This window comes from Salmo salar, chromosome 13 (assembly GCF_965601325.2).
Source record: "Salmo salar chromosome 13, fSalSal1, whole genome shotgun sequence".
Taxonomy (NCBI): Eukaryota; Metazoa; Chordata; class Actinopteri; order Salmoniformes; family Salmonidae; genus Salmo; species Salmo salar.
The window spans coordinates 12244580-12316668 of NC_138303.1; the positions used below are offsets into that span (position 1 = coordinate 12244580).

Here is a 72089-nt window from a genome sequence, read left to right on the forward strand (position 1 = left end):
CCCTGCCATGGCAAGGTGTTGATTCAAACCCAGTCCAAAGGGCACCTCCTGCACACGCCTTAGCTGGATGCGCCACCCGAGAAACCCTGCTTTTAACTTTTAATTGTATTCTACTTTGATTGTATGTTGTATTGCCCCTGCCTTCAAACAAAGTTTCACCTTGGGATAATAAAGATGGGCTTGAACTTGATTCTAGGCTATGAAACATACTGTATATTTGAAATATATATTTTGAAAAAAGACTGAAATCCTTAATTCTTTGTGTGTTTTATTATTTGTAATAGTGCGTGTGAATGACCTGTAATTTTAGGTCATGGCATTATAAAACAGATTACCTGAGTAAAAAAACTAAGAAAAATGTAACGTTGAAATAAGTGCCTATCATAGCGCACATAGTGGAACAAAAGTAGAAATGATCAATAAGACAGCAACAGATATAACTCCCTGTCTGTTTGACAGGAGAAAAGACAGAGCACGAGAGCTTTTGATTGGAGCAACTCTAAACACTAATTACACAAGTAAACACTTCCATGTGCTCTCTCTGTCATCCACAGGCTTTCATCGCTCTCTTCACACATAAAGAACAAGCGCACCATCCCTTGTTCCCAATGAAGTCGGGGCTGTCGGAGATGCTGAAGAAAAGACAGAGTGTGTTACGTTGAGTTAATGAGGCTTGGAGTAGGAAAAAAAACGGTGTGTTGTCAAGTCGAACGAAGATGATTCGGTGGTGACACAGTCTATGCGTGCAGAAAAAGCTTCCTAGCTGTTTCTGTCTGGTTGAATATCCACCACACAGAGACACATTATGGAAAAAGAAGAATAGAGAAACATAACATAGGCTACAGCATAAAAGCCCTTGATAATAAATGTTTCCTCATTGCATACATGTACGACATATACACAACAGATTTCCATAAAAAGTAAAGAGTATGCATCTACATTTAAAATCTTAGTGCAAGTAACGGTAGCTAAAAGTATCAATAATGATAACACATCACAATAATGTCTCCTCTTTCAACATTCTCACAGTCATCTCTACCACAAAACAGAGCAGAAATATAAAAATTACCATTATCTTCTTGCATACCAACATATTCTTCCCTTTTCTCTAAATCTGATACTTTATCCTTGAACAAACCTAAAGGCAAAATACTGTACACACCAAAACTCCCACAATGCATCTACATTTCACCACAGTCACAGAACAGATTCAGTACTAACATCCTTAATTTTGGTCTTCATGGTTTCCATCTTTCTTCACATGTTCCCATTGTTCTAGACAGTTGTTCAATCGTTCTAGGGGTAGATACTGTAACCTAGGTGACCCAGGTGTAGGATTCAGTCCTGTGCAGTAGGAGTTATGGGTGAGGGGTCAGTTGACCCAGGCGTAGGGGTAGAAGCCGTTCTTCTCCCACAGTTGGCAGCGCTCAGCAGAGTAATCATGGACCACAGAGAGGGTATGGTTCAGGAGAGCAGTGGCTGCTGGGTACTCTGACCACTGCTCCGGCATCTTACCTGCAGTAGAGGAGGAGAGAGGGATGGAAAGAACAGAAGAAGAGATGGGGGGGTGGAGAGAACAGAAAGAGAGATGAGGGATAGAGCGAACAGAAGAGAGGAGAGGGATAGAGATATGAGGAAAAGAGATGAGGGATGGAGAAAACAGAAGAGAGGAGGTGAGGGATAGAGAGATGAGGAAAGGTATGTGGTAAATGTCTAATTCCAATGGTCTGAGCTGAATGAACACTGAGTTCAACCAATCTAGAAGAGGTGTTTGTGTTCCTGCCCCTGCCCCTCTCTCACCCTCCTTAGCGAAGTGGACGAGGTGCTCTGTGAGGAGCTTCTGGAAGGCAGTGTCCTGGGCGGAGAGCGGTCCCCCCAACAGTTTCTCTAGACCCCCGAAGAAGGCGAAAGAGTCCAGGCCGTGGAAAGAGAACCGGCTGGGGAACGACCACAGACCCTCTGAGGAGTTGACGGCACGAGATGGAGTGTGTGTCACCACGTACCGATACACAGGACTGTGGAGGGCCGCTGGGAACAAACACACACACACAAAACAAACACACGCACACACACAAGCAGTTCAAAACTCTATCCTATCACTACTGTTCACTAACAGATGAGTGATTACATCAGTGAAGGGTGGACAGGAGGCACTTCCAAAGCATTCTAATAGGTGTTTTCTCTGAACAACTACCTCTCTCTAGAGACCATTCTAATAGGTGTTTTCTCTGAACAACTACCTCTCTCTAGAGACCATTCTAATAGGTGTTTTCTCTGAACAACTACCTCTCTCTAGAGACCATTCTAATTGGTGTCTTCTCTGAACAACTACCTCTCTCTAGAGACCATTCTAATTGGTGTCTTCTCTGAACAACTACCTCTCTCTAGAGACCATTCTAATAGGTGTTTTCTCTGAACAACTACCTCTCTCTAGAGACCATTCTAATAGGTGTCTTCTCTGAACAACTACCTCTCTCTAGAGACCATTCTAATTGGTGTCTTCTCTGAACAACTACCTCGCTCGAGACCATTCTAATAGGTGTCTTCTCTGAACAACTACCTCTCTCTAGAGACCATTCTAATAGGTGTCTTCTCTGAACAACTACCTCTCTCTAGAGACCATTCTAATTGGTGTCTTCTCTGAACAACTACCTCGCTCTAGAGACCATTCTAATAGGTGTCTTCTCTGAACAACTACCTCTCTCTAGAGACCATTCTAATAGGTGTCTTCTCTGAACAACTACCTCGCTCTAGAGACCATTCTAATAGGTGTCTTCTCTGAACAACTACCTCTCTCTAGAGACCATTCTAATAGGTGTCTTCTCTGAACAACTACCTCTCTCTAGAGACCATTCTAATCGCTGTCTTCTCTGAACAACTACCTCTCTCTCTAAAGAGACCATTCAACAACAAAAAAATGCTGTCCATTATCATAGAGTGAATGCTAACCCATTGGCTCACGTGAATCTCCTGGCTGTCAGCGTAGCCTACCTGCAGCCCTCTTGGCCAGGTCATTGTTTGGGCAGGTGACCCTCATGTCCGACACCATCGTGGTGTAGGCCCTCTCTGGGCAGCGGTCAGGAGTGGGGCACAGGGCCGAGCTTGGGTACAGATCCAACGCCTCCTTAGGAAGACCCTCGCTGAAGGGGCTCAGTTTATCTGTGTGGGACACAGACGAGAGGCTTTGGGAAAAGGGCAATATGGTAGCAGGAATAGACTGTAAAAAGCGGCAGGGTTGAAAATATGAGAGACGGGTTTTGGAGAAAAGAGTTGATGCTGGGTTTCAGTGGCCACAAGTGATGAGGGAGATAAGAAGGCCCAGTTTAGCTGGAGCTACTTTCCCATAGCCATAAACTTCCTCAACAGCTCAATGGACTATGATGTAATCACTGTTTTATGTTCGGTCTTAGTTTTCTGTCTGTCTACCTGTTAATGTCTGTTTTTTTTTGTTGTGTGTTTAAAAAAAAATCTCTTACAGGTCTGCGATGTTTGATAATGTGGAGATGAATTTCCTCCTTGGAGAACAATAAAATCAAATCTAAATAAGGCATTTTACAGATTGATCGATATTGACCCCGAGGTTACCGTATTCTTATTCTCACCTGTCACAAACCACCCGTAGTCTCCCCATGTCCACATGGAGATATTCTCATACGGTGGGCTAAAGTGCACACACACAAACACGCACACACACGCGCACGCGCACGCGCACGCACACACACACACACACACACACACACACACACACACACACACGATTACAAAATGAATTGTGTATTTCTAGGACAGCTTCTGTAGATAATAATTTTTTTCAGACCACGCATAATACTTACAAAAAGTCAGTCTCCTGCTCAGTGGTCCCTATGAGGAATGGAACATCGTTGAAGACTCCTCCTTTCTCCCACATCTCAAAGGGAGGGGCTGGGAGGACATGCCCGTCCACCACTGCTACGGGACCCACGAAGCTGTCCTTAGTGGGCAGGTCCATCAGATCATCTGCCCCCCACGACGGGTACTCCTTCCATGGGATGGCCTGGAGCGGAGTGGAGAGAGATAAAGAGAGAGACCCACATGAAGCCCATATCTCCCTAAGGCAGATTTGACAGTTTACGTTGTCGTACTGTCTGTACCCGTAGTATCAGTGTGGTGGAGAGCTTCCGGAGGCAGGCCAGGTCATTGCAGCCAGTCTTGTTCAGGAATAGCAGGTTGTCTGCCTCTGCCTTCTCCAGTGATGCGTTATACTCATAGGAGCCGCTCATATCCACCGCTGCACGAAACAGACCCTTTGCCAGCGGAGACATCATCAGAGTCCACACCGACGTCCCACCTGTGTGTGTGTGTGTGTGTTGAAAGGTGATGGGAAGAGAGTAGACAATGAGGGGAAATTCTAAAAGCAGTTAAGGAAGCTGTGTTCATTCCTTCAGCCAACTATACTGCTACAAGCACATGCTAACATAAAGTAGCATATTTTGTTTTCATCCTTTTAAATGTTCGGTAAAAATGGTTGTATTATAACAAAAAGAAAAAGGTGCACACTAATTAAATGTTCAATCATACTTCATTGACAGTACACTCATGTAGCCCATAGAGGCTTATAATAGCTGGTATTTATTACCTGAGCTTTGACCAAATATGGTGACTTTACTGGGGTCTCCTCCAAACACCTTGATGTTCCTCTGGACCCACTGCAGAGCAGCGATCTGGTCCATGAAGCCATAGTTTCCTGGGGGGGAAACCAATTAGAGATCAAATTCACGTCGAAATACCGCTTTGATGTGGCCTCGTTTTCATATGTCCTAGTTCCTATTTTCAGAAGTTCCATCTAGCCTAGTGTACCTAAAGGTTCCTGGTGTCAATACCCTGAACCCTTTCAGATCAGAAGGGAAATAGGAGGTATTCAGATATAGAACCTTTCTGTTCTCGCCAATGACTGTGCGTGAATGTGAGTGTTGAAAACAATGGCTTTATGCGATTTTATGGGTTGTTCCATATCAAGCTGTATGTGTGTGTGTGTGTGTGTGTGTGTGTGTGTGTGTGTGTGTGTGTGTGTGTGTGTGTGTGTGTGTGTGTGTGTGTAAAGCATAAATGGTGTAGTGACCATGAGAAAGAAAAATATAAACTTTTTACCAAGCAGCGGAGATAAGACAAATAGATTGCATTGGGAAAGTATTCAGACACCTTCACTTTTCCCCCATTTAATTACGTTATAGCCTTTATTCTAAAATGGATTAAATCTTTTTTTTCTCTCTTCAATCTCCAGGCAATACCCCATAATGACAAAGCAAAAACAGGTTTTTAGACATTTTTGCTAATTTATTATAAATAAAAACAGAAATAACTTATTTTCATAAGTATTCAGACCTTTAGCTATGAGAGTCGAAATTTAGCTCAGGTGCATCCTGTTTCCATTGATCATCCCTGAGATGTTTCTACAGCTTGATTGGAGTCCACCTGTGGTAAATTCAATTGATTGGACATGATTTGGAAAGGCACACAACTGTCTATATAAGGTCCCACAGTTGACAGTGCAAGTCAGAGCGAAAAACAAGCCATGAGGTCGAAGGAATTGTCCGTAGAGCTCCGAGACAGGATTGTGTCAAGGCACAGATCTGGGGAAAGGTACCAAAAAATGTCTGCAGCATTGAAGATCCCCAAGAACACAGTGGCCTCCATCATTCTTACATGGAAGAAGTTTGGAACCACCAAGGCTCTTCCTAGCGCTGGCCGTCGGCCAAACTGAGCAATCGGGGGAGAAGGGCCTTGGTCAGGGAGGTGACCAAGAACCCAAAGGTCACTCTAACAGAGCTCCTCTGTGGAGATGGGAGAACCTTCCAGAAAGACAACCATCTCTGCAGCACTCCACCAATCAGGCTTTATGGTAGAGTGGCCAGACAGAAGCCACTCCTCAGTAAAAGGCACATGACAGCACATTTGGAGTTTGCCAAAAAGCGCCTAAAGGACTCTCACACCATAAGAAACAAGATTCTCTGGTCTGATGAAACCAAGATTGAACTCTTTGGCCTGAATGCCTAGCGTCATGTCTGGAGGAAACCAGACACCGTTCATCACCTGGTCAATATCATCCCTACAGTGAAGCATTGTGGTGGCAGCATCATGCTGTGTGGATGTTTTTCAGCGTCAGGATCGAGGGAAAGATGAACGGAGAAAAGTACAGAGAGAGCCTCGATGAAAACCTGCTCCAGAGCGCTAAGGACCTCAGACTGGGGTGAAGGTTCACCTTCCAACATGACAACGACCCTAAGCACACAGCCAAGACAATGCAGGAATGGCTTTGGGTCTGAATGTCTCTGAATGTCCTTGAGTGGCCCAGCCAGAGCCCGATTGAACATCTCTGGAGAGACCTGAAAATAGCTGCGCAACGACGCTCCCCATCAAACCTGACAGAGCTTGAGAAGATCTGCAGAGAAGAATGGGAGAAACTCCCCAAATACAGGTGTGCCAAGCTTGTAACGTCATACCCAAGAAGACTCGAGGCTGTAATCGCTTCAAAAAAGTACTGAGTAAAGGGTCTGAATCCTTATGTAAATGTGATATTTCACAGAAATGTAAAAAAAATGTTTTTCCTTTGTCATTATGGGGTATTGTGTGTAGATTGATGGAAAATAAAACAATTTAATACATTTTAGAAGAAGGCCGTAACGTAACAAAATGTAGAAAAAGTCCAGGGGTCTGAAAACTTTTCGAATGCACTGTATATCACCTCCAGTTATCCAAATCACATTAAAGCTCATTAAATAGATACACAATTTTAAACAACGTCACTGAGAGAGCAAACATAAACATCATGAATATTTCATCACTCTGTTGGTGTTAGAAATAGCTTGTTAAAAGATTAAAACCTTCCTATTATCATATCTTAAATACAACATGATCTATGTCGTGTGAAACTGCTTGAGACATCAAGATCTCGTTTGGCAGTACTGTAAAAACTTTGATGTGCCAACTGCTAGAGACTGACCAGAGGTATTGGTGGGGGAGCCCTCCCTCAGTAGCTCCAGGGCCATGAACCCAAATGCGTTGAGCCTGTAGTTAAAGCTGACATAGACCATCCCTGTCTGGGCTGCCAGCTCCTCTGTGGGCGAGTAGCCCTCCTCTCCTCCACTAAGCATGTGAAGGTAGCCCCCATGGATCCAGACCATGACAGGTAGGGCAGCGTCGGGGCACAGGGTGGGGGTCCACACGTTCAGGAAGAGGCAGCTCTCCTGGCCCATCACCTTCCCCGTGTCGGAGAGCGGCTGCACCTGGGGACACTTGCTGCGGAAGCGGGTGGCATCCCCCACCCCGTTCCCACACCAGGGTTTGGCTGGCGGGGCCCAGCGACGTTCCCCAATGGGGGGAGCAGCGTAGGGGAGGCCCTTGAACGAGTAGGCCCCATTCCTCTGCAATGATAAAGACGACCAATAGTATTTCATTAACTATGAGTGTTCACTGGAGGTAATTCCGTATAAGCCCACATGGTCAAGGCACATGTTACTGAAACATTCCACTCCTTAACCAACTAAGTCACAGCGCCCATAGACATCACATCTGATGCAGGTAAGGTCACCGCCACACGTATTTAAGTCAAACCAGTCTCGTTCATTTATCCCATATCTCTGTCTTGCAAAATCACATCACAAAACAGATGTTATTTACTAATTTTGGAATCGATATGGACACCTTCAATTGTCTAGCAACAGGGTTTCTTATGCTATGTTTTGGGACCCAAAGTGGGCCTGAGTATGTGAGAGGTGGGCAGCGAGATATCAGTAAACATTTGTAGTCACATACTATTTATTCTTAATTTGGGTCATTCGAGGACAGTACATTTTTCATTTGGGTCTCGAGCTGAATAAACTCAAGATCCTCTGACATGGATTCTTAAACTATCGTTTGGGACCCAAAGTGGGCATTAATTTCTTTGGGAAAGGGGGCAGTATTTTCACGGCCGGATAAAAAAACGTACCCGATTTAATCTGGTTACTACTCCTGCATAGAAACTAGAATATGCATATAATTAATAGATTTGGATAGAAAATACTCTAAAGTTTCTAAAACTGTTTGAATGGTGTCTGTGAGTATAACAGAACTCATATGGCAGGCCAAAACCTGAGAAGATTCCATACAGGAAGTGCCCTGTCTGACAATTTGTTGTCCTTCTGTTGCATCTCTATCGAAAATACAGCATCTGTGCTGTAACGTGACATTTTCTAAGGCTTCCATTGGCTCTCTAAAGCCGCCAGAAAGTGGAATGGGGTGTCTGCTGTCTCTGGGCAAAGAACAGCAGCAGAATTTGTATGTGGTCAGCCTGGGCACAGTGACACTGGAGATGCGCGGTCACAAGTCTACTCCATTTTTTTCTTTCAGCCGTTGAATGAATACAACGTTGCCCGGTTGGAATATTATCGCTATTTTACGAGAGAAATAGCATAAAAATTGATTTTAAACAGCGTTTGACATGCTTCTAAGTACGGTAATGGAATATTTTGAAATTTTATGTCACGAAATGCGCTCGCGCGTCACCCTTCGGATAGTGACCTGAACGCACGAACAAAACAGAGCTATTTGAATATAACTATGGATTGTTTGGAACCAAAACAACATTTGTTGTTGAAGTAGAAGTCCTGGGAGTGCATTCTGATGAAGAACAGCAAAGGTAATCCAATTTTTCTAATAGTAATTCTGAGTTTAGGTTGTGCCAAACTTGGTGGGTGTCAAAATAGCTAGCCGTGATGGCCGAGCTATGTACTCAGAATATTGCAAAATGTGCTTTCGCCGAAAAGCTATTTTAAAATCTGACACCGCGATTGCATAAAGGAGTTCTGAATCTATAATTCTTAAAATAATTGTTATGTATTTTGTGAACGTTTATCATGAGTAATTTAGTAAATTCACCGGAAGTTTGCGGTGGGTATGCTAGTTCTGAACATCACATACTAATGTAAAAAGCTGTTTTTTTTATATAAATATGAACTTGATTGAACAAAACATGCATGTATTGTATAACATAATGTCCTAGGAGTGTCATCTGATGAAGATCTTCAAAGGTTAGTGCTGCATTTAGCTGTGGTTTGGGTTTATGTGACATATATGCTTGCTTGGAAAATGGCTGTGTGATTATTTGTGACTATGTACTCTCCTAACATAATCTAATGTTTTGCTTTTGCTGTAAAGCCTTTTTGAAATCTGACAATGTGGTTAGATTAACGAGAGTCTTATCTTTAAAATGGTGTAAAATAGTTGATTGTTTGAGAAAATTTTATTGTGGTAATTGAGTTGGTTTTGTATTTCGCGCCGTGCGATGCTGTTGGCTAGGGGTTCCGCTAGCGGAACGTCTGTCCTCAACAGGTTAACATGTGATAGGTGTGTCGCGAGATATAAGTAAACATTCAGAATCATACACTATTTCTTCATCATTTTGGTCGTTTCGTAGAGTTTCTTAGCTCACACAGTCAGTTTCAACTCAATCAAAATTACAACCTTTTCGAAATAGCAATGAGGTGCCATGCCCCGGATTCGAACCGGGGTTGCTGCAGCCACAACGCAGAGTACTAACCACTATACAATCACGGCAAGTTAACAGAGATTGCTTGTAGAGCCTACTCATGCTCTGACAGAGAGGTGTACAAGCTGGCTAAACTCTTTTCATTTAGCGCTCAAAATGAATAAACTGAAAAACCAGTTGAACTTCAGACAGTTGGTACGTTGTAATTCATTCAAAAAGTTATCCTTTTCCGTGAATTTGGAATATCTAAATTGCACCCTCCTCAAGTCTTCTCTCCTCTCAACACTCCTAATTCTGTTAACCATTGGTTGAGAATAGCTGAGTGCCCTCCACTCTGACCTTTTCCATCAATGTGTTCAATGAACTGCTTGAAAAGGCTCTGCTGAGATTCGAACTCAGGATCTCCTGTTTACTAGACAGGCGCTTTAACCAACTAAGCCACAGCGCCCATAGACATCACATCTGATGCAGGTAAGGTCACCGCCACACGTATTTATGTCAAACCAGTCTCGTTCATTTAACCCATATCTCTGTCTTGCAAAATCACATCACAAAACAGATGTTATTTACTAATTTTGGAATCGATATGGACACCTTCAATTGTCTAGCAACAGGGTTTCTTATGCTATGTTTTGGGACCCAAAGTGGGCCTGAGTATGTGAGAGGTGGGCAGCGAGATATCAGTAAACATTTGTAGTCACATACTATTTCTTCTTAATTTGGGTCATTCGAGGACAGTACATTTTTTATTTGGGTCTCGAGCTGAATAAACTCATGATCCTCTGACATTGATTCTTAAACTACGGTTTGGGACCCAAAGTGGGCATTAACATGTGATAGGTGTGTCGCGAGATATGAGTAAACATTCAGAATCATACACTATTTCTTCATAATTTTGGTCGTTTCGGGGAGTTTCTTAGCTCACACAGTAAGTTCCAACTCAATCAAAATACAACCCTTTCGAAAAGGCAACAAAGTGCCGTGACCCGGATTCGAACTGGGGTTGCTGCGGCCACAACACAGAGTACTAACCACTATACGATCACGGCAAGCTAACAGAGATTGCTTGTTGAGACTACTCATGCTCTGACAGAGAGGTGTACAAGCTGGCTAAACTCTTTTCATTTAGTGCTCGAAATGAATAAACTGAAGAACCTGTTGAACTTCAGACAGTTGGTACGTTGTAATTCTTTCAAATAGTTGTCTTATTCCGTGAATTTGGAATATCTCAATTGCATCCTCCTCACGTCTTCTCTCCTCTCAACACTCCTAATTCTGTTAACCAATTGGTTGACAAAAACAGAGAGCCCTCCACTCTGACCTTTTCCATCAATGTGTTCAATGAACTGCTTGAAAAGGCTCTGCTGAGATTCGAACTCAGGATCTCCTGTTTACTAGACAAGCGCATTAATCCTTTACCATCTTCTATTACAGGGTTCCCCAACTGGCAGTGATCTTGCTTATTCTAATTTTATTGTTGGACATAAATGACTGTAAAAAAATACCAGCAAATCAGCTCCAATTGATTTTAATTTTGGAAATCTGTTTCAAAGTATTCCCATGCATAATAGAGATATACACTCAGTGGACCGTTTATTAGGTACACCCATCTCGGGTCAGACCCCCCTTTTCCTCCAGAACAGCCTGACATCTTCGGGGCGTGGATTATACAAGGTGTCGGAAATGTTCTTTGGTCAATTGGTATCAAGGGACCTAACATGTGCCAGGAAAACATTCCCCACATCAATACACCACCGCAACCAGCCTGTACCGTTGACACCAGGATGGATGGGGCCATGGACTCATGCTGCTTACACCAAATCCTGACTCTGCCATCATTACGACGCAACAGGAATCCGGGATTCGTCGGACCAGGCAATGTTTTTCCATTCCTTAATTGTCCAGTGCCTCCCCACTGGAGATGCTTCTTCTTGTTTTTAGCTGGTAGGAGTGGAACACAGTGTGGCTGTCTTCCGCAATAGCCCAAGCGTGACAGGAACTGGCGAGTTGTGCGTTCCGAGATGCCGTTCTGCTCCGTTATTTGCCTGTTTGTGGCCCGCTTGTTATCTTGCATGATCTTGCCATTCTCCTTTGACCTCTCATCAACGCGCTGTTTTCGCCTACAGGACTGCCACTGACTGTTTTTTTGTTTGTCGTACTATTCTCGGTAAACCCTAGACACTGTCGTGCTTGAAAAGCCCAGGAGGCCGGCCGTTTCTGAGATACTGGATCCGACGCGCCTGGCACCGACGATCATATCACGCTCAAAGTTGCTTAAGTCACTAGTTTTGCCCATTCTAACGGTCAATCGGACCACTGAGTGTACTGTATATGTTGCATAGGATTGAAGCTAAACATCTGTGGCCTTGCTGCAGCTGGATCAGATGACCCTGTGCGTTCTGAGTTGCTGTTCTGCACACTATTTTTGTATGGTGCCGTTATTTGCCTGTTTGTGGCCCGCTTCGACTTCTCTCATCAACAAGCTGTTTTCGCACACATGACTGCCACTGACTAGATGTTTTTAGTTTTTCGCACCATTCTCTGCGTTACCCTAGACACTGTGGTGCGTGACAAGCCCAGGAGGCCGGGCCATTTCTGAGATACTGGAACCGGTGTGCCTGGCATCCTTCACTCGTTTTACCCATTCTAATGCTCAACCGAACAGTAACTGAATGCCTCGATGCCTGTCTGCCTGCTTCATATAGTAAGCCACGGCCACGAGACTCACTGTCTGTAGGAGCTAACCATTATCGTGAACGGGGTGGTGTACCTAATAACCTGGCCACTGAGTGTATGTGATCGTATACAAATGTAAGCAAGGTTTGAAATAATTATGTTTTAGTCAAATATTATATCCGTTTGGGCTTCTTGCGGTCAATTTGCAGTTTACAAATGATTTGTAATTATATTCCAGCCCTGTGACCATCTGCTGAATAAAAAAAATAAACAGCCTGCGGCTGAATCTAATTGATGATCCCTGTTCTATTAGGTCTCGATGCTCTTTACATTGTAGGCATATGGAGGAGAAACCATACAGTACAGTTGGTTCAAAATGTTCAATATGGCTGAACATAGTTTTTTTTTTTTTTGTAAAGCTGAATATTGTTGTTTTTATAAATAAAGTTTGATTTGATCGTTGTTCTATTTGTACTCTTTCCACCAACAATGTGCAGACATCAACCCACCTGTCTCCCCTGGAACTCTCCACAGTCAGTAGTGACCTGGGCAGAGCCAGGGGGCAGAGTCTGGGCCACGTAGGCCAGGTACCCAGCCAAGGTGAGCAGGGATAGCACTCCCAGGCAGACGAGGAAGATGCAGCGTCTGGACAGGACCAGGAATGGGCTGACGTAGTGTCTGCGACGCACATACTGCACCTCCTCCTCTCCTTCCTCTTGTACCAGATAACGGTACTCTGTCCCCTCAGGGACCTCAAACACGTCCTCATTCATCTTGACTCTATGAGGGAAGCACACAGGGGAGATCAGTGCAGAGCAGGGACTTGCACAGTAGATTAGGACAATAAGGCAGTTTTAGGACAACATGCAGGATTAGGGTCAATTCCAATTCAGTTTTATTTAACCTTTATCCAGGTTAGTGTCATTGAGATACAATCTATTTTTCAAGAACTCTCTTCATGGGACAAATAATGGAGTAACTCATGAAGTGAAGAATTTGCCATTCATTTGAATTACACACCATCCCAAACGAACCCCTAGCCCCCATAAACTAATATGGCTAGCCCCCTACCAAAACACTCTTTTTTATGGCCTCTTGTCATCTGAGAGTATCCAAGATACACAATAATAACGCTATCACTAGTGTACTTGACAAGTAGCAGACGGTTTATAATGTGTTTTTAATGGGTTAATAGGTAGCATAGTAAATTGATGATAAATAATCTATAACTGTATGGCTAATTGATATGTCAAAGCCAATGTAAATTAGATGAAGAATAGTATTTAGAACAATCGAGACAATGTATGAGTGTACTGGATTTCCTTATTAGGGAATGTCCCTTTTCATCCAGAAAGCTACATTAGAAATGGAGTGTAAGGTTCATCCACAATAGCTAAGACTTCAGGTGACGCCTATGAGAGCGAATTTCCTTATTGCATTGTTAGAGGATGAAGCGCGCAGTTAATAGCAGAAATGCTGGTTTCCCACGTCCTGTGAAACAATGTTGCAATCGTTCATCGCCACACCATACTCCCAAAGAAGGAAAAACTAAAATCACCTCATTACAAAATTGGGTTATTTATTTAAAGATGATAGTAGTTTCATGCATGGCAATGATGATAAACAATATTATTATTAAGGCAGGATTTCGAACTGCTTTTAAAGGCTCATTTGACTTGTCTCATGAATGCCTACCGTTAAACTCCACGAAACAATGTAAACAAACTTGATAAGCATCAACTTCTATTGTAGTCTAGAAAAACACTACAAGTCTAAAATACCGTTTATAGAAATGTTGCCATAACGTATACAATGATCACTTACAATATTCAATCCAGTTGTTCAAAAACAACTTTTGACGCAGCTACTGTGTGTGATCCCTCAACTAAAAATGGCTGCTGGGTAACAACTTGTTTTTTCTTCTCATTTAAAGGGGCAGCTTACATTATAAGGGGATGTCTATAGCACATTTATGACTTCATAAATGGAACACATTCAGAGGTTAAAAAAAGTGCACAATTGTCATACTTGAGTAAAAGTAAAAATAACCTTAATAGAAAACGACTAAAATAAAGTACAAATAAAGTAAAGTACAGATACCGGCCAAAAATTACTTAAATAGTACTTTTACTTTACAGTTAACCTTTTTTAAACTAAGAAAGTCAGTTAAGAACAAATTCTTATTTTCAACGACCAGTCAAAACTAGACAACGCTGGGCCAATTGTGCACTGCCCTATGGGAGTCCCAATCATTGTTTTGAAACAGAGTGTCTGTAGTGACACCTCAAGCACTGAGATGCAGTGCCTTAGACCTCTGCGCCACTCGGGAGCCCAAATTTACTAATGTACTTTACACCACTGAACACATTCCTTATAATTTCTCAATCTGTGTGAAAGGCGTGAAGAATCAGCTGGGACTAAATGGTCTGATTTCCCCCCAACAATTACCAAATAGTTCGCCCCTCATATAATTTGCTACTGTATACAAGTCTGCTATGAATTTCTGTCACGTATACTCCAAGTCTTAGTCACATATCAATCCATTTCAATCATTAATCAACACATTAAACAATATTCTCCGTAACATAGACACCTCCTACAGCAGGGCTCTCCAACCCTGTTCCTAGAGCGTTACCGTCCTGTAGGTCTTTTACTCCAACACTAATCCAGCGCACCTGATTCTAATAATTAGCTGGTTGATGAGCTGAATCGGGTTAGTTACAACTGGAGATGAAGTGAATACCTAAAGGAGGGTTGCTCTCCAGGAACAAGGTTGGAGAGCTTGTCCTACAGTGTCTCTACCACAGCCAGCATTACAGGAAATATAGTGAGATCAATACAGATCAATAGCGTAGGCAGCCAACTTCTTGGTTGATTGATTTACAATCAGGGTCGGCTCCAAGCGGTCGCTTAAAGGGCCCCGTCTGGAGGTGCCCAGTCGGGGTCTCAACTTACTACTGAGAGTTAGAATAGTAAAATACACAAGGTGCAATTTCGAAATGTGGTTGTGCAATAGTAGTTTCTCTCTTTTTATGCCAGTCACTCAATTAGCTGACAATTAGCCATGTACATTTTTTAATTCGTAGTTAGTATAGCCAGCTATCTAAACTTGTAGTTATCAGGGTCCGAATACCGACAGGGCAGGCGGGGGCCCTGACCTCAAGGGGGCCCCCATTGATTTTGTTAGTCATTCTCACTTAGATATCATATTAACATGGCATAAGTTATGGTGAAATGTGTAGAATTGTAGGAATTTTGCCTTAAAGGCCCCCACCAGAGTGCAATGCCGCCCCTATTTCAACTTAATCCCTGTCCTATAGCGGAAATTCTTGTTTAGGTTCCACCTCCGAAAAATGACACAGGCAGCTAATACATATTCCCAAATTGGGGGTGGGAACGTTGTGGTGATTTCCACGTGGAGTGGAGAAATAACAACATGCAGGGCACTGACTGCTGTCAGTGTAGCTAGCTAGCATGCTAATCTTTTTCTAGCTATGTTATCTGTTGTTGCTACCCCGTATTTAAAAGATTAGCCAACTGGCTAGGCTATGGCTGGTTATGGAGCTGGAGTTGTCATAAGAATTTAGGGAAACCTTTGGTAGTCTGCTGACAGGATATTCAGCTGTGCTACAGCAATGCCAAGTCAGTCCATGAACATGACATGGTTCTCACAGCTAGGGGAAGTGAAATTATATGCTACAATCACTTTGCTCGTGATGCACGCCGCAAACAATTTGTAACAACACCCTGAGTGCATCGGACACAAAATAAAACTCCAGTTAAAATGTAACAAAAGCACAAAATAGATAAACAAGTTTGTGGAATTTTCTTTCGCGGGCGCCTTTTCATTATAGGACAGACACTTCATAGAATAGAGATAATCAAAGCAGTGGAATGTGGTCAAAAGCATTCATCTTGGGGTTACAGGGGGAGCGGAGTTCCAAAATGCAATCATATCACACGCAGTGGTGATTTAAACATGTAAATCTTGGTGGGGCAAACTCATCAAATATTTTTAGATGCATGCCAGCAAAGCCACTACACAACACTAAACAATACATTAATTCGCTATAATGGTGATAAACGGTGCCCACAAACTGTTAGGGCCTACATAAAGCTGTCTCAACAGCAGAGCTTTCTTTTCAGCACCATAGAGTGAATCCTTACCATCGCTACACCTGGTTATCAGCGGAGCCTTGTCTGGCAGCAACACAGTTCATTCAGCCTCATTTACTGCCTTTTTAAAAACATAGCTGATATGGCTGACTTACTTAAACAAATTTGGTTTCTACTGACAATTGAGATGTTAGCAAGCTAGTACGGACGTAGTCAATATAACTATTTGTTCAGCACTTTTGAAATGTACAGCGACAGAATTCAGAACACGGGCTGTTCTTACAGTATTTTCCCTGTACACCAAGTCAGAACCGTAGGACAAATAAAGGTGGCATATAAGCAGCCAATGAAAGCTCTTACAATATTCAATGATTATATTTCTCTAAAACAGTCTACAGGCTACAGGCTACATGTGTACCATTAAGTCAGAACGGTAGCCTAAGTTAAGAGGGGAAATGGGGCCAAATTATTATGGTGAGGCACATTGGCTACTAACAGCTCACTACACAACATACACTTAGTATTACTTTTTTACATGCTGACCACACCGTTCAAGTCGTGTGAGCGAGCGTTGCAAAATAAATGTATTCATACATGTTATTCAATCATTGTACCCACACGGCTGCAGGCGTCTGCATGGCCAGGCGCCCGCAGCCGGCCTCTCCCATCCCCTCATTGGTTTTGAGGAGCATATACCCACGTGCCATCTACTCATTGGTTTTTACGAGCATATACCCACATGGGTGATTGAAAGATGAACTTAGGTCCACACTCTGGTCGGGTGTAGTAATGCTGTAAAGTTGGTTGCCAACTGCCATATAAAGTCCAAAGAAGAAAAAGAAGCCTGAAGGAAGAGAGATGATGATAATTGAATTTGGTTTTTATCTGTGAATTAATTGTCAGAGTAGAGGACCTTGCGCATTTCAGGTAAAATAACAACCCAGTGTTTATATACCAGGACGAACTAGCTAGCAACAGCAAACTAGCTAGCTAAATTGCCATAAATGTTTCATGCTTTTTGACCTGTCCCCAAATTAATATAATTGGTTCAGAGTTTGTTTTGATATTTCAACCTGCGTGTCCTGATCGCTTCTGGTGTGGGTGAACAAAATCAACCTGTGTGGGTGCGGTTTGGTCAGCATGTTAGCTACATTATACATATCTTATCGGTATATTACATCATTATGCAGCAACATACAAGACATTTTTGGACTCACCTTGTTGTTCTGTGCTCACTTGAACAGGAAGGTGGTGTGGCGGTCTTTCTTGTGTGCAAATTTTGTCATCAAACTTTGTAATCAAAGTCTGGCATTCTCTGGATTTATGGTGCATTCAAGACAACTGGGAACTCAGAAAAAATCAAAGGTTGAATCATGATGTCAGTAATCTTCAGGTAGGAGCTCTAGAAAGAGGCCAGAGTTCCCAACTTGCAATTTTGAGTTGGATGACTGTTCAAAACTTGTTTTCCCAGTCTGAGCTAATTCTTTTCTGAGTTCCCAGTTGTCTTGAACTCACTGAAGTCTGAGATTCCCCAGTTCTGAGTTTCCAGGTGTTTTATTATTTATTATTTTTTCTACCCCTTTTTCATGGTTTTCAAACTGGAGTTACAGTCTTGTCCCATTGTTGCAACTCCCATACGGACTCGGGAGAGGCAAAGGTCAAGATCCATGCGTCCTCCGAAACACAACCCAGCTTCTTGACACAATGCCTGCTTAACCCAGAAGCCAGCCACACCAATGTGTCAGAGGAAACACCGTATACCTGGCGACTGTGTCAGCATGCATTGCGCCCGGCCCACTAGAACACAATGGGACAAGAACATCCATGCCGACCAAACCCAGACAACACTGGGCGAATTGTGTGCAACCCCATGGGGTCTCCCAGTCACAGCCAGCTGCGACAGAGCCTGGCCTTGAACCAGGATCTCTAGTGGCACAGCTAACAATGCAATGCAGTGCCTTAGACCACGGCACCACTCGGGAGTATGATGTTGATAGTATGATGTTGATAGTATGATGTTGAAATGATTAGTCCAATCAAAGCTATAGTAGATTTAATGTGATTAGATGTCATTTTATCTGTGGCCTATGACTTTGAGCCTTCTTGGATGGGCACAGCACCCAAGAGGCTTGCATTTTCAAGCTCTCCCCATAGATTTTGCGGTGAAGTAGTGTGACAGAAGTGACAGAACACTGAGCCAATCACCGCGCAACTAGAGAACATTACTCCTTGCTGTCCCCAGTCCACCTGGCTGTGCTGCTGCTCCAGCTTCAACTGTTCTGCCTGCGGCTATGGAACCCTGATCTGTTCACCGGATGTGCTACCTGTCCCAGACCTGCTGTTTTCAACTCTCTAGAGACAGCAGGAGTGGTAGACTCTGAATGATCGGCTATAAAAAGCAAACTGACATTTACTCCTGAGGTGCTGACCTGTTGCACCCTCGACAACCACTGTGATGATTATTACTTGACCCTGTTGGTGATATATGAACATTTGAACATCTTGACCATGTCCTGTTATAATCTCCACCCCTCATAGCCTGGTTCCTCTCTAGGTTTCTTCCTAGGTTCTGGCCTTTCTATGGAGTTTTTCTTAGCCACCGTGCTTCTACACCTGCATTGCTTGCTGTTTGGGGTTTTAGGCTGGGTTTCTGTAAAGCACTTTGTAACATCAGCTGATGTAAGAATGGCTTTATAAATACATTCGATTGATTGATTACCACCCCCTACACTCCATATTTTCCACTGTCTGCCCCACCACCACAGAAAGCACTGAGCTATGCTGAAACACCTGCATTTTGTAGCTGCCTTACTAAAGAAAGCAAAAAAGAGACCATATTTGTATGCAGCTTTATTAACTCAATGGTTTATGATTGTTTTGTTTTTTTTACATTGTTTGCAAACTGATATGTGACACGTATTAATGCCAATAACAAACAAAACAAGTGCACTGAATGAGGAGTCGCCACTGATCACTAACAATTTTACCATTTATAAAATGGTCATATTTTTATTTATTTATAGAGACTAGCTAAAAAATAAGTTATATTTTGTTGGTAAAAAAGTGGAGGTGAAAAAACAAGTGTGCACTTTTTATTTTAATTTGCTCCATGGATCAGGCAGCCAAGTGTAGGACAAGGCAAAAAGCTGTGACTCAGCCAAAGATGATCTATTATATTGCTCAGCTAAGTGGCGACTCGTGAGAAGGAAGGACTTCGCAGGTGTTTCTGATTATCAAACAAACCCATGCTGGTGGGTAGTAGCGTTCAAATAAAACGTAGATTGAAAAGTAGTAGCATGTCATATCATAGGGGAAACATACGGCATTGGCACGGATTTCCCACTTCAACCCCAAATATATCATACCTTGACTAAAAGGAAAACTTGTTGATTTAAATCATTGTGTAGCATCATGGGTAAGCTATGGACATTGTCTTTCAGCTGGTAAAATTTACATTTCCGTCCTTGTGAGCATTAAAACAGCAGAAGGGTTTTGACTAGATTGGATACATTTTTTTTTGTCAGATTTGACTTTTCGTAGCAGGTTAGAATTTATGTAGCAGTTTAGGATAATTAACGTAGCAGGTTAGGAGAATTGGGTTAAGGTGCTTTCTAGTCGTTCAGCTTGTCATTATTTTTTTATTTTATATTATGTTTGTGTAGTAAATATTTTAGCTTTTATATATATATATATAAAAAATTCCTGTTAATTAAGTACGTTGCGTTGCATTCCATGTCTGAAATGTGCTGTATAAATGAAGCTTGATTTGATTTGAAACTGGAAAATTAGCTGAACGCCTTCATGACTGACAGTCCATACTGTATATTTTGCATTGCATCGACCTAACTTTTTCAATCCATTTCTCCTTATGTATGTTCAAAAAAAATTTGAGTACCCACACGGTTATCTGGGCTAAAGATGGGTACATAGCCTGCATATTAGCTAGCTGTTCCCCCACACTTGTTGTTACTAATTTAGTTAATTTACAGGTTTGTCTGTCATTCTTTGTCCACTGCTATCTTATGTGATAATGTTCGCTGGTTAGTCAACCCCCAAAAGGGATAAATATCAGAATTACATAATTAACCAGCCAGACAGTCAGTTTACCATCAATCAACGCTTCAAAAACAGAGCCCTTATGCCGTGACATTGTGTATTCGCAATGCCGTGACCCGGATTCGAACCGGGGTTGCTGCGGCCACAACGCAGAGTACTAACCACTATACGATCACGGCGAGCTACCAGGGCTTGTGTGATGGGCGGAGATTTGGGGCTATTCAAACCTGCACGCACAGCCATGCAACGACATAGGCATTATCGTGAAGCGCGATTGCGGGTGGTTAGGAACCGGTATCTCGAGTTTACCTAACGGGGGGAAAAAATAGAAATAGACCTACTTATAATGTAGTTAGCAAGGTACCTCTAATAATGAAAAAGAACCCTTATGCCGTGACATTGTGTATTCGCAATGCCGTGACCCGGATTCGAACCGGGGTTGCTGCGGCCACAACGCAGAGTACTAACCACTATACGATCACGGCGAGCTACCAGGGCCATGCCCCGTTAGGGAGACGTAGGGATCTTAAATGAAACCTACAGTGACGTGGAGTAGCGTTCAAGCAGAGATATCTTAGTTTATGTTTTGTCTCTCACATGACATGTAACGCAAGTAATCATAATATTATCTGTCCAAGTCTTTGTAAGATGTATTTTTGTTAAATTCATTCTCTTTTGAAATATATATTCTGCTACTATACAAACAGTATAGCTTATCGACAAACTACTGTTTTTATAGCAAGCAAGCTATTGCAGCAAGTAGGTCTAACGTTACTGATGTTAGCAGAATGTATCTTTCCACGCAACATAAATGAATATATATATAACGTACCCACCATGTTTGCTATATGCCAAATAGCTGTTTTATAGTAGTTTGACTGGCTAACCATTGCTCTCTCTTCTCCGTCATTTTCCCAGGATGATTCTCCAGAGCTGTGAATAATGAATCGTAAACTTAACCCTATACTCTGCTGCCAGTGGACGTCTGGCAGGTTAGGAAATGCCAGTATGTTTGCCTGTTCTTCCTGTCCCATATGCACAGTGACTATACTGTGGGCCTGAACTAGACCTGGACCAACAGACCCATCTTTCTCTTCTCTTTTCCCTGTGTTCAGGTCAGAGACTGATAGATCCATCCTCTGGAGTTGGGGGAACCCAATATGTTGCCCCTGGATGATATAAACAAGGAGAGGTTGACCGTCACCCTCATGGATGCTAATCATTGTCCAGGGGAGGGCATGTTCCTATTCCAAGGATACTTCGGAACCATACTCTACACTAGCAGAACACTGTATTCCACTGTACCACACAATACTCTACAGGGGTCAGTACTAACTCTATTCTACTACACCATACACAATACACTGTTGAGTCTCTCTCTAGTCTTAACTAGTCAACAATGGTATTTAGCCACATTTTCTACATCAAGGCAACGGCATGCTTGAGTAGTCTAATATCTACCCCTCACACACAAGCCCTGGTAGCTTGCCGTGATCGTATAATGGTTAGTACTGCTCATGGCATTGCGATTCACGGCATGAGGGTGCTTTTTGATTGAGTTAAACTGAGACTCAGCCATATGATGTTACCATGAGCAGCTCTGCAGATCAGCACAAGGGCAGGCTATCACAGAGTATCAGCCCATGCGTAGCTTCGGGACGTAGCGGAGAAGTTTTCGTTTTGTGCTTCAATGCTCTTAGTTGTTGCCAAAATTGACCCGATATAGCTGTTCACTTTGTGACTCTGCCTTTAAACTGTAGCCAACGAAACGAAATGTATAGTATGGTACCCTACACTGGTATCAATCTCTGCTTATTTAATGTTATAATGACAGAGGTATAATAATACTTTTTTCACCAGTACAATCTCTGCTAAATTCACTCTAGTTCACTCTAGTTATTCAGTTTAGTTCACCCTGCTTATTCAAAAAGAGCCCTTATGCCATGACATTGTGAATTTCAATGCCGTGACCCGGATTCGAACCGGGGTTGCTGCGGCCACAACGCAGAGTACTAACCTCTATACGATCACGGCGAGCTACCAGGGCTTATATATGTGGAGGTGAAATCGATCTACTCAAGCAGGCCTTCACTGTGACGTGGCTAAGGTAGCTAAATTCCAAAGTCTAACGTTACACTTTGATGCCAGTTAGATTACAGTTAGTGCTTGTGTGTCTGTGGGAGATATTGGGTTATTCAAGCATGCAGTGACGTGGACAGGCAGAGTTGACTTTTTGGCTTTCCGCTCAAGGGGTCTCCACAAGCCCTGGTAACTCGCCATGATCGTACAGTGGTTAGTGCTCTGTGTTGTGGCCGCAGAATCCGGGTCACGCCAATTTGATACACAATGTTACGGCAAAAATTCCCCTTTTGAATGACTCAAAGTACTAACTGTGTAATCTAAAATATAAACACAACATGTAAAGTGTTGGTCCCATGTTTCATGAGCTGAAATAAAACATCCTGGTCTACAGTCTATGACTTAGGTGGCTGGAGTCTGACAATTCTTTGGGCCTTCCTCTGACACCGCCTGGTATAGAGATCCTGGATGTCAGGAAGCTCGGCCTCAGTGATGTACTGGGCCATACGCACTACCCTCTGTAGCAACTTGCAGTCGGATGCCGAGCAGTTGCCATACCAAGCGGTGATGCAGCCAGTCAAAATGCTCTCAATGGTGCAGCTTTAGATATTTTTGAGGATCTGAGGTCCAATGCCAAATCTTTTCAGCCTCCTGAGGGGAAATAGGCATTGCCGTGGCCTCTCCTGTTAACTAGACAGGTGCTTTAACCAACTAAGCCACAGCACCTCGTAGAGTGAAATCATTGTCTGAGCTAGAACACCCAAAAGGGCAGGAGCCTTGCTCCTATTTATGTAGCCTTTGGCAGCTTGATTTTCAAGTACACCCCTTGGACAAGATGCCTCTGTTGTATTTTTTCCTAAATTCCCTTTTCTATATTTTTTATGGACTTTCGAGGTTTCTGTTTTTTGAGGTTTTTTTTCAGGTTTTCGGGCCACAAAAGCACACTTAAAAAACAAAAGTAAAAACCAACTAAATTGGATGTTCTAAGTCCACACAACAATGCTTGAACCACATCAGGAGACCGCGGCAACACTTACAACATTTACATTTACATTTTTAGTCATTTAGCAGACGCTCCTATCCAGAGCGACTTACAGTAGTGAATACATACATTTCATTTCATGCATTTAAAAAAATAAATATTAATTTGTACTGGCCCCCCGTGGGAATCGAACCCACAACCCTGGCGTTGCACACACCATGCTAAGGTTCCATTTATAAAGAGTTTAGAGGGGTTATAATTACATTATTAACGATTGTTTAATCATTTGTAAATGCCGTATATACCATTAATAACATTTATATCGCATTGGTCAAAATAGTGCAATAACTGGTCAGTGTTTGCCAAATTGTGAGCTAATGTTTACCTCCAGGTATTAACCGTTTATAAATGCACTTACAAATGCTTATAAGATTAACCCTTATGTATCATCATGCAACCTTATTTTCAATAGTTGAACAATAGTTATTTTCTCACTTTGTGGGTGTATTGCGTTAGTGCTCTGTCACAGGAACAGAAGAGGTTGGTTTTCAATGATGTGTCTTGACCCACCTTTGAAACCCTGATGCCCAGTGGCCAAATTGACTTCCAGGACATTATTCAATCATCATTCCTAACATATGACCCCTTAACAGATTATAGCAACATTACTTCGCACTTCTCTGCGGTAGTCTAAGTATGCTGAACGCTCTGGTGTGAAAGGGTAACCGTAATACCTTTTGGTTGGTGAAAGAGTGGAGTAGGTATCCTCTCACAATGTTGAATGTTTTGGTCTTCATTCATTGACTGAACATGTTTAACAAAGTGTTGAATCTTCTCATGTATGTAGTGATTAGTACCAAATACTGCCTATAAGTCCAATCAAAAGTAATTGCTCACATACACATGGTTAGCAGATATTAATGTGAGTGTAGAGAAATGCTTGTGCTTCTAGTTCCGACACTGCAGTAATATCTAACAAGTAATCTAACAATTCCACAACAACTGCCTAATACACAACTACCTAATAAGTAAGGGATGGAATAACAATATATACATATGGATGCACGATGGCCGAGCGGCATTGGCAAGATGCAATAGATGTTATGAAATACAGTATATACATGTGAGATTAATAAATGGATCACTAGTCACTTTAATAATGCCACTTTAATAATGTTTACATATCATGCATTACTCAAGTGGCCAATGATTTCAAGTCTGTATGTAGGTAGCAGCCTCTCTGTGTTAGTGATGCTTGTTTAACAGTCTGATGGCCTTGAGATGGAAGCTGTTATTCAGTCGCTTGGTCCCAGCTTTGATTCACCTGTACCGACCTCGCCTTCTGGATGGTAGCGGGGTGAACAGGCAGTGGCTCAGGTGGTTGTTGTCCTTGATGATCTGGTATGTCTAAGCTCTTGAGTGAACTATCACATAATCAATAAATGATTTACCCACATGTATAACAGCATCATGCTGTGGGGATGTTTTTCAACGGCAGGGACGAGGGAAAGATGAATGAAGTAAAGTACAGCGAGATCCTTGATGAAACCTGCTCCAGAGCACTCAGGACCTCACAATGGGTTGAAGGTTCACCTGCCAACATGACAACGACCCTAAGCACAAAAAATCCTGCCAAGAGTGTGCAAAGCTGTGATCAATGCAACTTTGAAGTGTGGCTACTTTGAATGATCTAAAATATATTTTGATTTGTTTAATTCTTTTTTTGGTTACTACATGATTCCATATATGTTATTTAATAGTTTTGATCTATTCACTATTATTCTACATTGTAGAAAATAGTAAAAATAAAGAAAAACCCTTAAATGAGTAGGTGTGTCCAAACTTTTGACTGGTACTGTATGTTTAAAAAAAATGATTAAAGTGTTAATGTTGACATTGAATTGCTATTTATGGCTCCTGTACAAAGTTACTCAGTCAAATACTGTATTTTCCAGCGCTGATGGATAACGTCTCCCAATAGCTTGTAATTACAACACTTGGCCAGATGGAGGCAGTAGAGGGCTAATAGATTGAATATGTTCTGGTGTTTCCCCAGTAGCTTGTAATTGCAACACCTGACCAGAAGGTGGCAGTAGAGTCACACGAGTGAATATGTTCTGTTGTTTCCCCAGTAGCTTGTAATTACAACACTTGGCCAGAAGGAGGCAGTAGAGGGATGAGAGTGAATATGTTCTGGTGTTTCTCCAGTAGCTTGTAATTGCAACACTTGGCCAGAAGGAGGTGTGCTGTTAGAGTAAGGTATTTTCTGGTGTTTCAGTAAGGCAGCCAAGTCTCGAAGCTCCTCCAACATTGACTTGAATGAATTGAAAATGAATATGTTTCACAGAGTATGCATGGGTGGACAGATTAAGACATACAAACCATGAGTATGTCAAATGAATGGCACACCATACAGCACTAGATCTGCTGCTATTCATATCTGTTATATAACCTGAAGCTGTGTTATTTCTCCTTCCCCCCCACACACATGGCGACCATTTTGTATCTGTAGCTGTAAGCAGTACCTGAATCGGTACAATAATTTAAAGGGAAAATATGATACATATAAATCAATAACATAATCTCAATTCTAGTTCATACCTATTACCTACGGTATAACCTTCTACCTTGTGGCACAAGAGCTGATGATCATCTCATCTGAGATATGGCGATAGTGACGATGATAATGGATATACAGAGCTACAGTGGGTTCCAGAAGTATTCACCCCCTTTGGATTTGTTTACATTTTGTTAAGTAACAAAGTGGGATTTAAATAGATTTAATTGTGATTTAAATAAAAAATCATTTATCTATACAAAATACTCTATAATGTCAAAATGAAATGACAATTCTATATATTATTTTTTACAAAGATAGTTGTTATTGATCAGTGCCATTAACCCCCATTTGGCTTAACTAATCACATAATAAGTTACATTGACTAACTCTGTGGGAAATAAATAGGCGTTGACATGATTCTTTTATTGAATACTCCTTCCACTATGCTTGGAATTACCACTGGTGACTTTCCCGGACGCGTTGGGTGTTCGAATCAAATGTCTATTCTGTTTGGGGGTGGGGTATGCGTTGGCTCCCCTTGCCCAACTCGGCTCCAGTGCGCTCTATCGCCGGTTAAGGGAGGCTAATCGGGCACGTTCGGTAGATACCACCACCACCTGTGTCTGCCTCTGTCAAGTACCACTTGCCTTTCTTCACAGACTTGTTGATCAAGGGTTCCGGTCCCACTTCTCTTGTTTAGTATTCGTAGCATCTAAATGGACTGTTTAGAAGAGGTTAGCTCACCTAGCTTAGGCTAAAGAGCCTCCTACAAATGTCAGCTGTTATGCTTAACTTCCAGCAAGTGAAACTTGCTAGCTTTTCCCCTGCATTATGGCAACCCTACTTCCTGGAGTTGGAGGGAGTGAAGGAAACAGGGTTTGTGTGCACCTCCGATGAAGAAGCAGCCCCCCGAGCACTTGGCTGGCTAACCCCTGGAGCGAGGGGCCTTGGCACGGGTCTGAGTGACCTGTGCGCCCCTCTGCAAAAACATTACTGTGCAAACGGTGCCCTCACGTTTGGCAAACGTGGTACTACGTCAGCCATTGCCAGAGCCCCTGTGTCGGTAAAGGGGCTGGGCTTCATGCAGTCTATACAGTCTCATGGAAGCACAACGAATATTGGAAGCTTGTCCATGTTTAATGCTGTCCCCTCTGTTACGCCGCCTTACACGGTGTTTACAGGATTTAAGGGGTATATCAATCTCCCCAGGGTGAGTGATAAATTGAGTCACTGTCCACAAGGGGGCGCCCCTCCCCATAGGTGGCTCATTAGTGGGATTCATTGCTGATTCCTGCCTGTAGCACACTAGTCCCTATGAGATAAGGGTTAAATCAAATCAAATTTTATTTGTCACATGCGCCGAATACAACAGGTGTAGACTTTACAGTGAAATGCTTACTTACAAGTCACTGTGGGGACGACGTCGTCGATGCACTTATTGATGAAGCCAGTGACTGATGTGGTGTACTCCTCAATGCCATCTGATGAATCTGGAACATATTCCAGTCTGTGCTAGCAAAACAGTCCTGTAGCTTAGCATCTGCTTCATCTTACCACTTTCTTACTGACTGAGTCACTGGTGCTTCCTGCTTTAGTTTTTGCTTGTAAGCAGGAATCCGGATAAAATAATTATGGTCAGATTTGCCAAATGGAGGGCGAGGGAGAGCTTTGTACGCATCTCTGTGTGTGGAGTAAAGGTGGTCTAGAGTTATTTTCCCTCTGGTTGCACATTTTACATGCTGATAGAAATGAGGTCAAACTGATTTGAGTTTCCCTGCATTAAAGTCCCCGGCCCCTAGGAGCGCCACCTCTGGATGAGCGTTGTCCTGTTTGCTTATGGCCGTATACTGCTCATTCAGTGTGGTGTTAGTGCCAGTGTCAGTCTGCGGTGGTATATAGACAGCCACGAAAAATATAGATGTAAAATCTCTTGGTAAATAATGTGATCTACAGCTTATTATGAGATACTCCACCTCAGACGAGCAAAACCTCGAGACTTCCTTAATTTTGCGCACCAGCTGTTGTTTACAAATATGCATAGTCCGCCGCCCCTTGTCTTACCAGAGGCCGCTGTTCTATTAAACAAATCAAAATGTCACAGGCGTCGTGTTGAACAGACCAAAGCGCAGCGTGTATAGTGCTCATCATCTTTATTTTAAGAGAACACATAAACAAAATAACCAAACGACAAAACAGTTCCGTCAGGTACAATAACTAAACGGAAAATAACCACCCACGAAACCCAAAGGAAAACAGGCTGCCTAAGTATGGCTTCCAATCAGAGACAACGAAAGACACCTGCCTCTGATTGGAAACCATACTCGGCCAAACATAAAAACGAAACATAGAAATAGAAAACTAGAACAAAATCCCCTAGAACCAAAAAACCCCAAGACACACAAAACAACCCCCCTGCCACACCCTGACCATTCTACCATGGCAAATGACCCCTTTTCACTGGTCAGGACATGACACAAAATATATTTTAGATTTTTCAAAGTAGCCACACTTCAAAGTTGCATTGATCACAGCTTTGCACACTCCTGCCGAAAAAGCTTAAAACCTGTCAGGTGTATGTTAATCATGTTGTCGTTCAGCCACGACTCTGAAATATAAGATATTACAGTTTTTAATGTCCCGTTGGTATGATATACGTACTCATAGTTCATCTATTTTATTAACGATTGATTGTACATTGGCTAATAGGACCGATGGTAAAGGTAGATAACCATCTCTGTGACAGATCCTTACAAGGCACCCGGACCGTCGCCCACGATACCTCCGTCTTTTCATCCTGCGAATGACAGGGATGAGGGCCTTGTCGGGTGTCTGGAGGAAATCCTTCCCATCCGACTCGTTGAAGAAGAAGAATTCCTCCAGTATGGGGTGAGTAATCGCTGCCCTGATATCAAGAAGCTCTTTTCTGTCATAAGACACGGTGGCAGAAACATTATGTACGAAATAAGTTACAAATAAAGCGAAAAAAAAACATATACAATAGCACAATTGGTTACGGGATCGTAAAACGGCAGCCATCTCCTTCGGCGCAATTAGGGTAATAGAGCCATAGGCTCTATAGTTGATTAGTTGTTGGTAGCAGAGTCGAGGGAATGAGCAGGGTTGGACACGACCATACTATTATCCCACACGCAGTCTCTATGGTTCATATAAGCCCCCAAATTAGCTGTCTGTCTCCAGCTCAACACTTTTAATTCCTGGAAATTAGATTAAATTACGAATCGCCCCTGTCTGTTACAACAAATGGGGTCAGTTTTTCAGAGCTGTCTGTCCCATTCCCAGCTAGGTTACTAGGCGCTTTGTCGCCAGTACCTATGACTGGTTGGTAGGGTAACCTCAATGATAATGTTTTTTCCCTGTCTCCCGCATGTAGGTTTGATGAAAAGTGTCCCTTCTCCATGTTCAGACACACAGTTTTCAAGAGTGGTGGAAAAGGAAGAAGAACCAATCTTTCCCAGTCCACAAGGTAGCTTCCGGCCCCTCAGATGGCACTGCAAAGTGCAGTGTCGACCTGGACCATGCGAACAGTGACGTTAGGGTACAGGCTACAATTTGTTGTGAGTCCCCCACGCTTCTGCAGCAACATCACGTAGACTGTTTCCGAGGTCTCAACGCTTGTTTTGACGAAGAGGAATTATCCTCCCGTCTCCAGGAGCAGGTCATCTGATGGGTTTCTATTTCGAAGATCCAAGAATGCTGGTACAGCCGGTATTTCTGGCTACGAAAAGGGAAGGGACTTTGTGTCCCATTCTAGACCTACGTGCACCTCAGAAAGCTCACAAGCCGCCGACTAATACAGAGATTTTCAGGTGGCGGCAGAGTCGAGTAGGAAGCAGAGTTACACACATTTGTATTTGTATTTATTTGTATATATTATAGATCCCCATTAGCTGCTACCAAGGCAGCAGCTACTCTTCCTGGGGTTCAGCAAAATTAAGGCAGTTATATATATATACTGCTCAAAAAAATAAAGGGAACACTAAAATAACACATCCTAGATCTGAATGAATGAAATAATCTTATTAAATACTTTTTTCTTTACATAGTTGAATGTGCTGACAACAAAATCACACAAAAATAATCAATGGAAATCCAATTTATCAACCCATGAAGGTCTGGATTTGGAGTCACACTCAAAATTAAAGTGGAAAACCACACTACAGGCTGATCCAACTTTGATGTAATGTCCTTAAAACAAGTCAAAATGAGGCTCAGTAGTGTGTGTGGCCTCCACGTGCCTGTATGACCTCCCTACAACGCCTGGGCATTCTCCTGATGAGGTGGGGGATGGTCTCCTGAGGGATCTCCTCCCAGACCTGGACTAAAGCATCCGCCAACTCCTGGACAGTCTGTGGTGCAACGTGGCGTTGGTGGATGGAGCGACACATGATGTCCCAGATGTGCTCAATTGGATTCAGGTCTGGGGAACGGGCGGACCAGTCCATAGCATCAATGCCTTCCTCTTGCAGGAACTGCTGACACACTCCAGCCACATGAGGTCTAGCATTGTCTTGCATTAGGAGGAACCCAGGGCCAACCGCACCAGCATATGGTCTCACAAGGGGTCTGAGGATCTCACCCCCCCCCAAGGAAATGCCACCCCACACCATGACTGACCCACCGCCAAACCGGTCATGCTGGAGGATGTTGCAGGCAGCAGAACGTTCTCCACGGCGTCTCCAGACTCTGTCACGTCTGTCACATGTGCTCAGTGTGAACCTGCTTCATCTGTGAAGAGCACAGGGCGCCAGTGGCAAATTTTCCAATCTTGGTGTTCTCTGGCAAATGCCAAACGTCCTGCACGGTGTTGGGCTGTAAGCACAACCCCCACCTGTGGATGTCGGGCCCTCATACCACCCTCATGGAGTCTGTTTCTGACCGTTTGAGCAGACACATGCACATTTGTGGCCTGCTGGAGGTCATTTTGCAGGGCTCTGGCAGTGCTCCTCCTGCTCCTCCTTGCACAAAGGCGGAGGTAGCGGTCCTGCTGCTGGGTTGTTGCCCTCCTATGGCCTCCTCCACGTCTCCTGATGTACTGGCCTGTCTCCTGGTAGCGCCTCCATGCTCTGGACACTACGCTGACAGACACAGCAAACCTTCTTGCCACAGCTCGCATTGATGTGCCATCCTGGATGAGCTGCACTACCTGAGCCACTGTGTGGGTTGTAGACTCCGTCTCATGCTACCACTAGAGTGAAAGCACCGCCAGCATTCAAAAGTCACCAAAACATCAGCCAGGAAGCATAAGAACTGAGAAGCGGTCTCTGGTCACCACCTGCCGAACCACTCCTTTATTGGGGGTGTCTTGCTAATTGCCTATAATTTCCACCGGTTGTCTATTCCATTTGCACAAAAGCATGTGAAATGTATTGTCAATCAGTGTTGCTTCCTAAGTGGACAGTTTGACTTCACAGAAGTGTGATTGACTTGGAGTTACATTGTGTTGTTTAAGTGTTCCCTTTATTTTTTTGAGCAGTGTATATATATATATATATATATACACTGCTCAAAAAAATAATTAAGAACATGACATTACATTTCACAACAGATTTCACAACATATTAAGTGTGTGCCCTCAGGCCACTACTCTCCTACCACATATCTACAACACAAAATCCATGTCTACGTGTGTGTATAGTGCATATGTTATCGTGTGTGTGTGTATGACACGTGTCTGTGCCTGTGTTTGTGTCTCTTCATAGTCCCTGCTGTTCCATAAGGTGTATTTTTAACTGTTTTTTGAAGAAGAAAAAAATACTGCTTGCATGAGTTACTTGATGTGGAATAGAGTTCCATGTAGTCATGGCTCTATGTAGAACTGTGCGCCTCCCATAGTCTGTTCTGGACTTGGGGACTGTGAAGATACCTCTGGTGGGAAAATGTCTCGATGAGAGACCCGCGTGCCCTGTTGGGAATGGACGCTCTGGCACACCAATGGCCTCCGAAGATCCTTAACACTATTCCGGCCAGTGGTTCTGATTCAGCCCACATTGGAGAGCATGAAGGGGAGGGCTTACCGTTGATTCTTGTGGCTCCCTATTGGCCCAGGCAGCCATGATACGAGGAGATCAATTCGCCTTTTAGGTAGGGACACGTGGCAACGGTGCAGGCCCCTGTTGTCCAAGGCTCACCGGCAAATTTGGCTAGCGGGGCCAAAAATGTTGTTCCTATGGGCTTGGCCCCTAAGAGAGTCAACCTAATGGTTAGAGGTTTACCTCCGAATGTTATTGCTATCATTCAGTCTGTCATTCCTGAAAGGTGTATATCATCTCAGACTGGTCTCTAAACCTATTACGCCCACATGGGACTCGCCGTTGGTTTTGGAGGCACTGTGTGCTGCCCCCTTTGAGCCTCTTGAGTTGTTGGATCTAAAGAGCCTCTCTTACAAAACATCCCTGCTCATGGCTTTGTCCTCAGCTAAACGTGTTGGTGACCTCCACGCATTATCCATACACCCTTCTTGTGCACAGTTTGCCCCGAGCGACTCTAAGGTGAAATTGCGTCCAAATAAGGCCTTCGCCCCGAAAGTCATGGCTATATCCTTTCAGGTTCTTAGCTTTTGAGCTATTTCCCTTTTCACCTCCTTTTTTTGCTTCTGAAGAGCAACAGAGGTCACATGACCTGTGTCTGGTGTGAGCTTGAACGGACCCGGGATATCCAGCTATGTGAGCAACTTTGTTTTGGTCTGTTTTGGTGAATCCAGTTTGCGGCAGGGCATTCTCTAAGCAGCGTCTATGGAGGCTATATACCTGGCATATAGCACCAAGGGGCAAGGGTTACCTGGTAGAGTGGGCGTGTACACCGGTAGGTAACCCTTTTGCCCCTTGATGGGTCTGGCAGCATCTTGGGGCATTGTTTAAAGGGTTGACTATAGGAGATATTTGTGCTGTGGTGAGTTTATCTGTTGGGATCTCGGCAAGAGGAGTGGTTATATTTCCCCATAGTATGTTGTACCGAAGTTGACTGACTGAAAGGGAACCTAACATTAGGACTATAACTACTGTTCCCTGAAGGAGGGAAACGAGGAAGAACACCTGTCTGCCGTTGGTCAAGAGCGGTATTATTAAATTGAAGGAATGAATCCGGGCCTCACTCTTTTCACCTGTGGAAGGAGGGGCTTCCAGCAAAGTGCAGATTTCATTGGCCTTGTCAGGGGTGATTGTAGATCCTTCAACAGAAGTTGCGAGAGTGCGACTCCTCATAGTATGTTGTACCTTGTTTCCCTCCTTCAGGGAACAGTAGTTATAACGTTATGTGTTTCAGGATAAAAAGAAATGGAGCTAAGCACAGTCAAAATCCTAGAGGAAAAACTGCTTCAGTTTGCTATACACCAGACACTGGGAGAGGAATTAATCTTTCAGCAGGCCAAATCTACATTGCAGTTGCTTACCAAGAAGACAGTGAATGTTCCTGAATGTCCTAGTTTCAGATTTGACTTAAATCTGCGTGAAAATCTATGGCAAGACTTAAAATTTGCTGTCTAGCCATGATTCCCAACACAATGACAAAGCTTGAAGAAATGTTTAAAAGAATAATGGGCAAATCTTGCACAATCCAGGGATGCAAACCTTAGATTTACCAAGAAGACTCACAGCTGTAATCGCAGACAATGGTGTTTCTAAAATGTATTGACTCAGGTGGGTGAATACTTATCTAATCAAGATATATTAGTGCTTTAAAAAATATATATATCTACAATCTACACAAGTATTTTGTGTAGATCATTTACAAAAAAATACAATTAGATCCACTGTAATCCCACTTTGTAACACTATAAAATGTGAAGAAATCCAAGAGGGGTGAATATTTATCATACCCACTGTACGAGAAGGGGGTTCCACAATCCCGCCCACGTACAGAAACAAACCTGGATCTTTCTTTAAAAAAATATCTGTATATGTATGTAATGTACCTGAAAGAAAACAAATACTATTTGAACCCAGGTCTGCTTCACTACAGAGCTGTGGATCTGTCTGTCACTGCAGCCTCAGCACCAGCAGGTTCACAACCCTCTGTGTCTTCCTCCCAAATGGCACCCTATTCCCTATTTAGTGCACTACTTTTGACCAGGGCCCTTTGCACCATATAGGGAATAGGGTGCTATTTGGAACTCAGGCAATGCTCCTTCTCTGTGCCCCAGTGGCTGCACCAGGGAAAACACAGAGAGAAGCTCATCCTCCAACCACTAATGAAACATGTGACCTTTACCTTTTACACTGTGAACTGCACTGAGCCAGATGGCATTAGCTGGAGAGGAGCCAGGAAGAGGTGGACTGGAGAATTAGAACCAGATTCAGAGAGACCAGGAAGTAACAGGTATACTGTATGGTTCTATGGATGTATTAGGAAAATGATCATAATTGATTGTCTAATATGAATATAATTTGCGCTATACTGTAACTCTGTAGTTGACTTTATGTTCATATCTGTATGGATCACTATTGAGAACAACAGATGGTCACAGCTTCACAGAAATACTGTATCCAGTCAAATCAAATCAAATCAAATGTATTTATATAGCCCTTCGTACATCAGCTGATATCTCAAAGTGCTGTACAGAAACCCAGCCTAAAACCCCAAACAGCAAGCAATGCAGGTGTAGAAGCACGGTGGCTAGGAAAAACTCCCTAGAAAGGCCAAAACCTAGGAAGAAGCCTAGAGAGGAACCAGGCTATGAGGGGTGGCCAGTCCTCTTCTGGCTGTGCCGGGTGGAGATTATAACAGCACATGGCCAAGATGTTCAAATGTTCATAAATGACCAGCATGGTCAAATAATAATAATCATAGTAGTTGTCGAGGGTGCAACAAGTCAGCAACTCAAGAGTAAGTGTCAGTTGGCTTTTTCATAGCCGATCTTTGAGAGTATCTCTACCGCTCCTGCTGTCTCTAGAGAGTTGAAAACAGCAGGTCTGGGACAGGTAGCACATCCGGTGAACAGGTCAGGGTTCCAGCAGGTCTGGGAAAGCAGGTCTGGGACAGGTAGCACGTCCGGTGAACAGGTCAGGGTTCCAGCAGGTCTGGGACAGCAGGTCTGGGACAGGTAGCATGTCCGGTGAACAGGTCAGGGTTCCATAGCCGCAGGCAGAACAGTTGAAAATGGAGCAGCAGCACGGCCAGGTGGACTGGGGACAGCAAGGAGTCATCATGCCAGGTAGTCCTGAGGCATGGTCCTAGGGCTCAGGTCCTCCGAGAGAGAGAAAGAAAGAAAGAGAGAAAGAGAGAATTAGAGAGAGCATATTTAAATTCACACAGGACACCGGATAAGACAAGAGAAATACTCCAGATGTAACAGACTGACCCTAGCCCCCCGACACATAAACTACTGCAGCATAAATACTGGAGGCTGAGACAGGAGGGGTCAGGAGAGACTGTGGCCCCATCCAATGAAACCCCCGGACAGGGCCAAATATCCAGTGTACTGTATATTATCTTCCATTCATTATGTCCCATCTTTGGTATTCAAACGTCTTCCTTCTGCCTTCCCAATCCCAGCTCCACAAATCTGGAAGGTTTCACGTCTGCACCGTATAGATTCTGTACAGTCTTTTCCATGTTTACTATGCTATATAAATGTTGAGATGCTGACAAATGTGCTCCAATTGGCAGGAGGAGGTGTACTGAAGAGCTGAAACCCGAGAGGTGCCAGGGAAACTGTATAGATTCTGGTCTTTTCCACATTCCACAGGATTCAACGTTCATCAAGGAAATGACAAACTGAAGCTTGCTTACATCTTCCTTCTGCCTATCCAGCTCCATCTAGACGGCACCATGCTGAGACATCACAATGTTGTCAGAGCAATGTTTAATGTGGTGCCAGTAGAAGCCTCTGAGAGGTCTCTCTCTGTGTTGTCTCCATACAGGATGAATGACTGGGCTGGCTCCACCAAGCTGGGGTACTGGGAAAGGATTGTGTCTTTCTCTGTTGTCTCAATATATAGGATGATTTAAATATATAAATATATATATTTAACTAGGCAAGTCAGTAAATAACAAATTCTTTTTTACAATGACAGCCTAGGAACAGGGGAAGAACAACAGATTTTTACCTTGTCAGCTTGGGGATTCAATCTAGAAACCATTTGGTTACTGGCCCAACGCTCTAATCACTAGGCTACCCTGCCACCCAGAATGACTGGGCTGGCTCCACCAAGCTGGGGTACTGGGACAAGATTGTGTCCTTCTCTGTTGTCTCCATATAGGAAGAATGACTGGGCTGGCTCCACCAAGCTGGGGACTGGGACTGGATACACAGCCGCTGCATGATAAATAACTGAGGGATGAGGCAGAGAAAGGACTAGCAATCAACCAGGAGCTCAGTGTGTAAGTCCCAAATGGGCCCTATATGCCCTGGTCAAAAGTAGTGCACTATATAGGGATTAGTGTAGAGCCCTAGTCAAAAGTAGTGCACTACATAGGGAATAGGGTCATTGATCTCCTTAACGTAACAACAGTTGCCCATCCAAACAATAAGCTCACATTACTACCTTCATCCTATGCCAGATTTACACAGAAAACAGAAAACCGCAACTGGTCTGTTAGGCTTTAGATAGAGTGCCAAAGCCATAGGCTAAGTAGCTCTTAGTAGCCTCATCAGAGTCCCTTTGAACAGAATAGAGTCCCAGACATTGACTAGATCCCAAATTGCACCATACACATAGTGCACTATTTTTTGGGTCAAAAGTAGTGCACTGATCAGACAAAAGTGTTCCAATTGGGACACTTACTCAGAGTCCCTGATTCCCTTTGTGTGGGGCACAGTGGAGGTCCCATCGGATGCATTGACAATAGCTTCTGGATAGGGAGCAGATTGATACTCCACTTGACATTCAGCTCAGTCAGCTATCTGCTATCAGTATGATGAGGTGTTTTAACATGGGGCTAGTGCCTAGTTCTATCAGTATGTTGAGGTGTTTTAACATGGGGCTAGTGCCTAGTTCTATCAGTATGATGAGGTGTTTTAACATGGGGCTAGTGCCTAGTTCTATCAGTATGATGAGGTGTTTTAACATGGGGCTAGTGCCTAGTTATATCAGTATGATGAGGTGTTTTAACATGGGGCTAGTGCCTAGTTCTATCAGTATGATGAGGTGTTTTAACATGGGGCTAGTGCCTAGTTATATCAGTATGTTGAGGTGTTTTAACATGGGGCTAGTGCCTAGTTCTATCAGTATGATGAGGTGTTTTAACATGGGGCTAGTGCTTAGTTCTATCAGTATGATGAGGTGTTTTAACATGGGGCTAGTGCCTAGTTAATATGGCGCTGACAGATAGGGCCGCTCTGCTTCTAGCTCCAAAGCAACTTTGCAGTATTTTGGTTTTTCGATTTTAATTTCTTACATTATTAGCCCAAGAAATGGTCCTTAATTCCATTATTAATCTTTTAGGTTGTGTGTATTGTTGTGAATTGTTAAATATTACTGCACTGTTTGAGTTAGAAACACAAGCATTTCGCTACACCCACAATACTACCTGCTAAACATGTGTATGTGACCAAATATATTTGATTTGATTGGATTTAGTTCTATAAATATGATGAGGTGTTTTAACATGGGGCTAGCTGCCTAGTTCTATCAGTATGATGAGGTGTTTTAACATGTGGCTAGTGCCTACTTCTATCAGTATGATGAGGTGTTTTAACCTCTTGGCGTTCCCCTAGGATAGGGGGCGCTACAGCGATTTTTGAAAAACATTCGTGCCCATTTTAAACGGCCTCCTACTCAAACTCAGAAGCTAGGATATGCATATAATTAATAATTGTGGATAGAAAACACCCTAAAGTTTCTAAAACTGTTTGAATGGTGTCTGTGAGTATAACAGAACTCATATGGCAGTCAAAACCCCGAGACAGATTGAAACAGGAAGTGGAATTCTGAATTGCGAACTCAACTTCATCACGTTGCCTATTAATCACACCGTGAGCTATGGTTCATTGAGCACTTCCTATTGCTTCCACTAGATGTCCCCAGTCTTTACAAAGTGGTTTGAGTCTCCTACTGTTAAAACTGAATGAATGAGACGCTGTGGAACGTGGTCACACAGAGAGGGCCATCACCATTATGACGCCGGCGCCCCTGGTTACCCTCCCCTTTCAAAACGTTTTGAAACACAATGCAATCGTCCCCCTCGAATCTTATTGGCTCTCTTGTTGAAAAATGCCCTGAAGATTTATGTTATACTACGTTTGACATGATTGAACGAACCTAAATGGAAAAAAAATGCTTTTTCTCGAAATGGCTGTCCCGTGGCCGACGGAGCATTTGGATAAGCCTTCAGACGCGCTAACAAGAACAAGCTCTTGGAACATAAAGGAGTAATTTTTTCGAACGAAAATACATTTGTTGTGGACCTGGGATTCCTGGAAGTGCTTTCTGATGAAGACAACCAAAGGTAAGGGATTATTGACAATAGTATACAAGACTAGATGTGATATGCGATTGTTCCAAGATGGCGCTGACCTGTAACGTTAGCCTATTTTTCAGAGTATCGCATCCCCTTTCATCGCAAAGTATGATTACCCAGTAAAGTTAATTTTAAATCTGGCATTACAGGTGCTTTCAAGAGATATTCATCTATAAATCTTAGAATGACAATATTACATTTTAAAAATGTTTTCGAATAGTAATTTAGTAAATTGTAGCTCTGTTTCATCGGATGCATTTGAGGGAAAATAGTTAGTCAACGTTACGCACCGATGTAAAATGCTGTTTTTATATATAAATATGAACTTTATCGAACAAAAAAATGCATGTATTGTGTAACATGATGTCCTAGGTGTGTCATCTGATGAAGATTGTCAAAGGTTAGTGCTGCATTTAGCTGTTTTCTGGTTATTTGTGATGCATGTGGTTGGTCGGAAAATGGCTATATGGCTACTTTTACGATAAACTCCTCTAACATAATCTAATGTTTTGCTTTTGCTGTAAAGCCTTTTTGAAATCGGACAACGTGGTTCGATTCAGGAGAGGTGTATCTATAAAACTATATAATTTGAAGAAAAAAAATGATTTTCTTTTTTTTTTAAATTTTGTTATGCTAATGGCGATATGATTTTTCGCTGGATGTCCATCCCGGAGGCCGCACAGGGGTTAACATGGGGCTAGTGCCTAGTTCTATCAGTATGATGAGGTGTTTCAACATGGGGCTAGTGCCTAGTTTTATCAGTATGATGAGGTGTTTTAGCATGGGGCTAGTGACTAGTCCTATCAGTATGATGAGGTGTTTTAACATGGGTCTAGTGCCTAGTTCTATCAGTATGATGAGGTGTTTTAACATGGGGCTAGTGCCTAGTTATATCAGTATGATGAGGTGTTTTAACATGGGGCTAGTACCTAGTTCTATCAGTATGATGAGGTGTTTTAACATGGGTCTAGTGCCTAGTTCTATCAGTATGATGAGGTGTTTTAACATGGGGCTAGTGCCTAGTTCTATCAGTATGATGAGGTGTTTTAACATGGGGCTAGTGCCTAGTTCTATCAGTATGATGAGGTTTTTTAACATGGGGGCTAGGTGCTGCTTTATTGCATCACTGCTGCATTACTGGCACATATTGGAAGTGTCCCAATTGTCACCCTATTCCCTATATAGTGTATTAGTTTTGTTAAAACTAGTGCACAATATAGTAGTGCACTATCCAGGGAATAGGTTGCTATTTGGGATTCCACTTATATCCCCGACACCCTTTTATATATCCTAAGCCATTATTTATCCTAGTTGACCACCTGGGCCAAAGCTATGAATACAGATACTGTAACAAGCTAGTGAAAGCCCTCCTCCCCCCACACACACACACACACACACACACACACACACACACACACACACACACACACACACTAATAATCTTGAAGTTGTAGCTAGCATTATTTATTATTTGTGTTTACTCCAGTTGCAGTGAAATTAATGATGAATATAATAAGGTCTGTGTGTTTGATTGCCAAAGGCTCTGTATGCTTTCCAAATTGCACCATGGGCCCTGGTCAAAAGTGGTGCACTACATAGGAAGCAGGGTGCTATTTGGGATGCAAGATCAGCAGTGGGAATAGCAGGCCTTGGGTTGGACTTAGCAATCAGAAAAAGATAGGCAGACACTAGTGTCTTATTAAAACTCTTTGGTGTCTAGAGATTTTCTCTCGCTCTCTCTCTCGCTCTCTCTCTCGCTCTCTCTCTCGCTCTCTCTCTCTAATTGAAAGGGCTTTATTGGCATGGGAAACGTATATTTACATTGCTAAAGCAAGTGAAATAGATAGTAAACAAAAGTGAAATAAACAATAAAAAAAATTGAAATTATGGCTATATGTGTTGTAACGATATGCAAATAGATAAAGTACAAAAGGGAAAATAAATAAATAAATATATATATATATATATATATACTGCTCAAAAAACTAAAGGGAACACTTAAACAACACAATGTAACTCCAAGTCAATCACACTTCTGTGAAATCAAACTGTCCACTTAGGAAGCAACACTGATTGACAATAAATTTCACATGCTGTTGTGCAAATGGAATAGACAACAGGTGGAAATTATAGGCAATTAGCAAGACACCCCCAATAAAGGAGTGGTTCTGCAGGTGGTGACCACAGACCACTTCTCAGTTCCTATGCTTCCTGGCTGATGTTTTGGTCACTTTTGAATGCTGGCGGTGCTTTCACTCTAGTGGTAGCATGAGACGGAGTCTACAACCCACACAAGTGGCTCAGGTAGTGCAGTTCATCCAGGATGGCACATCAATGCGAGCTGTGGCAAGAAGGTTTGCTGTGTCTGTCAGCGTAGTGTCCAGAGCATGGAGGCGCTACCAGGAGACAGGCCAGTACATCAGGAGACGTGGAGGAGGCCGTAGGAGGGCAACAACCCAGCAGCAGGACCGCTACCTCCGCCTTTGTGCAAGGAGGAGCAGGAGGAGCACTGCCAGAGCCCTGCAAAATGACCTCAAGCAGGCCACAAATGTGCATGTGTCTGCTCAAACGGTCAGAAACAGACTCCATGAGGGTGGTATGAGGGTCCGACGTCCACAGGTGGGGGTTGTGCTTACAGCCCAACACCGTGCAGGACGTTTGGCATTTGCCAGAGAACACCAAGATTGGCAAATTCGCCACTGGCGCCCTGTGCTCTTCACAGATGAAAGCAGGTTCACACTGAGCACATGTGACAGACGTGACAGAGTCTGGAGACGCCGTGGAGAACGTTCTGCTGCCTGCAACATCCTCCAGCATGACCGGTTTGGCGGTGGGTCAGTCATGGTGTGGGGTGGCATTTCTTTGGGGGGCCGCACAGCCCTCCATGTGCTCGCCAGAGGTAGCCTGACTGCCATTAGGTACCGAGATGAGATCCTCAGACCCCTTGTGAGACCATATGCTGGTGCGGTTGGCCCTGGGTTCCTCCTAATGCAAGACAATGCTAGACCTCATGTGGCTGGAGTGTGTCAGCAGTTCCTGCAAGAGGAAGGCATTGATGCTATGGACTGGCCCGCCCGTTCCCCAGACCTGAATCCAATTGAGCACATCTGGGATATCATGTCTTGCTCCATCCACCAACGCCACGTTGCACCACAGACTGTCCAGGAGTTGGCGGATGCTTTAGTCCAGGTCTGGGAGGAGATCCCTCAGGAGACCATCCGCCACCTCATCAGGAGCATGCCCAGGCGTTGTAGGGAGGTCATACAGGCACGTGGAGGCCACACACACTACTGAGCCTCATTTTGACTTGTTTTAAGGACATTACATCAGTTGGATCAGCCTGTAGTGTGGTTTTCCACTTTAATTTTGAGTGTGACTCCAAATCCAGACCTCCATGGGTTGATAAATTGGATTTCCATTGATTATTTTTGTGTGATTTTGTTGTCAGCACATTCAACTATGTAAATAAAAAAGTATTTAATAAGATTATTTCTTTCATTCAGATCTAGGATGTGTTGTTTAAGTGTTCCCTTTATTTTTTTGAGCAGTATATATATATATGGGTAGTATTCACTTACTCACTCACCTCATCTCCATCCCACTCTTTATTCTCTAAGCCCTGACCCCAGAACAGTATTATCTTCTCTAAGCCCTGACCCCAGATCAGTATTATCTTCTCTAAGCCCTGACCCCAGAACAGTATTAGTTTTTTACAATCAATTTGGCACTAATTTCAGAACCTTGATGTCATTTTTCAAAACTCCAGACACAAAACTCACAACCGATGATCAAAATGCACATTTTTCAAAACTCATAAAGTTAAGATCATTTGTTCATTGAACTAAAATCACCTGTTCAAAATGACACAACTTAACATCAAAGTATTACCATTTCAAAATGCAGTTCACACGTTACATCTGAGATGACTGTCTATTCATTTCATTACAAGGATCTAACTATCAATTGATACAACTGCTCAAAATGATAAGTAATTGTTGCATTACCCTTAATGCATAGTTTTATGGAAACTGACAAACAATATTCCAGGTTTAGATCATGAAAGTTTCAGGATAATGAGATACATTGACACCAATTACCGTGGAACATGAACCAATTGGACTACATTATCTATGGATGTAATATTTCATCATCATTCTTTATCAGACACTGTTTCAATGGTCCCATGTACCACTTTTCCAGACCATGTTTTCAGATTTGACATTACTGTACACTCACTGGCCACTTTATTAGGCACACCTGTCTAGTACTGGGTAGGACCCCCTTTTCCCTCCACAACATCCTGAATTATTCACGGTTTTGTACGTTAAGAGATGCCCTTCTGCACACCACTGTTTTAAACGGCTGTTATTTGAGCATTTGTTGCCTTTCTGTTAGCTTGAATGAGTCTGGACGTTGTCCTCTGACCTCTCTCATTAACAAGGTGTTTTTGCCCACAGAATGTGTTTCGTTTATCACACCATTCTCTGTAAACTCTAGAGACTGTAGTGTGTACAAATCCGTTTCTGAGATGCTGAAACCACCATGTGTGGCACCAACAATCATACCACGGTCAAAGTTGCTTAGATTACGCATCTTGCCCGTTCTAATGTTTTGTCGAACAACAACTAAAGCTCTCCACTCTATATACTCTATATATTGAGTTGCAGGCAGCCACATGATTCGCTGTTCGAAGGAGCAGGCTATTTGCATTAACATTCAGATGTACCTAATAAAGTGGCCCGTGTGTGAACGTATGCAGGCCCTTGTAATTGCTTTTCCAATACTGCCAACTCGTTAATGATGATTGATTTCACATTGTGGTATGAGTACATAGTGAAATGAGTCGTATCCACCTACAACAACATAGCAATGACATGGAGCCGGCAGGTGATCCAGGTCACAATAGAGGTCAAGCAGTGGGAGGAGGAAGACGAGGAAGACGTGGTGGTCAAAGGAATGACAGGGGACAAGCACCCCTTCTGAGAGGTGGTCGTGGGCCTCGTTTGAGAGGTGTGGGGGGAACGTGGTAGAGGACAAGGCCACGGACCAAGACAGCGGCAGCAACAGCAACAGCAAAGAGTGTCCAATGAAATCCGAGCAATAGTTGTAGACCGTGTCGTAAATCATGGCATGACAATGACTGAGGCAGCTACAATGATTCAACCAAACCTCAGAAGATCAACCGTGGCCTCAATCATCAGAACTTCCTCAATGAGAACCGGTAAGTCTTCAGCATGCACTAAACATTACGCTACTCTCAACTGTCAAATGACTGTATACTGCATGCCAATGCGTACCGCAGAGTAGGTGATGTGACTAAATGTGTTCTTACTGTCATTTTCCTTGCAGAATTGAGACTAGGCCAAATAGGGGAGGCAGAGGCAAAATTCTGACTGACCAACAAGAGTGGGCTGTGGTCAATTTGGTTTGGGCCAGAAATTATATTCGCCTTACAGAAATTTGGCAGCACATCTTGGACTATGACAACATGTTCAACAATGTGGCAGCCATAAGTTTGCCAACTATTGCACGGATGCTGAAAAGGCACCAGGTGTCTCTAAAACAGCTATACCGTGTGCCTTTTGAAAGAAATGCAGACAGAGTGAAGCAACTGAGGACTGAGTATGTTCAGGTATGTTCAGTTTTAAGATGCCTGTTGTGAAAAATTCCCCCCAAAATGTTACATCATTGTATTCATTAATTTTCTTTCCAAAATGTATTTTTACAAGGTGATGGAGATGGATGCTGACTAAAACCATCACAAATTCCTCTTTTTGGATGAGGCAGGCTTCAACCTGGCCAAGACAATGAGGAGAGTTCGGAATTTCAGTGGCCAGCGGGCAACCATTCAAGTACCTGGACAATGTGGGGCCAACATCACCATGTGTGTGGCAATATCGGAAGATGGTGTGGTGAGACGCAGACCTTGTCTGAGCAAAATCAGGTCTGTAGAGCTGATGGCGTGACCTATGTCATTGTGTGGGATAATGTTAGGTTCCACCATGCTCAAATGGTGCAAGCATGGTTTAAGGCCCATCCACAATTTACCACCCTGTACTTACCCCCATACTCTCCTTTCCTTAAGTCGATTGAGACATTTTTGGTGGAAGGTACAGTTGAAGTCGGAAGTTTACATACACTTAGATGACTGTGCCTTTAAACAGCTTGGAAAATTCCAGAAAATGATGGCATGGCTTTAGAAGCTTCTGATTGGCTAATTGACATAATTTGAGTCAATTGGAGGTGTACCTGTGGATGTGTTTCAAGGCCAACCTTCAAACTTTGCTTGACATGGGAAAATCAAAAGAAATCAGCCAAGACCTCAGAAAACAATTGTAGACCTCCACAAGTCTGGTTCATCCTTGGGAGCAATTTCCAGATGCCTGAAGGTACCACGTTCATCTGTACAAACAATAGTACGCAAGAATAAACACCATTAGGACCACGCACCCGCCATACCGCTCAGGAAGGAGACGTGTTCTGTCTCCTAGAGATGAACGTACTTTGGTGCAAAAAGTGCAAATCAATCCCAGAACAACAGCAAAGGACCTTGTGAAGATGCTGGAGAAAACAGGTACAAAAGTATCAATATTCACAGTGAAATGAGTCCTGTATCGATAAGGATCCTGTATCAGTAAGGAAGCCACTGCTCCAAAACCTCCATAAAAAAGCCAGACTACGGTTTGCAACTGCACATGGGGACAAAGATTGTACTTTTTGGAGAAATGTCCTCTGGTCTGATGAAACAAAAATAGAACTGTTTGGCCATAATGACCATCGTTATGTTAGGAGGAAGAAGAGGGAGGCTTGCAAGACGAAGAACACCAGGATCATGTTGTTGGGGTGTTTTGCTGCAGGAGGGAGTGATGCACTTCGCAAAATAGATCATCATGAGGAAAGAAAATTATCTGGATATATTGAAGCAACATCTCAAGACATCAGTCAGGAAGTTAAAGCTTGGTCGCAAATGGGTCTTCCAAATGGACAATGACCCCAAGCATACTTCCAAAGTTGTGGAAAAATGGCTTAAGGACAACAAAGTCAAGGTATTGGATTGGACATCACAAAGCCCTGACCTCAATCCTATAGAAAATGTGTGGGCAGAACTGAAAAAGCGTGTGCGAGCAAGGAGGCCTACAAACCTGACTCAGTTACACCAGCTCTGTCAGGAGGAATGGGCCAAAATTCACCCAACTTATTGTGGGAAGCTTGTGGAAGGCTACCCAAAACGCTTGACCCAAGTTAAACAATTTAAAGGCAATGCTACCAAATACTAATTGAGTGTATGTAAACTTCTGACCCACTGGGAATGTGATGAAGAAATAAAAGCTGAAATTGATCATTCTCTCGACTATTATTCTGACATTTCACATTCTTAAAATAAAGTGGTGATCCTAACTGACCTAAAACAGGGAATTTTTACTGGGATTAAATGTCAGGAATTGTGAAAAGCTGAGTTTAAATGTATTTGGCTAAAGTGTATGTAAACTTCCGACTTCAACTGTATATATATGATAGGCGCCCTCACGAACATGCCACCCTTCTCCAGGCCATGGATGACGCATGCAATGGCATCACTGCAGACCAGAGTCAGGCCTGGATTCGCCATGCCTGAAGATTCTTCCCAAGATGTTTGGCTAATGAAAACATCCATTGTGATGTGGCCAAATCAAACAAGACAGGGTTGATGGAAATATAGGAGTAATCAAGCCTTTGTTTTGCTTTTTACAGTAAGCCAGGTGAGAAACTCTGCAGTTGACGTTTTACTGTAGTTTTTTCTTTTTTGTAGCTAATTATTTTTGCTTTGATTGAAAGAAACCTATGTTGTGATTTTATTGTATTTCGTCAATAAATTTCTGATTTTGTTCAATGATTCCACTGTGTCTGTAGTATTCTCTCTACTAGTCATTTTACAGTGATGTATTTACGTGTAGTAGCATAATGAAACATGTATCACATATTTTGTACTAAAATATTTAATGATTGTACGAACAGCTACACAGTGAAACTATTGGTATCTTGTGTGTGGGAGATCTACATTAATGTTGCTATGGTATTTCATGATAAATTAGTTATTTGAACCAATGATTCTGCAAGTGCAATGTTTCTTTAAAGATATGAATGCACAATGCAATGTTTTGAACATTGGACAGCATGTGTTACAAGTGATGACCGTTTTGAGTTTTGAAAAATGACCACAAGGTTCTGAAATTAGTGCCCAAGTGATTGTAAAAAACGGTATATTCTCTAAGCACTGACCCCAGAACAGTATTATCTCCTCTAAGCCCTGACACCAGAACAGTATTATCTTCTCTAAGCCCTGACACCAGAACAGTATTATCTTCTCTAAGCCCTGACCCCAGAACAGTATTATCTTCTCTAAGCCCTGTGTGTGTGTGTGTGTGTGTGTGTTTTCTTTCATCCAGTTTCCGTTTCTGTTTTTGTATTTATTATGCCAAGGCAGCAGCTACTCTTCCTGGGGTCCAGCAAAATTAAGGCAGTTTATACAATTAAAAAAATATAATACATTCACAGATTTCACAACACACTGTGTACTCTCAGGCCCCTACTCCACCACTACCACATACCTACAGTACAAAACCCATGTGTACGTATAGCACGTATGTTATCGTGTGTGTGTATATGCATGTGTCTGTGCCTATGTTTGCGTTGCTTCACAGTCCCCGCTATACCATAAGGTGTATTTTTATCTGTTTTTTACATTAACGTCATTTAGCAGACGCTCTTATCCAGAGCGACTTACGGTAGTGAATGCATACATTTCATACATTTCATTTCATGCATTTTGTTTTGTACTGGCCCCCCGTGGGAATCGAACCCACAACCCTGGCGTTGCACAAACCATGCTGGCGTTGCAAACACCATGCTCTACCAACACCATGCTCTACCAACTGCTTGCATCAGTTACCTGATGTGGAATCAAGTTCCATGTAGTCATGGCTCTATGTAGTACTGTGCGCCTCCCATAGTCTGTTCTGGACTTGGGGACTGTGAAGAGACCTCTTGTGGCATGTCTTTTGGGTATGCATGGGCGTCTGAGCTGTGCGCCAGTAGTTCAAACAGACAGCTCGGTTCATTCAACATGTCAATACCTCTCATAAATACAAGAAGTGATGAAGTCAATCACTCCTCCACTTTTAGCCTCGAGAGATTGACATGCATGTTATTAATATTAGCTCTCAGTGTACATCGAAGGACCAGCTGTGCTGCCCTGTTCTGAGCCAATTTCCTAATTCCCTTTTGTGGCACCTGACCACACGACTGAACGGTGCGACAAAACTAGGGCCTGTAGGACCTGCCTTGTTGATAGTGCTGTTTAGAAGGTAGAGCAACGCTTTATTATGGACATACTTCTCCCCATCTTAGTTACTGTTGTATCAATATGCATTGACCATGACAGTTTACAATCCAGGGTTACTCCAAGCAATTTCCACATTATTTATTACAACATTTATTTGAGGTTTAGGGTTTAGTAAATGATTTGTCCCAAATACAATGCTTTTTGTTTAAGAAATATTTAGGACTAACTTATTCCTTGCCACCCACTCTGAAACTAACTGCAACTCTTTGTTAATTGTTGCAGTCATTTCAGTCGCTGTAGTAGCTGACATGTAAATTGTTGAGTCATCCGCATACATAGACACACTGGCATTACTCAAAGTCAGTGGCATGTCATTAGTAAAGATTGAAAAATGTAATGGGCCTAGACCGCTGCCCTGGGGAATTCCTAATTCTACCTGGATTATGTTGGAGAGGCTTCCATTAAAGAACACCCTCTGGGTTCTGTTAGACAGGTAACTCTTTATCCACAATATAGCAGGGGGTGTAAAGCCGTAACACATACGTTTTTCCAGCAGCAGACTATGATTGATAATGTCAAAAGCTGCACTGAAGTCTAACAAAACAGCCCCCACAATCTTTTTATCATCAATTTCTCTCAGCCAATCATCAGTCACAAGTGCTGTGCTTGTTGAATATCCTTCCCTGTAAGTATGCTGAAAGTTTGTTGTCAATTTGTTTACTGGAAAATAGCATTGTATCTGGCCAAACACACATTTTTCCAAAAGTTTACTAAGTTAGTAACAGGCTGATTGGTCAGCTATTTGAGCCAGTAAAGGGGACTTTACTATTCTTAGGTAGCAGAATGACTTTTGCTTCCCTCCAAGCCTGGGGGCACACACTTTCGATTAGGCTTAAATTGAAAATATGACAAATAGGATTGGCAATATCGTCTGCTATTATCCTCAGTAATTTTCCATCCAAGTTGTCAGGCCCCGGTGGCTTGTCATTGTTGATAGACAACAATACTTTTTTCACCTCTTCCACACTATACTTGGATGTGTAGTGTCAGCGTTTGTTGCTGGCATGTCATGCCTAAGTTTAATAATCTTGCCAATTTTTATTAAATTTTTTCAAGTAAACTCAGCAAAAAAAGAAACGTCCTCTCACTGTCAACTGCGTTTATGTTCAGCAAACTTAACATGTGTAAATATTTGTATGAACATAACAAGATTCAACAACTGAGACATAAACTGAACAAGTTCCACAGACATGTGACTAACAGAAATGGAATCATGTGTCCCTGAATAAAGGGGGGGTCAAAATCAAAAGTAACAGTCTGTATCTGGTGTGGCCACCAGCTGCATTAAGTACTGCAGTGCATCTCCTCCTCATGGACTGCACCAGATTTGCCCATTCTTGCAGTGAGATGTTACCCCACTCTTCCACCAAGGCACCTTCAAGTTCCCAGACATTTCTGGGGGGAATGGCCCCAGACGTGCTCATCGTAGGTTGACTGATAACCTGAACCAAGTTGCAGGGACTGGTTCAAGTTTGAAGCTTTTTATTGAGTGGGAAGCTTGATGAAAGCCAGTCAATATTTAAATCACCCAGAATATATACCTCTCTGTTGATTTCACATACATTATCAAGCATTTCACACGTTATCCAGATACTGACTGTTAGCACTTGGTGGTCTGTAGCGGCTTCCCACCAGAATGGGCTTTAGGTGAGGCAAATGAACCTGTAGCCATATTACTTCAACAGTATTTAACATGAGATCCTCTGTAATCTTTACAGGAATGTGGTTCTGAATATAAACAGCAACACCTCCACCACTGGCATTTCTATATTTTATGTAGTGTTATAACCTTGTATTTCAACCACTGTATCATCAAAGATATTATCTAAATGAGTTTCAGAGATAGTCAGAATATGAATGTCATCTGTTACTAGCAAAATATTGATTTCATGAACCTTTTTTCTTAAGCTACATATGTTAACGTGGGCTATTATGAGCACTTTTCTTCTGCGATGCTTATTTTTATTGCTTTACTGGGAAGCTTAGCAGAAGTAGATATGCTCATGTCATTTATGTTAGTGCAGGGTGAACTGCACACAGTGGACTTCCTCCTAGGGCACACCGGCTCAGTGCTAACAGCATAAATCTGGTTCATAGGCACATGATTACTGCATACAATAGCTGTAGGATCAGTGGAGGCATTCAAGGCTGTTAGAGGGACATAAATTAGGTTACTTACAATGTGTCTACCAACGCCCCTGGTGTAATGGGCATTTGCTGAAGCATTATGACAACTCTGCGTCACAATGGTAGGGATTAGCTGAGCTGGGCTTGGGTCATTGATAAGTCATTGTCTCAACGCAGCCTTATAATGCTGTGAAAGGATCCAGGATCCCAAATGATTTGGGTGGATCCCATCCTCCTTATAAAATGTGTTTTGTTTCCAAAAGGTATCGAAATTGTAAACAACAGTTACAACCATTGAGCTGCAATAATCACGGAGCCAGTTGTGAAGAGAAATAATCCTGTTAAAGCGTTCAATGCCACGATTCAGAGAGGGCACAGGGCCAGATATGATGGGCCTTTTATTAGTGTATAGCAGAGAGTCAATCAGCTCTTTAAAATCCAGTTTCAACTGTTCAGAGCTGCCCTTCATAATGTCATTAAAACCCACATAGACTACAATAGAATCGATTTCCATGTCCTGGTGTAGTACATTCAGGAGCAGCTTAGTAATGTCATTTACTCGAGCTCCGGTATAGGACATTGTTTTTGTCAGGCTCTTCAGCCTCTCTCCTCTAGTGGAGAACAGGTTCCCAAATAACACACCATTTACTCAATATTGCACTACTTTTGACAAGGGCCAATAGGGTAGTGGTAGTAGTGGTAGTAGTAGTGGTAGTAGTAGTAGTAGTGGTGATGGTAGTGGTAGTTGTAGTAGTAGTAGTAGTAGTGATAGTGTTAGTAGTGGTAGTGGTAGTAGTAGTGGTGGTAGTGGTAGTAGTAGTAGTAGGAGTGGTAGTAGTAGTAGTAGTAGTAGTGGTAGTGGTAGTAGTGGTAGTAGTAGTAGTAGCAGTAGTGGTAGAGTGGTTGTAGTAGTGCTAGTAGTAGTAGTGGTGGTAGTAGTAGTAGTAGTAGTAGTGATAGTGGTAGTGGTAGTATTGATAGTAGTAGTAGTGCTAGTAGTAGTGGTAGTGGTGGTAATAGTAGTATTAGGAGTGGTAGTAGTAGTAGTAGTAGTAGTAGTGGTAGTGGTAGTAGTAGTGGTGGTAGTATAAGTAGTATTAGTAGTAGCAGTAGTAGTAGTAGTAATAGTAGTAGTGGTAGTAGTAGTGGTAGTAGTAGTAGTGGTAGTAGTAGTAGTAGTAATAATAGTGGTAGTAGTAGTAGTAGTGGTAGTAGTAGTGGACGTAGTGGTAGTTGTAGTCATGGTAGTAGTAGTGGTAGTAGTAGTAATAGTGGTAGCAGTAGTCGTGGTAGTAGTAGTAGTAGTGTTGGTAGTAGTAGTAGCAGTAGTAGTGGTAGTAGTAGTAGTGGTGGTAGTAGTAGTAATAGTAGTAGTGGTAGTAGTAGTGATAGTAGTAATAGTAGTAATAGTGGTAGTGGTAGTAGTAGTAGTAGTAGTAGCGGTAGTAATAGTATTAGTGGTAGTGGTAGTGGTAGTAGTAGTGGTGGTAGTAGTAGTAGTAGTAGTAGTTGTGGTAGTGGTAGTAATAGTGGTAGTAGTAGTTATAGTGGTATTAGTAGTATTAGTGGTAGTGGTAGTAGTCGTAATAGTGGTTGTGGTAGTGGTAGTAATAGCGGTAGTGGTAGTAGTAGTTGTAGTGGTATTAATAGTGCTAGTGGTAGTAGAAGTAATAGTTGTATTGGTAGTAATAGTAGTAGTAGTGGTGGTAGTAGTAGTGGTGGTGGTAGTAATATTGTATTGGTAGTAATAGTAGTAATAGTGGTAGTAGTAGTTATAGTGGTATTAGTAGTATTAGTGGTAGTGGTAGTAGTCGTAATAGTGGTTGTGGTAGTGGTAGTAATAGCGGTAGTGGTAGTAGTAGTTGTAGTGGTATTAATAGTGCTAGTGGTAGTAGAAGTAATAGTTGTATTGGTAGTAATAGTAGTAGTAGTGGTGGTAGTAGTAGTGGTGGTGGTAGTAATATTGTATTGGTAGTAATAGTAGTAATAGTGGTAGTGGTAGTGGTAGTGATAGTTGTAGTCATGGTAGTAGTAGTGGTAGTAGTAGTAGTCGTAATAGTGGTTGTGGTAGTGGTAGTAGTAGTGGTAGTGGTAGTAATAGTTGTATTGGTAGTAATAGTAGTAGTTGTAGTGGTAGTAGTCGTATTAGTAGTGGTAGTAGTAGTAATAGTGGTAGTAGTAGTAATAGTGGTAGTGGTTTTAGTAGTCGTGGTAGTAGTGGTAGTGGTAGTGGGAGTAGTAGTGGTAGTGGTATTGTTAGTGGTACTGGTAGTAGTATTAATAGCTGTAGTGGTAGTCTAAGTGGTACTGGTAATAGTAGTAATAGTGGTAGTGGTAGTGGTAGTGATAGTGGTTGTGGTAGTGGTTGTGGTAGTATTATCGGTAGTGTAGTAGTAGTGGTAGTAGTAGTGATAGTGGTAGTAATATCGGTAGTGGTAGTTGTAGTAGTAGTAGTTGTGGTAGTAGTAGTGGTAGTAGTGGTAGCAATAGTGGTAGTGGTAGTAGTAGTAGGGGTACTAATAGTGGTAGTGGTAGTGGTAGTAGTAGTGGTAGTGGTTGTAATGTTGGTAGTGGTAGTAGTGGTGGTAGTGGTAGTAGTGGTAGTAGTAGTAATAGTGGTAGTGATAGTAATGGTGGGATAGTGGATAGTAGTGGTAGTGGTAGTAGTAGTGGTAGTGCTGGTAATAGTGTTAGTAGTTGTGGTAGTGGTTGTAATGTTGGTAGTGGGAGTAGTGGTGGTAGTGGTAGTAGTGGTAGTAGTAGTAATAGTGGTAGTGATAGTAATGGTGGTAGTGGTAGTAGTGGTAGTGGTAGTAGTAGTGGTAGTGTAGTAGTGGTAGTAGTAGTAGTGGTAGTAATAGTGGTATTTGTAGTAATTGTGGTAGTGATAGTAATGGTGGTAGTGGTAGTAGTGGTAGTGGTAGTGTTAGTAGTAGTGGTATTGGTAGTGTTAGTAGTAGTGGTATTGGTAGTGTTAGTAGTAGTGGTATTGGTAGCGGTAGTAGTAGTGGTAGTAGTGTAGTGGTCCAAGAGGGGGCATTTTTCCATTAAATGTAATGGGTGAAATAGAGAGGTAGGTTATTAGAGGGCACCAAGAGGGCACCACTTAGCAAAGGGGCAGAATAGCTATATTATTTTGTAGTTTTAGTAAAAGCAATTACTTCATTGGTTATTACAGTGTAATTATTGATTTACTATGTCATTTCTTAGGAAATAACTAGCCATTTATTTACCATAAAATTAAGTGCTACCACTCTCTCTCTCTCCTATTGACGGTGCAGTGAAGGTGTTTGTAGTCTGAGTGGCAGGCTGATTCATATGTCTCTTCGTTGTTGAATGGCGTAGTCACCTCTCTCTCTCTCTCTTTTCTTTCTCTGTTTCTCTCTGTTTCTCTGCCTTCGCCCCATCTCTCTCCCTATCTCTCTCTGTCTCTCTCTGTCTTCTAAAACCACCAGCTCAGACAGATGTTTGCCCGCTAGTTCACTCTTAGAAAAAAGTGCTATCTAGAACCTAAAATGGTTATTCAGCTGTCCCCATAGGAGAACCTTTTGAAGAACCGTTTATGGTTCCAGGTAGAACCCTTTTGGGTTCCATTTAAAACCCTTTCCACAGAGGGTTCTACATGTCAAACCGAAAGAGTTCTACAGTACCTGGAACAAAAATGGGTTCTATCTGGAACCAAAAAGGGTTATCCTATGGGGACAGTTGAAGATCCCTTTTGGAACCCTGTTTTCTAAGAGTGTACTCACAGGAGAACAACTTCCTCTGAGGGCTACTAGGGAGCTAAATACAGTATGAAGTGGAAGCTGAGGCTTCAGCAGGGTTTCTGTAAGACAGGTCAATTATATAATTGGGGTGCTCATTATTATTCTTGTTCCCCACATAGCCTTTCCCCCGATCTGCCCTGTAGCATGTTAAGTTAAGCCCCGGGGCTCAATGGTCTGATTATGTCATTGTGATCTTCCTCAGTAAGGTTTGATTAGTTGAGATTTACATCTCATTAGGTAAGCCTCCAATGAGTTCCATTAAATGACCTCAGAGCCCCTTCAAATATGGGCATTCTGCCCTTTTGAAATGTCATTCCTGTACTTTGTCCATCATCGGTTCTGCACTTAAGAGTGTATAATGAGATACTATAGATACTCACCAGATATTGTAGATACACACCAGATACTGTAGATACTCACTAGATACTGTAAATACTGTAGATACTATAGCTACTCACCAGATATTGTAGATACCCACCAGATACTGTAGATACTGTAGATACTCACTAGATACTGTAGATACTGTAGATATTCACCAGATACTGTACATACTGTAGATACTCACTAGATACTGTAAATACTGTAGATATTCACTAGATACTGTAGATACTGTAGATACTCACTAGATACTGTAGATACTCACTAGATACTGTAGATACTGCAGATACTCACTAGATATTGTAGATACTGTAGATACTGTAGATACTCACCAGATACTGTAGATACTCACTAGATACTGTAGATACTGTAGATATTCACTAGATACTGTAGATACTGTAGATTCTCACCAGATACTGTAGATACTGTAGATATTCACTAAATACTGTAGATACTGTAGATATTCACTACGAGATACGTGCCCTAGATACTGTAGATACTGTAGATACTCACTAGATACTGTAGATACTGCAGACACTCACTAGATACTGTAGATACTGTAGATACTGCAGATATTCACTAGATACTGTAACTACTGTAAATACTGTAGATACTATAGATACTCACCAGATATTGTAGATACCCACCAGATACTGTAGATACTGTAGATACTCACTAGATACTGTAGATACTGCAGATTCTCACTAGATACATTAGATACACACCAGATACGCTGACTGCCGGGCAGAAGAAATATCAGCCCGCATGTGATTGAACTTCACTCAACTTTCTAGGTGACCCCCTTTAGTTAACACTGTCAACTTTTCACTCTACTGTGGAAATTGTCAATATTAGCCACTTTCAATGCAACATCCCGAAACAATTAACTATGCAAGACTCAGTATGCAAAACGAACTATGCAAGAGATTTTATTCTTGGCAGAATGCACCGGAATAGGATTCTATTGCAGTGACAGACACAAGCTGTACTCTAAAGACCAGTGCGGAATTCATATCCCTATTTGCAAATAGACTATTGCCATACAGGATAGGGATCTGTGCCATTCATTTTGAACTGGACTGTGTTTTACAGCATGAGTTTTCGCAATTAGATGCGCTTGTTTTGAGATTAAAGCGAGAGTTGCATGTAGCCATGTGTGTACATTTGTTAATATTGTTCATAGCCCAGTTATAACACATTTCTAGTCAGCAATGGGGGAGTCGTTGCTTCGTGCAAGAGCACAAAACGTGCACATTTCTAGCCATCTTTGACAAGGGAGTCAGGTAAAAAGCTTTTTTTCAGTCTTAAAGAGGAAGTGTTGTATTTTGAGACAGGCTTGAATAAGCTAAGGAGCTAATAGGCAGAGGGTAGCATAATTTATCTGATTCTCTGTAATTATGGTATGGGAATAATAATTAATTTTATTTCGTAAAGTTGTTTCTTGCATCAAACAACAGATTTTCAGTCACCTCCTTGTCTGAAGGACAAGTGGATAAACAGGTTAATGTCAAGCCCTGCAAACTTTTTCCAGAAGTCTCATGGCATGTAAGCCTACATTGAACACCACACATTGGCTGCTACTGTAGGCTGAAAGATAGAACAGCTGTTTCCATGTTAAAATGTTATGGGTTGCATTTTCTCCATTGTTTTTTATGGCAGGCCACTCTGATAGGCCCTACATTGAGATAAAATAGCCACAGTAGCCTACTTGGCATTGCTATAACTGTAACAATAAACACGTGCCAGATGTGGCACAGAATTTATCATAACTGTCACGTCCTAACCAGTAAAGAGGTTATTTGTTATTGTAGTTTGGTCAGGACGTGGCAGGGGGTGTTTGTTTTATGTGTTTCGGGGTTTTTTGGTTAATGTTCTATGTTAGTCTATTTATATGTCTGTGTCTAGTTATATTTATATGTTTAGTTATTGGGTTGACCTTCAATTGGAGGCAGCTGTTCCTCGTTGCCTCTAATTGAAGGTCCTATTTAGTAGGGGTGTTTTTTCATGGGTTTTTGTTGGAATTTGTTCCGTGTTTAGCGTTTTGCCTGACAGGACTGTCTTCGTCGTCATTGTTTGTTATTTTGTTTTGTGTTCACGTTCCTTCAATAAAAGAAGATGAGTTCACACATTCCCGCTGCGCCTTGGTCCCATCTTTACGACGAGCGTGACAGAACTACCCACCACCAACGGACCAAGCAGCGGAGGAAGGAGCAGCAGAGGAGCTCTTTGGATTTATGGACATGGGAGGAGATTTTGGATGGGGCAGGACCATGGCACCAGTCTGGGGAATACCGACGCCCTAAGGTGGAGCTGGAGGCAGCCAAGGCGGAGCGGCACCGTTACGAGGCATTATACGCGCCGATTGGCAAACCCGAGAGGCACCCCCAAGAAATGTTTTATGGGGGGGCACATGGGGAGTGTGGCTAGGTCAGGCAATAGACCTGAGCCAACTCCCCGTGCTTATTATGGGGAGAAGCGGATCAGAAGAGCGCCGGTCTATGCGGAAGTGCGCACGATCTCGCCCATGCGCACGCACAGTCCGGTGCGAGCGATTCCAGCCCCTCGCAAGTGTTGTGCTAGAGTGGGCATACAGCCAGGTAGGAGTATGCCTGCGCAGTACATCTGGCCACCAGTACGTCTCCTAGGCCCAGGCTACCCTATGCCTGCTCTACGCACGGCAGCCATCAGGCCTCTGCACAGCCCAGTTCGCCCTGTGCCAGCACTCCGCCCGTGCAGGGCTACTGTTACCACCCAGCCAGGATGGGTTGTGCAGGCTGTGCGCTCCAGATCTCCAGTGCTTGTTCATGGCCCGGTGTATCCAGTTCCTGCTCCTCGCACTAGCCCTGAGGTGCGTGTCTCTAGTCTGGTGCCTCCAAAACCAGCACCACGCACCAGGCCTCCAGTGCGTCAGCCCAGTCCAGTACGTCCTGTTCCTGCTCCTCGCACTAGCCTTGAGGTGCGCGTCTCCAGTCTGGTACCTCCAGTACCAGCCCCACGCACTAGGCCTTCAGTGTGTCAGCCCAGTCCAGTTTGTCCTGCTCCTGCTCCTCGCACTGGCCTAGAGGTGCGTGTTACCAGTCTGGCACCTCCAAAGCCAGCCCCACGCACTAGGCCTATAGTGCGCCTGTCCAGTCCAGAGCTTCCGGAGACAGTTCCCCGTCCAGAGGTTCCGGCGACAGTTCCCCGTCTAGAGCTTCCGGCGACAGTTCCCCGTCCAGAGCTTCCGGCGACAGTTCCCCGTCTAGAGCTTCTGGTGACAGTTCCCCGTCCAGTGCTTCCGGCGACGTCCTACAGTCCGGAGCCTGCAAAGACGGCCCACAGTCCGGAACCGACAGAGACGGCCCACAGTCCGGAAACGACAGTGATGGCCCACAGTCCAGAACCGACAGAGACGGCCCACAGTCCGGAACCTGCAGAGACGGCCCACAGTCCGGAGCCTGCAGAGATGGCCTACAGTCCGTAACTGGCACAGCCAGAGTCGCCCACAGTCTGGAATCGGCGCAGCCAGAGTCGCCCTACAGTCCGGAACCGGCGCAGCCAGTATCGCCCTCCAGTCCGGAGCTCCCAGAGTCGCCCTCCAGTCCGGAGCTCCCAGAGTCGCCCTCCAGTCAGGAGCTCCCAGAGTCGCCCTCCAGTCAGGAGCTCCCAGAGTCGCCCTCCAGTCCAGAGCTCACAGAGTCGCCCTCCAGTCCGGAGCTCACAGAGTCGCCCTCCAGTCCGAGCTCCCAGAGTCGCCCTCCAGTCCGGAGCTCCCAGAGTCGCCCTCCAGTCCGGAGCTCCCAGAGTCGCCCTCCAGTCCGGAGCTCCCAGAGTCGCCCTCCAGTCCGGAGCTCCCAGAGTCGCCCTCCAGTCTGGAGCTCCCAGAGTTGCCCTCCAGTCTGGAGCTCCCAGAGTCGCCCTCCAGTCCGAGGTCTCCAGCGACGCGCATCAGCCGGAGGTCTCCAGCGACGCGCATCAGCCTGAGGTCTCCAGCGACGCGCATCAGCCCGAGGTCTCCAGCGACGCACATCAGCCGGAGGTCACCAGCGACGCGCATCAGCCCGAGGTCTCAAGCGACGCGCATCAGCCCGAGGTCTCCAGCGGGGGTGGACAGGTTAGGTTGGGGACTAAGGCCAGAGCCTGAGCCACCTCCATAGTAGGAGGAAGGGGGAAGGGGGGTGTAGCACAAGAACCGTCGGTGACGGTAGCCACCCTCCCTTCCCTCCCTTTAGTTTGGGATTATTTTTGTTTTGGGGTTTATTTTTGTGTATATTTTTTTGTTTTTTTGTTTGAGGTGCTTCTGGGGTCTGCACATTTGGGGGGGGGGGGGGGGTACTGTCACGTCCTGACCAGTAAAGAGGTTATTTGTTATTGTAGTTTGGTCAGGACGTGGCAGGGGGTGTTTGTTTTATATGTTTCGGTTTTTTTTGGTTAATGTTCTATGTTAGTCTATTTCTATGTCTGTGTCTAGTTATTCTATTTCTATGTTTAGTTATTGGGTTGACCTTCAATTGGAGGCAGCTGTTCCTCGTTGCCTCTAATTGAAGGTCCTATTTAGTTGGGGTGTTTTTTCATGGGTTTTTGTGGGTAGTTGTTCCGTGTTTAGTGTTTTGCCTGACAGAACTGTCTTCGCCGTCATTGTTTGTTATTTTGTTTTGTGTTCACGTTCCTTCAATAAAAGAAGATGAGTTCACACATTCCCGCTGCGCCTTGGTCCCATCTTTACGACGAGCGTGACAATAACGATTAAGTTTGTGCTCAGCAGACCTGAAATTTACTCAGTGCCGAAAAAGATTAGAGGGAACATTGCCCACCAGCTACTGTAGATATTCACCAGATACTGTAGATATTCACCAGATACTGTAGAAATACACCAGATACTGTTGATACCGTAGATATTCACCAGATACTGTAGATATTCACCAGATACTGTAGATACTGTAGACACTCACCAGATGCTGTAGATATTCACCAGATACTGTAGATATTCACCAGATATTGTAGATATTCACCAGATACTGTAGATACTGTAGATACTCACCAGATACTGTAGATACTGTAGATATTCACCAGATACTGTAGATACTGTAGACACTCACCAGATGCTGTAGATATTCACCAGATACTGTAGATATTCACCAGATATTGTAGATATTCACCAGATACTGTAGATACTGTAGATACTCACCAGATACTGTAGATACTGTAGATATTCACCAGATATTGTAGATACTGTAGATATTCACCAGATACAGTAGATACTGTAGATACTCACCAGATACTGTAGATACTGTAGATATTCACCAGATACAGTAGATACTGCAGATACTCTCCAGATACTGTAGATACTCACCAGATACTGTATATACTGTAGATATTCACCAGATACTGTAGATATTCACCAGATACTGTAGATACTGTAGATACTCACCAGATACTGTTGATACTGTAGATATTCACCAGATACTGTAGATACTGTAGATATTCACCAGATACAGTAGATACTGTAGATACTCACCAGATACTGTAGATACTGTAGATATTCACCAGATACAGTAGATACTGTAGATACTCACCAGATACTGTAGATACTGTAGATATTCACCAGATACAGTAGATACTGTAGATACTCACCAGATACTGTAGATATTCACCAGATACAGTAGATACTGTAGATACTCACCAGATACTGTAGATACTGTAGATATTCACCAGATACAGTAGATACTGTAGATACTCACCAGATACTGTAGATACTCACCAGATACTGTAGATACTGTAGATATTCACAAGATACTGTAGATATTCACCAGATACTGTAGATACTGTAGATACTCACCAGATACTGTTGATACTGTAGATATTCACCAGATACTGTAGATACTGTAGATATTCACCAGATACTGTAGATACTGTAGATATTCACCAGATACAGTAGATACTGTAGATACTCACCAGATACTGTAGATACTGTAGATACTCACCAGATACTGTAGATACTGTAGATATTCACCAGATACAGTAGATACTGTAGATACTCACCAGATACAGTAGATACTGTAGATACTCACCAGATACTGTAGATACTCACCAGATACTGTAGATACTGTAGATATTCAACAGATACAGTAGATACTGTAGATACTCACCAGATACTGTAGATATTCACCAGATACAGTAGATACTGTAGATACTCACCAGATACTGTAGATACTGTAGATATTCACCAGATACAGTAGATACTGTAGATACTCACCAGATACTGTAGATACTCACCAGATACTGTAGATACTGTAGATATTCACAATATACTTTAGATATTCACCAGATACTGTAGATACTGTAGATACTCACCAGATACTGTTGATACTGTAGATATTCACCAGATACTGTAGATACTGTAGATATTCACCAGATACAGTAGATACTGTAGATACTCACCAGATACTGTAGATACTGTAGATACTCACCAGATACAGTAGATACTGTAGATACTCACCAGATACAGTAGATACTGTAGATACTCACCAGATACTGTAGATACTCACCAGATACTGTAGATACTGTAGATATTCAACAGATACAGTAGATACTGTAGATACTCACCAGATACTGTAGATATTCACCAGATACAGTAGATACTGTAGATACTCACCAGATACTGTAGATATTCACCAGATACAGTACATACTGTAGATACTCACCAGATACTGTAGATACTCACCAGATACTGTAGATACTGTAGATATTCACAAGATACTGTAGATATTCACCAGATACTGTAGATACTGTAGATACTCACCAGATACTGTTGATACTGTAGATATTCACCAGATACTGTAGATACTGTAGATATTCACCAGATACAGTAGATACTGTAGATACTCACCAGATACTGTAGATACTGTAGATATTCACCAGATACAGTAGATATTGTAGATACTCACCAGATACTGTAGATACTGTAGATATTCACCAGATACAGTAGATACTGTAGATACTCACCAGATACTGTAGATACTCACCAGATATTGTAAATACTTTAGATATTCACCAGATACTGTAGATATTCACCAGATACTGTAGATACTGTAGATACTGTAGATACTCATCAGATGCTGTTGATACTGTAGATATTCACCAGATACTGTAGATACTGTAGATATTCACTAGATACTGTAGATATTGTAGATACTGTAGATATTCACCAGATACTGTAGATACTGTAGATATTCACTAGATACTGTAGATACTGTAGATATTGTAGATACTGTAGATTTTCACCAGATACTGTAGATACTGTAGATATTCACTAGATACTGTAGATACTGTAGATTCTGTAGATATTCACCAGATACTGTAGATACTGTAGATATTCACCAGATACTGTAGATACTGTAGATATTCACTAGATACTGTAGATATTGTAGATACTGTAGATATTCACCAGATACTGTAGATACTGTAGATATTCACCAGATACTGTAGATACTGTAGATATTCACCAGATACTGTAGATACTGTAGATACTCACCAGATACTGTAGATACTCAGCAGATACTGTTGATACTGTAGATATTCACCAGATACTGTAGAGACTGTAGATATTCACCAGATACAGTAGATACTGTAGATACTCACCAGATACTGTAGATACTGTAGATATTCACCAGATACAGTAGATATTGTAGATACTCACCAGATACTGTAGATACTGTAGATATTCACCAGATACAGTAGATACTGTAGATACTCACCAGATACTGTAGATACTCACCAGATACTGTAGATACTGTAGATATTCACCAGATACAGTAGATACTGTAGATACTCATCAGATGCTCTTGATACTGTAGATATTCACCAGATACTGTAGATACTGTAGATATTCACTAGATACTGTAGATACTGTAGATATTCACCAGATACTGTAGATACTGTAGATATTCACTAGATACTGTAGATATTGCAGATACTGTAGATATTCACCAGATACTGTAGATACTGTAGATATTCACCAGATACAGTAGATATTGTAGATACTCACCAGATACTGTAGATACTGTAGATATTCACCAGATACAGTAGATACTGTAGATACTCACCAGATACTGTAGATACTCACCAGATACTGTAGATACTGTAGATATTCACCAGATACAGTAGATACTGTAGATACTCATCAGATGCTCTTGATACTGTAGATATTCACTAGATACTGTAGATACTGTAGATACTGTAGATTCTGTAGATATTCACCAGATACTGTAGATACTGTAGATATTCACCAGATACTGTAGATACTGTAGATATTCACTAGATACTGTAGATATTGTAGATACTGTAGATATTCACCAGATACTGTAGATACTGTAGATATTCACCAGATACTGTAGATACTGTAGATACTCACCAGATACTGTAGATACTCACCAGATACTGTAGAAACTGTACATACTGTACATACTGTAGATATTCACTAGATACTGTAGATATTGTAGATACTGTAGATATTCACCAGATACTGTAGATACTGTAGATATTCACCAGATACTGTAGATACTGTAGCTATTCACCAGATACTGTAGATACTGTAGATACTGTAGATACTGTAGATTTTCACTAGATACTGTAGATACTCACCAGATACTGTAGAAACTGTACATACTATACATACTGTAGATATTCACTAGATACTGTAGATATTGTAGATACTGTAGATATTCACCAGATATTGTAGATACTGTAGATATTCACCAGATACTGTAGATACAGTAGATACCAGATACTGTAGATACTGTAGATACTGTAGATATTCACCAGATACTGCAGATATTGTAGATATTCACCAGATACTCTAGAGATTCACCAGATACAGTAGATACTGTAGATACTCACCAGATACTGTAGATACTCACCAGATACTGTTGATACTGTAGATATTCACCAGATACTGTAGATACTGTAGATACTCACCAGATACTGTAGATACTGTAGATACTGTAGATATTCACTAGATACTTTAGATATTGTAGATACTGTAGATATTCACCAGATACTGTAGATACTGTAGATATTCACCAGATACTGTAGATACTGTAGATATTCACCAGATACTGTAGATATTCACCAGATACAGTAGATACTGTAGATACTCACCAGACACTGTAGATATTCACAAGATACTGTAGATAATGTAGATACTCACCAGATTCTGTAGATACTCACCAGATACTGTAGATACTGTAGATATTCACTAGATACTGTAGATATTGTAGATACTGTAGATACTCACCAGATACTGTAGATATTCACCAGATACTGTAGATAATGTAGATACTCACCAGATACTGTAGATCCTGTACATACTTTACATACTGTAGATATTCACTAGATACTGTAGATATTGTAAATACTGTAGATATTCACCAGATACTGTAGATACTGTAGATACTGTAGATATTCACCAGATATTGTAGATACTGAAGATATTCACCAGATACTGTAGATACTGTAGATATTCACTAGATACTGTAGATATTGTAGATATTCACCAGATATTGTAGATACTGTAGATATTCACCAGATATTGTAGATACTGTAGATATTCACCAGATACTGTAGATACTGTAGATATTCACCAGATACTGTAGATACTGTAGATACTGTAGCTATTCACCAGATACTGTAGATACTCACTAGATACTGAAGATATTCACCAGATACTGTAGATATTGTAGATACCCACCTGATACTGTAGATACTGTAGATATTCACCAGATACTGTAGATACTCACCAGACACTGTAGATACACTCTAGATACTGTAGATACTCTTCTGTATATCATCATCATCCAGAGGGTAGGATTGTCCCCTGACAGCCAGGGAATATTGAGGGGGTTACTACAGTAGGAAGCTGTTAATTGGACGGTGAAAGGAAGATTCATAGGCAGTCTATTCTACACATCCACCACCCACTGTTCTTCACACCTATTGTAAGTCAATGGATTCACTCCTTTGTTTAAACCATCATATGCATGTCTACACAAACACATGCATGCATGTAGTGCGTACACACTTACTGTTTACAGATGTAGAATCTTAATTTGACCCAGTTTGCTACAGCAGGAAAGTAATCCTGTAGCAACAGGACATTTGAATTATTGTGTGGATTATAATGAATGGACATTTTTGTAGTTTCTTTATACATTGATACTTCAGAAGCCTTTTTCAACTTCAAAATACACAAGTTTTACATTTCATTCGTTGCAGGAAAGTTATACTGAAACACGGTGATCAAATTAAGATCCTACATCTGTATACACACACGGGGCGTGTGCAGGCTCATAGAACACAGCTTTCTCACACACACACACACACACACACACACACACACACACACACACACACACACACACACACACACACACACACACACACACACACACACACACACACACACACACACACAGCGGTACCGGAGCGCCAAGTGTTTACCCCCAAGCCATAAGACTCCTGAGCAGCTAATCAAATGGCTACCCGGACTATGCACTGTTGGTTAATTAAAATTAAGGGCTAAGGGCTTGTAAGTAAGCATTTCACTGTAAGGTCTACACGTGTTATATTCGGCGCACACGACAAATAAACTTTGATTTGATTTGACATGATGATGATGCAATTTCGTATAAGCCCACAGTGAATTCAGAACGGACAGTGTGAGGAATAGCGTGAGGAACAGCCAACATTAGGGCTCCCAAGTGGCCCAGCATTGTCCGGGTTTGGCCCATCATTGCCTAGTTAATAATTAGAGAGAGAGAGAGAGAGAGAGAGACCCCCCTCCCCCCCCACTGGATGGTAATAGAGGAGGAGAAATATACCTTAAAATCACTACTGGACATTTACCCATTAATTGCCTACATTTTACCTGCAGTGGAATTGGAAAGGCATTTTATCAACTGGCTAGCAGCACTATAGCTGGAGCTGTACAGCTGTAGTTGCCTTGGCATTGGAAAACACAATGATCTAAGAGGTTATTGCTTTCTTCATGGCCGAAAAGCTTTGATGAACAACCCAAGCCTCTCCCATAACAAAGGCTTGTACAGTATCGCCTGCACCTGTCAGTGTTAGTGTCTGTCAGTTCACAGTGAACATGAATGGGAGGCTGGGCTATTGATTTGGATCTATCTGTATCTATCTGTATCTATCTGTAGAGTTAAGGTTACAGTAGTTGTAGGTTACTCTAAATAAGATTCGTTTGGACTGGAACAAACACTTTGGATGTGTGTCTTTGGATCCATTCTTCAACTATCTATTTCTGGTTAACGTTACTATAGAAGGAAGCTACTCGCAATATGGATACTTTGGATCCATTCCTATCTGTTTACATATTTATCTATCTAACTATCTATCTATTTCCTTAGTCGATTGTGTACGTTATCGTATAGTGGTTTTAATGTAGTTACTTGGGTCTTGAATTGAGTGTTTGAAAACCGTCTAATTCCTCATCCTTGCTGTCACTCTATTCACTTGTCTGTGCTCTGTTGGTGAACACGTGTCTTGGTGACATCAGGTATTTGCTGACACTAGTTTCCTGATTTTTTTGTTTTGTTTAGTTGGATCCCCATTAGCTTTTGCAGAAGCAGCAGCTACTCTTTCTAGGGTCCACAAAAAAAAACACAAAACATGAAAGTAACAAAACACTGATAGCCAAGGAAAGTCACACAATTTTAAATTACAACGATATAAAAACAATGTGACAAAAAAGAAATATGACCATTACAACCAAAATTATTTGTGTGTTACTGTGTCTGTGTGTGCATATGTTTGTGTGTGTGTCCCCTTTAGAGGACATTTTGCTGTTCGCTTAAGTAATTGGAGTTGGAAGGGAGTTCCATGCGATCATGACTCTGTATAAAACTGTTCGTTGCCGTGAATTCGGTTTGGACTTGGGGACTGTGAAGTGACCCCTGGTGGCAGATCTTGTAGGGTATGGGTGTCTGAGATGAATGCTATTTGTTTATACAGACCATCTGGAATTTTCGTCACTGTAATATTTCTCATTAAAACTACAAGAGAAGCAGTTAATCTCTCATCAACCCTCAACCAGGAAATACTAGCATGCATGTTCCCGAGGGCTCCAGAGTGATACAGTGGTCTAAGGCATTGCATCTCAGTGCTAGAGGCGTCACTACAAACCCTGGTTTGATTCCAGGCTGTATCACAACTGTCTGTGATTGGGAGTCCCATAGGGTGGTGCACAATTGGCCCAGCATTGTTAGGGTTTAGCTGGTGTAGGCCGTCATTGTAAATAAGAATTTGTTCTTAATGGACTTGCCTAGTTAAATAAACGTTGATGTTAGTTCTATATGTGTGGTTACGGGCAAGGCATGCAGCTCTGTTTTTAGACATCTTTGCTAAGTCTTTCTTTGCTGCACTTGACCATATTACCAGACAGTAATCAAGTTGGGACAAGACCACAGCCTGAACAACTAGTACAGTTGATTTTTGTGTCAAAAACACAGAAAATCTTTTTATAAGACATACCTCTCTCATCTTCACAACAACTTTCTCAATATGACTTGACCATGATAATTTAACATCCACTGTTATATCACAAGGTAGTGTATCTACCGGCAATATTAAGTGTATCTACCGGCAATATGGATACTTAGGTGGTTGTAGAAGTTAATGGCTCTTTTCTGGATTTTATTAATTAGCGGGTATCGTACTAATTCTGCTCTGCATGCATTAGTTGGTATTTTATGTTGTACACGGAGGATGTTTTTGCAGAATTCTGCATGCAGATTTTCAATTTGGTGTTTGTCCTATTTAGGAAATTCTTGGTTGGTAAGTGGACCCCTGTCCTCACAACCGTAGAGGGCAATTGGTTCTATAACTGATTCAAGTATTTTTTGCGAAATCCTAATTGGGATGTCAAAGTTTATGTTCCTTTTGATGGCATAGAAGGCCTTTTTTGCCTTGTCTCTCAGATTGTTCACAGCTTTGTGAAAGTTACCTGTGGTGCTGAGGTTTTGGCCGAGGTATGAATAGTTTTTTGTGTGCTCTAGGGCAACGGTGTCTAGATAAAATTTGTATTTGCGGTCCTGTCTACTGGACCTTTTTTGGAACAATATAATTTTTTATCTTACTGAGATTCACTTTCAGGGCCCATGTCTAAAAGAATTTGTGCAGATGATCTAGGTGCTACAGTAGGCCCTCCTTGGTTGGGGACAGAAGTACCATATCAGTCATTTGACCTCAGAATCTAGAAGGGTGAGGCCAGGTGCTGCAGACTGTTCTAGTGCCCTTGCCAATTAATTTATATAAATGTTGAAGAGGGTGGGGCTCAAGCTGCATCCCTGTCTCACCCCACAGCTCTGAGGAAAGAAATCGGTGTGATGTTTTTGCCAATTTTACCAGCACACCAAATTTGACATTCGCTTAGGACATTGTTTCACTAAGGAAGTCTGCTGTTAATGATAATGCAGAGGATTTTCCCGATGTTGCTGTTGACGAATATCCCACAGTACTTATTGGGGTCGAATTTGACTCCACTTTTGTGGATTGGGGTAATCAGTCCTTGGTTCCAAATATTGGGGAAGATGCCAGAGCTGAGGATGATGTTAAAGAGTTTAAGTATAGCCAGTTGGAATTTGTGGTCTGTATATTTAATAATTTCTCTTAGGATAGCAACAACACCACCTGCCATTCGGGGTGGATGGTTTGTATTTTGACCTGAAATTCATTCAATGCAATTGGAGAATCTAGTGGGTTCTGGAAGTCTTTAATAGTTGATTCTAAGATTAATAATTGATCATGTACAGTTGAAGCCAGAAGTTTACATGCACCTTAGCCAAATACATTTAAACTCTGTTTTTTTTTTACAACTCCTGACATTTAATCTTAGTAAAAATTCCCTGTCTTAGGTCAGTTAGGATCACGACTTTAACTTAAGAATATGAAATGTTAGAATAGTAGTAGAGAGAGTGATTTATTTCAGCTTTTATTTCTTTCATCACATTCCCAGTAGGTCAGAAGTTTACATACACTCAATTAGTATTTGGTAGCATTGCCTTTAAATTGTTTAACTTGGGTCAAACGTTTTGGGTAGCCTTCCACAAGCTTCCCACAATAAGTTGGGTGAATTTTGGCCCATTCCTCCTGACAAAGCTGGTATAACTGAGTCAGGTTTGTAGGCCTCCTTGCTCGTACACACTTTTTCAGTTCTGCCCACAACTTTTCTATATGATTGAAGTCAGGGCTTTGTGATGGCCACTCCAATACCTTGACTTTGTTGTCCTTAAGCCATTTTCCCACAACTTTGGAAGTATGCTTGGAGTCATTGTCCATTTGGAACATCCATTTGCGACCAAGCTTTAACTTCCTGACTGATGTCTTGAGATGTTTCTTCAATATATCCACATAATTTTCCTGCCTCATGATGCCATCAATTTTGTGAAGTGCACCAGTCCCTCCTGCAGCAAAGCACTCCACAACATGATGATGCCACCCCGTGCTTCATGGTTGGGATGGTGTTCTTCGGCTTGCAAGCATCCCCCTTTTTCCTCCAAACATAACGATGTTCATAATGGCCAAACAGTTCTATTTTTGTTTCATCAGACCAGAGTACATTTATCCAAAAAGTAACATTTTTGTCCCCCATGTGCAGTTGCAAACCGTAGTCTGGCTTTATTATGGTGGTTTTGGAGCAGTGGCTTCTTCCTTGCTGAGTGGCCTTTCAGGTTATGTCGATTAAGGCCTCGTTTTACTGTGGATATAGATACTGTTGTACCTGTTTCCTCTAGCATCTTCTCAAGGTCCTTTGGTGTTGTTCTGGGATTGATTTGCACTTTTCGCACCAAAGTACGTTCATCTCTATGAGACAGAACACGTCTTCTTCTTGAATGGTATGACGGCTGCGTGGTCCCATGGTGTTTATACTTGCGTACTATTGTTTGTACAGATGAACGTGGTACCTTCAGGCATTTGGAAATTGCTCCCAAGGAGGAACCAGATTTGTGGAGGTCTACAAAATTTTTTCTGAGGTCTTGGCTGATTTATTTTTATTTTCCCATGATGTCAAGCGAAGAGGCACTGAGTTTGAAGGTAGGCCTTGAAATACATCCACAGGTACATCCCCAATTGACTCAAATGATGTCAATTAGCCTATCAGAAGCTTCTAAAGCTATGACATATTCTGGAATTTTCCAAGTCAACTTAGTGTATGTAAACTTCTGACCCACTGGAATTGTGATACAATGAATTATAAGTGAAATAATCTGTCTGCAAACAATTGTTGGAAAAATTACTTGTGTCATGTACAAAGTAGATGTCCTAACTGACTTACCAAAACTATAGTTTGTTATCAAGAAATTTGTGGAGTGGTTGAAAAACGAGTTTTAATGACTCCAACCTAAGTGTATGTAAACTTCCGACTTCAACTGTATATCTTTATTTGCTATTTGTTCTTTGTTATAGGGCAAAAAAGATTGTAGAAGTGGTTTATCCATACTTTTTCATTTTGGATAGATAACTCTATCCAAAATAAAAAATATATCAATAAAAATATCTAAATATTGCTGTTTGTTTAGTGTGTTTCAAATTTTCAAGAAGTGGTTCGATTCTATGAATTATTCCATTACGTTTAGCTCGTTTCTGACGTGCTTTTTAAAAATGTTTCCTTCGTTTATTTCTGTACTGTTTTAGTGTTCCACCATTATGAAGGCGTACATTCAGGTTTTCTTGGTCTCTGTGTTTTTGGATGGATAGGTTTCTCATTTCTCATAGGTTTCTTATTTCTTGGGTATTTGCATTTTTCTTTAAACCATTTGTCATTGCTGTAAATTTTTTGTAGGTTTCTTTTTGATTTGATAGGGAAGCTGAACGGCCAAATATACTGTTTAGGCATTCTACTGCCTAAACAGTATCGGATGGGGCCATAGTGTCTCCTGACCCCTCCTGTCTCAGCCTCCAGTATTTATGCTGCAATAGTTTATGTGTCGGGGGGCTAGGGTCAGTCTGTCACATCTGGAGTATTTCTCTTGTCTTATCCGGTGTCCTGTGTGAATTTAAATATGCTCTCTCTAATTCTCTCTTTCTCTCTCTCTCAGAGGACCTGAGCCCTAGGACCATGCCTCAGGACTACCTGCCATGATGACTCCTTGCTGCCCCAGTCCACCTGGCCGTGCTGCTGCTCCAGTTCCAACTGTTCTGCCTGCGGCTATGGAACCCTAACCTGTTCACCAGACATGCTACCTGTCCCAGACCTGCTGTCCCAGACCTGCTGGAACCCTGACCTGTTCACCAGACGTGCTACCTGTCCCAGACCTGCTGTTTTCAACTCTCTAGAGACAGCAGGAGCGGTAGAGATACTCTCAAAGATCGGCTATGAAAAAGCCAACTGACACTTACTCTTGTGTTGCTGACTTGTTGCACCCTTGACAACTACTATGATTATTAGTATTTGACCATGCTGGTCATTTATGAACATTTGAACATCTTGGCCATGTGCTGTTATAATCTCCACCTGGCACAGCCAGAAGAGGACTGGCCACCCCTCATAGCCTGGTTCCTCTCTAGGTTTCTTCCTAGGTTTTGGCCTTTCTAGGGAGTTTTTCCTAGCCACCGTGCTTCTACACCTGCATTGCTTGCTGTTTGGGGTTTTAGGCTGGGTTTCTCTACAGCACTTTGAGATATCAGCTGATGTAAGAAGGGCTATATAAATAAATTTGATTTGAAATTTGATTTGATACTGCGAAGTTTACACCTTCACTATTGCAGTGAAACATTTTGTCCATGAAGTTGTCTAAAAGTGATTGAATTTGTTATTGCCAAATAGTTTTTTGGTAGGTTTCTACACTACATTCCTTACCTCTAGGGCTTGTCTTAATAGTGTGCAGTTTGTTTGGCTTTGATCCCTCATGATTGAGAATTGCTCTGTTCAGGTAGACTGTGATTTTTCTGTGATCCGATAGGCGTATCAGTAGGCTGACTGTGAACGCTCTGAAAGACTCTGGGTTGAGCTCGGTGATAAAGTAATCTACAGTACAACTGCCAAGGGATGAGCTGTAGGTGTACCTACAGTAGGAGTCCCCTCAAATCTACCATTGACTAGTACAGACCCAGCGTGCGACAGAGCTGCAAGAGTTGTGACCCATTTTTGTTGGTTGTTTTGTCAAAGTTGTGTCTAGGGGGGCATATTGGGGAGGGAATGCTGTCACCTCCAGTTAGGTGTTTGTCCCCCTGTGTGCTGAGCGTGTCAGGTTGTCACAGATTAGTACATGTCCCTGGGCCTGGAAATTGTTTATCTCCCCCTCTAGGATGGAGAAGCTGTCATCGTTTAAGTATGGGATTCTATTGGGGGGATATAGGTAGCACACATGAGTAAATGTTTCTCTGTTGAGATCATTTCCTTATTAATTTCTTGCCAGATGTAAAATGTGCCTGTTTTGAATAATTTTATAGAGTGAGTTAGGTCTGCTCTATACCAAATTAGCATACCCTCTGTGTCTCTTCCCTGTTTCACACCAGGTAGTTTGGTGGATGGGACTACCAGCTCTATGTAAAAAAGAGGGCAACCAGTGGGTCCATCTCCTCTATACCATCGTTCTTGTAGAATAACAATGTCTGTATTTCTGATTTCTTTGGTGGAGTCCAGGTTCCTGCTCTTTAGACAAAAGGCATATTACCTCAGACCTTGTATATTCCAGCATGAGAGTAAAAGCGTTATATGTTCCTTAGTGTCCATAGTGTTGTGTGGTTTGGCCTCTCTCTCAATCACCCACCCACCGACCTAGCCTGCCGCTGTGCTCTGTGTGGTTCGGTGGCTCTCTCTAGAACAGGCAGGTTTATCAACTGCTGATTACCATCTCTGGGATGTCACAACATCTCTCTTCGCACACACACGCAATGGCACTTTCTATTATGCTTTGAGGACAGAGGAGACATCAAAGAATCTTTATCTCTGGTTTTATGCCTCCACATATAGAGCCTCCAACTCCAACCCCCATGCCCTGTGGCCCCCAATCCCCATGCCCTATGGCCCCCAACCCCCATGCCCTATGGCT

At 42.4% G+C, this 72089-nt stretch overlaps 1 protein-coding gene, 1 long non-coding RNA gene and 4 other non-coding genes across 7 annotated transcripts; 1 reads left to right on the forward strand and 5 right to left on the reverse strand.

The window, feature by feature from the left end:
* Positions 1-248: 248 nt before the first annotated feature.
* Positions 249-14053, reverse strand: si:ch211-71n6.4 (Para-nitrobenzyl esterase). The gene is given in 10 exon segments (NM_001139992.1): positions 249-1515; positions 1801-2028; positions 2992-3159; positions 3603-3661; positions 3834-4033; positions 4131-4327; positions 4616-4723; positions 6980-7400; positions 12691-12961; positions 14006-14053. Coding segments are annotated over 9 exon segments (1788 nt in total). The 5' UTR covers positions 12955-12961; positions 14006-14053; the 3' UTR covers positions 249-1372.
* trnat-agu (transfer RNA threonine (anticodon AGU)) lies at positions 9880-9953 on the reverse strand. Its single transcript has one exon. It is a non-coding gene; the product is annotated as a tRNA-Thr (tRNA).
* Positions 14054-20460: 6407 nt separating the features above from the next.
* trnah-gug (transfer RNA histidin (anticodon GUG)) lies at positions 20461-20532 on the reverse strand. The gene has a single exon. It is a non-coding gene; the product is annotated as a tRNA-His (tRNA).
* A 196-nt stretch (positions 20533-20728) lies between these two features.
* LOC106566408 (uncharacterized) lies at positions 20729-25264 on the forward strand. Of its 2 annotated transcripts, none has more exons than XR_001319869.3 (4): positions 20729-20996; positions 21272-21345; positions 21469-21677; positions 24881-25264. It is a non-coding gene; the product is annotated as an uncharacterized LOC106566408 (long non-coding RNA). The 2 variants fall into 2 exon arrangements; XR_014379984.1 differs by having other exon boundaries at positions 20743-20966.
* trnah-gug (transfer RNA histidin (anticodon GUG)) lies at positions 20767-20838 on the reverse strand. The gene has a single exon. It is a non-coding gene; the product is annotated as a tRNA-His (tRNA).
* Positions 22316-22387, reverse strand: trnah-gug (transfer RNA histidin (anticodon GUG)). Its single transcript has one exon. It is a non-coding gene; the product is annotated as a tRNA-His (tRNA).
* Positions 25265-72089: the final 46825 nt, after the last annotated feature.